This window comes from Prosopis cineraria, unplaced genomic scaffold (assembly GCF_029017545.1).
Source record: "Prosopis cineraria cultivar Desert tree isolate PC_DT_omini unplaced genomic scaffold, ASM2901754v1 PC11, whole genome shotgun sequence".
Taxonomy (NCBI): domain Eukaryota; kingdom Viridiplantae; phylum Streptophyta; class Magnoliopsida; order Fabales; family Fabaceae; genus Prosopis; species Prosopis cineraria.
In genome coordinates this window covers 1,588,952-1,660,658 of record NW_026555342.1, presented here as the reverse complement: position 1 = coordinate 1,660,658, position 71,707 = coordinate 1,588,952, and the positions used below count along the sequence as shown (strand labels likewise).

Below are 71,707 nucleotides of genomic sequence, written 5' to 3'. Positions count from 1 at the left end.
GAGCTCTGAATATTCTTTTATCACCTAAAATCTATTTCCAAAATGGACCAAGCTTCATTCGTATTCATGTTCCTCAAGGTGCAAAAGTTTGTTACTCTAACACGTCCTTTTTTTCTGCAGCAAACTAGCTAGTACAGAAAACTCATCATGCCAATTCTACCCTTACCCCACAAGCCACAATATAGCATAACAGTAAAATATCCAATACTGAAAACAACACAAAACAGAAAAATAACACAGAAATCACATATCTCACACACACACACACACACAACATAAACCTAGTGCATGGGAAAGATGCCACTTTGCTACAACGTTAGTCTCTAGTTCCATGGGAAGCTTTTTTTCATTTTCAAGTTATTGCCTCAAAGCTTACTGCTATGTTTGAGTCTCTTCAAATAAAAATGATGCAAATCTGAAGTCTTTTTACTGTTGTTTGAGCCAGTTCTATGCTGCACTTTTTTCTTCAAAATGGAATTCTCATTTGAGACTTCAAAGAACTGTCAAGCTATCATATTCGCCATCATATCTCAACTGTGACAGTTTCTTGTAGCCTGAGGATTTGATACCTTTTGTTGCTTCTCCTATAGTTCTTCCCTCTCTTTTTCCCATCAAGAAATGGCTCTTTAGACTTACAAACCTGACTTTTCTTGTGAGGCTCCTTGATGTAAAACTCAAAACGGTTAATTAGAGGATAAGGCCGGGTGACTGCAACCTATACCAAGCTCTGATCACAATCATGTTGATATTTGATTTCTAGATTGTTCAGTGGTAAAGTCTTAGTTGAATGAGAGTTTTAACTGTTTTTATTATTGAACAGGGTGAGATTGGAGATGGAGAAGATGTTCTTGTGAGGGTACATTCAGAATGTCTGACAGGAGACATATTTGGATCTGGTAGATGTGATTGTGGAAAACAGCTTGAACTTGCTATGAAACAGATTGAGGCTGCTGGGAGGGGTGTCCTTGTATATCTACGTGGACATGAAGGAAGAGGTATTGGATTAGGTCATAAGCTTCGTGCTTATAACCTGCAGGATGATGGACGTGATACTGTCGAAGCCAATGAAGAGTTGGGATTGCCTGTTGACTCGAGGCAGTACGGCATTGGAGCAAAGGTAACCCACCATTTCTCTTGTTTTAGTTTGCTGTGATTTACAGCATAGTGTTGGAAACAGGGTCAACATAGCCAGCTGAATTAGTGAACTGTTGAATCAGTGCATTAACCAATTCAATGAAATGTTTTGTCCATTACCGAGCTGACCATTAACTCATGAACCAATGACTCTGTTGCTAATGTGACTATATTATCTAGTGCAACATACGATTCTAACATTTTACTCTTTCTAGACTACAATATAGGATATTGACAACTACTTCACAACTCTCAAAAAAAAGTTAGGTGGAACCTTAATTTTTAAAAATTTTTTATATCTTTCTAGTTATACCCTAATTAAATATCTCATATAAATACCTTAATAATAACAATTGAGATTATGATGCATCATTTTTTTTCAAAAAGAAGAAATAAATGAAATAAGGGTATAAATGAATTGGTGAACTATTGAATTAGTACCTTATCTGATTCAATCAAATATTTTGTTTACAACCAGTCTTATTATTAACTCTTGAACTAGTACCTTAGCTAATTTAATGAATGATTTGGTTTTTAGTACCTTGAGTTACAGTGATAGTGGGATTTTACTTGAAATATATTATCTGGTCCTACATACAATTCTAACACATTACGGATCACTCTCATAGAGAGAAATGATTGATGGAGAAATGTTGAAATTGTGGTTGCAGATACTGGGGGACTTGGGTGTTAGATCAATGAAGCTGATGACAAACAATCCAGCAAAATATATTGGATTAAAAGGCTATGGTTTGACAGTTTCTGGTAGGATCCCATTGTTAACTCTGATCACAAAGGATAATAAGAGATATTTGGAGACCAAACGTGCGAAAATGGGACATGTCTATGGCTTAGAATTTAACAGCCAATTGAGCAGTCAAGAAGGTAGCACTGGCGATGAGGTTAACGTTGATGAATCTAAAGCTGTTTCTGTCTGATCCTAAACCCGTCCCTGTAGCCCCAGAAAAAAAAAAACAAACAAAAAGAACTTTTACATATATATAAAAACCAATGTCATTATAGACAGTGTGAACTTTTTACATCAGTTTTATAATCAGTTAAGGCTGTAAAACCAGTGTAGGAAGGTGTAGAAAAATTTAAAAAAAAAATAAGAAGAAGAAATGACTTCTTCACTTTATATACAATTTGTGAGTGAAAAGTTATCTGATCATAATATTAAATGATGTTCCATTTGTATCCTTATCATTTTAATAGCTTTCTTGCAACTTAAGCAAGGCAAGAAGAAATTCTCTTTAATTAATGAGGATTTAAGTGAAATATTGAGATATTTTTTAATAAATAAAGCAATATAACAAGTATTTTTAATCTGCACGTAAAGTGTTTGAAACACCTTAGATAAGGGATAAGAGTGTATATAATGTAAGAGAAATACTTAGGTAAACAAGGTGTACCACATCATTTTTTGTTTGTCCAATTAAAATATTTCAAGTAATATAAATAAAATCTTGTGTGAAATTTTTTAAATTGATTTTATTTTTATAATAGAATGCATATTTAATTTTTTGCATTTTCTTTCTCTACTATCAATAAATATCAAAATCAATTTATATTTAATGTCATTTAAATATTATATTTTTATTCAACAGACCATAAATAATGTAGTGTGTCAAGTTTACCTAAGTATTTCTCTATAATGTAATGTAACAAAAGAAAGCGAAAAAAGAAAAAGGTTAAAATGATCATGACACATGGTGGAGTTGATTACAAGAATAAGATTGTGCTAGCGCGCTTTTCTTGATAACAAGATTTTACATCCAATGCCATGCGCAAGGAGATTTTTATTTATTTATTTAAAAAAAAAAGACAAAGATTTTAACGAGTTCAATTTTTTTAAAAAAAATAAATAAGGGGGTTTAAAAACTTTTTTCTTAAGTTATCCCAACAATTGAATGAGACTAATCTCTCAAGGAATATAAATGTCATTTAAGGGATTGTGTTTTTATAAATAATATTTTTTCATATACACTTTTAAAAATCAAATTCTAAAATGATATTTAAAAGGTCTAAACTATTACTATCAATGTCACATTTAATAGAGAGAAGATATAGGAGGAAAGAATAAGAAAGCACAATTAAAAACTTATAAACTCATTTCTCCATTTTTTTTCAATTAGACTTATTAAAATACCCGTCACTTCCATTTCATTCATATCTAACTAAATATATCATAACAACTAATGAAAATTAAATATTGAACAACTGTTAAATAATAGTATTTATAACAATATTAAAAATATAAATGACTTTTCCATGTCATAATTTTTCAACTGTTCAACTTAAATTTCACATAACGATTTGTTATCTTTTATAATTTGTTGCATTTGTGTATGTTAGAAAGTTGGACACCTTTGAAATTTATTGGTGGCATGTGTATTAGAAGCTATTGTAATGATGTTTTTTAATATTTTTTGCCATAGTCAACCTCACAATAGAGATGGGAATCAGGGCAAGCCCGACTCTTATGAGCTCAATTCTTAAAGGCTCAGGTTTTAAAGTTTGTTTATCTAAAATTTGACTTAATTTTGAAGCTCAGTTTTTATTTATAAGGCTTAGGATTGGGCCCTTAAACCCTTTTTTCATAAAAAGAGTTAACATTTTAATTTAAACAAAAAATTTTAAAATTTAACATAAAATAAATTAAAATTTCATATAAAATTTAATATAAAATTCGACAAAAATTTAAAATTTTAAATTTAAGATAAAGATTAAAATTTTCATCAATGTAAATTTAAATCCTTCTCATCATTATCTAAAACTAAAATATTAAATCCTTATATATAGGCCCACTTGTTGAAAATAGAGGTAAAAATTTAATGTCAATTATCTTTACAACTTTTTCTTCGTTACCTACAATAAATATTAACCAAATTATGTCATTGTTAGTCAAATATGTGTGTGTGTGTGTGTGTAAAATAACCCAACTTATCACGACTTGAGGGCCATTCGAATTCGAGCTTTTTTTTACACAGCTTATTAAGGGTTAGACTCTCAAGTCCGATGACTTTAAAAAAATTAATTTCTAAAACTCAAACCATTATTTAAATAAGGCTTTGAAGCTCAATTTTTCATGTCCAACTTTTATTCTTAACTCTACCTCACAGTTTCACCATGGATCTCACATTTATCTGTTTTTTTTTTTTTTTGTCAAGCTGGGCCCCATATTTTTCATTTTCTCCCAATTATATAAAGTAATCAGGGATCAAATTTGGAATATAGGATAGAGGACAAGTACACTTTTTTAGTGTATCTATTGGATCTGATTGTATTCCGTTACCCAGTCAACAAATTTTCATAATAAAGATTAAATTGATAAAATAGACAAATTTAATGAATCAAATTAATAAAAATATTAAATTTAAGGGACTAAGTTGATAATTGAAACAAATTTGAGAGATAAAATTTTATTATCTTATAAGTTTTCCCTAATTTTTCTTATAATATATTCTAATTTACCTAATATTTTCTTATAATTTTTCTTATAATATATTCTAATTTTCCTTTATACGAGTATATTGTAACTTCTAATTCTAATTGACATAGTAAGATAAATGATTGTAATTTTAAAAGAAAATGAGCCTCATGATTGGTGAATTATGGATAATGTTTCGGTTCAAACCATGTAAATAAAAATATAATTAAATTTTTTATTAAAAAAGATTGTGTTATATATTTTTTCACTTCCTCCTGTTTTAGGAAAAAGTTACCTTCTAAAAAGTTGATTAGTAAAATACTTTGCATAAAAAAATTTATCATAAATTACTTTTTTTAATTTAACCCCTACACAAATTTCTAAGAGCATAATAAATTTAATAAATGTAAACTGGGAAATTTTTTCTCATTTAAATATTATTAATAATTAATAATTCTTCGGTAAATATAGTTGAAACTTGAAAGTATTATCCTCCCATATTTTTAATAGGGTAAATAAACAAATTATCCTCTCATACTCTTAATAAGATAAATAAGTAAATTATTCTTTAAACTTTAGTAACACTATAGACGCTAAACTTATTTATTATATAAATTACTTTTTTTTAATTTTAAAAATGATACAATCCATTTATTGATAAAATTTAATTTCAACTATTAGTTGACTGAGAAAGAACTTCAAAAGTTACAGGAAAGGTCCAAAAACTTTTTTAGTTATTTTCTATAATTTGTTGAGTCACTGTCTGTAATTTTTGGATTTTATTGTAATTCTTGACTTTTTTTTATAATTTTTGAGATCTTTTTTTTTCATTTATTGGTCAACTAACAGTGAAAGTTAATTTTTATTAATGATAAATATCAGATTGTACTGTTTTCAAAATTTGAGGAAATAATTTGCATGATAAATGAATTTAAAATTTATGATACTGCTACTTGACCTTAAATTTAGTGAGTAATTTGCTAGTTTTCCCTTATTAATATAAGACAAATTTTGAAGGAAAAAAATTCGTCCTTAATATAATTTAAAGTTATAAAAAATTAATATTTTTTCCAGTTTACCTTTATTTATTTTTTGGTTAAATGTATACATTTAATTCTTTAATTCTTTACAATATTTTATTTTAATTCTTTAACTTTATAAAGTGTCTTTTTAATCATTTAACTCTAATACTGTTAGTTTTATTTCAATAAATTTTTATATTAAACTTTTAAATATTGACAAAATATTTTTAAATGTTGATATATTAAGTTTAATTTTTTAAAATAATAATGATTGATACAAAAAGTAATCATTTAAAACTAATAATATTATGGTTAAAAGATTAAAAATATACTTTACAAAATTACATGAAAAATTAAAATCTTATATAAAGTTAGAAGACTAAAAATATATTTTAATATTTTTTAATATTTTAATTTCTAAATAAAATTTTCTTAATATTATTAATTGTAAAAAAGTTGGAAATTTACAATTAAAAAATTAATTGAAATATAACTATCATATTTTGGTAAGCACAAAATTAGTTAAATTTATGTGACTAAACTCACTTTATGTGGATAAAGTGTGTGGATATATATATATATATATATATATATATTGTATAAAACTAGCTTTTACTTCTTCATGCATTATGCTGCGAGCAAAAACATATCAAATTTTATCAAAGCAAATTTCTATTATTATGGACTTGTTTAAATATATTTATGTTTTATTTCTTGATTTCAATTATGCATTTATAACAAAGAAAAGATGCATGTAAAACATTGGTTAGGAAATATGACTCATAGCATTCACGGGCTTGAAATACATAAAATGACTAATCTTTCACATTTCTCTGCACACAACGCTGGTTGTTGTACATAAATCATTATTTTTATTGTTGTGCAATAAAGTCTTCAATCTATCCAAGCTCTTTACTTTTAACAATGCCAAATGCAATTGTTAATGTGTGAATACAAGTATGGTTAGAAATAACCAGACATGACACACTGATTAACTTTGTGATTTATTGATAGTTTGCAAATGATAGAGTAATTGGGAATTATTTTTATTGCATACAAAATGGTCATATATTTTTTGATGGGTTTGTGTCCATTTTATAAATTAAAACCTTTTGACTATGACTTGATCCATTCTTCTTTTTTGGCTGAAGCCTCGATCCATTTAATGTTATGCTCTCACTAACTTTATTTTTTCAATCGACTAATGCATAATTATGTATCATTGCATAATCCAAATGCTTGCATATATTCTTCAAAAGTATTACAAGTGCTCTAACTTTTAATGAAAGTTGATGTGATGGTAATCTGAAGCAATTAATTGTGCTTAAAAGCTTAATTGTGTACAAATCATTAAGGTTGCATTGGGATGAGTGAATTTAAGTTAAAAATTTAGATTTAAAATTTTATATTTAAAATTCATAAATTCTAAATTCTTTATTTGGATGACATCAAAAATTTTAAATTATAATATTAAAATTCTTTATTTGGGTCTAAAATAAAATTTTAAATTCTATATTTAAATTTAAAAGGAACTTAGATGATTGGTCAAAGTTAATGATCCGAATAGCCAACTTTCACTAAGATCAGACAATCAAAGCTGATTGGAACTGTAGCATTGGGATGGAATGATAGACTACCATTGGGACCAAATCGAATGATAATGGGGACCAAACGGCAACCTTCCATTAGGATCGGATAAATAGCGACAACCGAGACCAAACAACTGAGTTTCACCTAGACTTGACATGCAGCGATAATGGGGATCAAACGATTGACTTCCACCGAGAACAGACAGACGAAGACGATTGAGACAGGACAGCGTTAGTTCGATCCCGATAGAAGTGAGCCATTCGATCGTCGTCGATTTAACCTTGATAGAAGTTGACTGTTCAGTCCTGTCATCATTGTCGCTTCAGTTTCGATCGTCACAATCAGTTTGATCTTTATGGAAGTCAGTCGTTTGATCCCCGTCATCGCGGTCACCTCCCATTCAATCCCAGTAGAAGTCGACTATCCTATTTTGATCATCGTCGTCAGTCCGGTCCTTGTGGAAGTCAACCTTTCGATCTCGGTCAATGGTGGTGGCTTGTTTCCGTCAACTTTAGCCATTCATTCCCACTTAATGGTGGCGGCTTGTTTCCGTCAACTCTGATAGTTCGATTTAATTATTGTTGGTGGGTAGATCAAATCTTCATAAATTTAGATCAAATTATAAAAGAAATTGAGTTAAGATTTGAAATAATAAAATAATTCAAATTATAAAATAATTGATGTAAAACTTGGATTTGGATACCTAAATTCAAATTCATATATTTTTAATTACTCAAATAATAAATTTAGCTTAAATTCAAATATAAATCTATATGTATTCAAATATAATATAAAATTGCTGTCTTGTGTGAACTTATGCACTCAGTCACAATTCAAATCCTTCAAGTAACTATGATCATCAAAGTACTACACACACATATATTATAAAATAATTTTTTTGGACAGCTGGCAAGGGGGAAAAAAAGGCTCACCTTTGGACAGGTTGCCAGGCCAGTCTTTCTTTCCCGTAAAGTGGGACGCCAACCACGTCTTCGCTTTACGATTTCTAAATTGAAGGCTGAATACTTTTTCATTATTTTGACGCTTTCCTTACTAACCAAGGTGAGATAACATGCTATATTATTAATTTCTTGTAGTTTCCAGAATCCTTCACGCTTGACTCGTACAATATTTATCTTTAAAATATGTGTCTATTTTTAAGGGTTTTTTTTTTCTATTACAAAATATACATAGGCTGCTTCCTATGGCTAACTAATTCAAAGGAAGAAATTTGTATATTTATTTTTATACATTTAAATGCTTGTTTTTAATTAGGTTATTACATTAAATCATTTATATATTATTTATGGTATAAAATATTTATTATTAATATTATTAATATATTATAAATCTACTTGTTTCGATTCAGTTGAATAAAAATATATTTAGCATATAAAACGTATCTAAATCTTTCAATTTCTATAAACTTGCATAGCATTTCCCTAAGATGCACACATATTTATTTATTTATAATAGTAATTTTGATCAATATTTATAATAATAATTGAATCAAAAGAATTTCAGTTGAAAATTTTAATCATAAACTTTTGAACTATAAATTATAAATTACAAATTATAAAAACTAAAACTGGGGTTATCAAAACATAAAATTTCTCAAGAATTGAGATACTGAATTAAAAATTATAAATTAAATTATTTTTTAAAAATACCTGGTTAATTAATCAACGTAATTTAGGGAGATTAATTAAATGGAAAAAATTAAATATATAATAGTTGGTCATTTTTATATTATTTTTACCAGCTTTTTTTTTTTTTTTTTGTGCAACGGCTAGCAGGAGAATCTAGACCCTTTGGCTTTGAACGACGACGTGGTCCCCGCAGTGTCGTGCGGTTGTTCGGTGCCGTTTTTTCGCCGCAGAAAAGTCTGCAAAAATTTTCAACTTTATTGTTCTTTTCTTTTCCTTCTTTTCTCCTTCCCTTTTATTAAATAAACACGTCAATATTCGACCGTTGCGACTTTTCACACGTACTCCCCCTCATCCAACGGTTCTCATCCATCAAACGGCCTTTTTTAAAACCACGTGTACGCACGAGATTCATTCACAGCTGTAGCTATAGCAAAAAGCAAAAGCACAGCTTGGACTCGCTCATTCACCACTGTCACTTTCTGTCCGCGTTTTCCTTTCTTTCACACTTTGAACAGTCAATATAGACCGTTAGATTGTACCTCGATCATCATCAATGATTGTACTTCATCAACGGCAAATATTGCGTCTTCTCGCGTTTTTTCTTCTATAAATACCCCTGAAGCCTCTCTTTTCACTCACAACTCAATTTTAGATTCCTCAACGGAGCTCCATTACTAAGCCTAGAAATTTGATCTCTTACGCGCACACTCTCTCTAAAATCCCTGTTTTCTCTTTCTCTATCTCTACAATGGCGAGCTCCAGTATTGTGTTGATGCTAGTGGCTGCTTTGCTGGTGAGCTCTACAATGGCGCAACAATCTCCCGCTTCTTCTCCGGCAACGTCGCCGACGGCGGCTCCAAGAAGGGCGATGGCTCCGGCTCCCGTGGCAGTGACGCCATCTGCGAATTCGCCAACGGCTTCTGCTCCTGTTGAGAGCGGATCTGCTACTGCTCCATCTCCGGCCACCGTTAACTCTCCTCCTTCTCCTCCAGTGTCTCCATCTGCGTCACCTGCTGCTAATCCCCCGTCGATTGCAGCCACACCGTCGGGATCGCAGGCACCGGCTCCAGCTACAAGCGGTGCCGTTTTGAACAGACTTAGCGTCGCCGGATCTGCCGCTTTTGTGATTGTCGCAGCCGCTTTTCTGGCGTAGACAGATTTTGGAGTCGTCGACGATATCATGATATATTCTTTCCATTATTTTATTGTGTATTCTATTTTATTATTAGCGTGAATAATTTATTTTCTGTTGGATTTTTTGTTGATTTTTTATTTAGTTACAATTATCTTTTGGATTCTTTATATATAATATAATTTTTTTTACAGCATTTGACGCTTTCGTTTGATTTATTGTAACGTATTAGTGAGGGATTGGTGATCTTGTTCAAGCGCAATACGTACTAAATCATATTAAGCAATTAATCATGATTCTAATTGCAACAAAAAAAGAGATCAATGATATTTGCAATTAAATTTTATAAGGCGAAATAAAATAAAATCGTAATATTACAATTATAACACAATTCTCAAATTTAAATTATTTCACTTTCAGTTTATGTGTCTTTATTTCCCTCCACCAAATTTACTCTTTAAAAATTATAAAATATTTTTAATTAAATCTCACTCCTCAATGAAGTAGTTAGTTATTTTTTAAACCTTACAATAAATATAAAGTTATTTCAATAGAAACACTTAAAAAAAGATAATGATTATACATTAAAAGATTAAAAATATTTTACATCTTTAAACATCCAACTCTTCAAAAAATATTTTATATTTTTTTAACATAGAAAATATTTATTTTATTTTAGAACAGGATTCTTGTTTATTATAAATTTTGTATTTAACCTTAATAGCCATTGAAGTTTGATTTAAATTAGTTTTGCAAAGAGTATAAACCAAATGTGATTATCTAAAATAAAATAAATATCAATTATCAACAAAGATCATATATAAATATTCTGATCCTCCTCATGAGAGATAAATGTTTTTAGCTACTTACACTTGGATCTAATTCTAATATATATATATATATATATATATATATTAAATTAGATTAATATATATATATATATAATATATATGAATATTAAATTAGATTAATATGCAATTTGAATATTGAATTATAAGTTTAGAAGTGTGATTTGAACTCTAAATTTTTAAAAAATATATTTTAAATTTTAAATAATTAAAGTTGAAATAATTTTACCTCTATCATTAAACTTAGATAAATGTTCACCAAATTGAGGCTTAATGTGTTATTTTTGTCAAATTTTACTCTACTTCTCTCCCCTATCTTCATTTGATACAAATTACACATTAGATCTCAATTCAATAAACAGTTGTTGAAACTTTATCAAAGTTCAGAATGCACTTTTTAAACGTTTATGACCTATAGTTCAGGGTTCATTACATATTAACTCTATTAAATTAATAAAATAAATTAAAATTGAACTCAAGTGTTAAATTGAAAACTACAAAAAAAAAATCATATGTTTTTCTATTTTATTTTAATGTTCCAATCACTTTAACTAGTAAAATAATTTTACAATAAACGTTTTAAATTTTCAATCTAGAAGCAAAATTATTAGAAGAATGATAGTTAGATTTCAAAAGATTGAATTAATGATAATTAAATTCTTAGCAAGAGTATTTTAAAAAATGAGTTGAAAATATTAATTTAAACAATTACAAAAAAAAACTCTAATTATAATGTGAGAATTATATTTAAAATTAAATGTATTATCTACAATTGAAACTCTTGAATTTATAATGATTTAAATTGATATTTTCAACTCTCTTTTTTTCACAAAATTTTATTAAGAACTTAAGTACTTAACTAGGATTAATTTTATTTTTTTTTTTCTCGACCTAATTATCATTCACTCATAATTCTTTCGATTTTTTTGGAATGGGAGGAACAAAAGCAAATTGCGATTGAAAGAAAGTGAGAGTCATGGACCCGTGGTAGCGTAATGTAGCTTTAGCTTTGTAATGAGAAGGACGGGACAAAATTTACTTTAGACTGCTTAGTGTTGGCACTTTAAATAAATGCTTTTTTCCTTTCTTTTTTCTTTTGGGAAAATTAAATGAATATTTTGAACGTAAGGAGGGTGTGAATTTGGTTTCACTTTTGTGTCTTGCCTTTGCTTGTACCAGGAAACACGTAATATTAATAGTATTGGGAATGGTAATTCATGCTTTTTGGTCACACCCAAACATGACTTTGCCCACCTTCACATGACTAAAGTGAAAGAACCATGACCAAGTACAATAGACTCATTAAATAGTAAAAATATTCAAAATTTTCACATAATTGGGTCATGTGAATTTGTTTTACAGTTAATAAAAGCAATAAGTGTTTTTGACCTCCCATAGTCCTATCCCAACATCATTTTTATTTCAATCCTATTATGTCTTCTCCCAAATTTGTTAAGACAAGATTGACTCATCTTAATATAATCAGGATGGAAATAAATTAATCGAGGTCAGTACTTCATGATCACTCATAACCCTTGACAACTTTCTAATTTTTTTCTTAATTTTTTAAAATCAACTATAAATTATTTCTCTCTGTTTTTTTTTTGGGTTCATAACTATAATTTCTCTTGGTTCCATGAGAGAGATTACAAATAACAAAAATTGTTATAAATTTTATATTATATAAGATACATTTTGTATATTTACATGGAATCTAAAATAAGTTGCATTTTCTATAATTTGTGAACAATGTGACTCTTAATATTTTTTTAATATTGATATTGATTGATAGCATATCACACTATTCATAAATTAAGAACAGTTCATCTCATTTTTTTAAAGTTTGTACCATGGAAACGAAAATAGCATCTAATTATTTTTATATTTTGTCTACATTCTAGATTATCTTTATTTGACAATAAAACTTGAACTTAAACTTCCCTTAAAATTCTTATCGTTTTAAAAATCAAATCAATTTATGAAATAATATAGACATTAGTTAATTATTTATTAGTTTGATTATAAATGAATGGCCTTGGAGTGTTTAATGTGTTCAATAGATTGATTAGCTTAGTATGTAAATCCTAACCTTTTCCACTAGCACCATTGGTGCTTGCAACCGTAATGGAGTGTGGGGGGATTTTTTTTTAATAATGAAGGGTATTTATATAAATATATTTAAAATTTTAATTCTACTAAAATCCCTTGGGACTTGAACAAAACTTTTCTAATTTAAAGATTTATTTGAAATAAAATCTCTTACTAGGGACTACTGTGAAATCCATACATGGCTGTGCTTAAAGTGAGAGATCCAATATCTTTTTTATTCAACTAAATAACAAAGTCTCTTGCACCATGGAAACAATTAGATACAATCATAAAAAGTATCATTCTTACACCTTTCTTACTATACATATTATTATTAATTTTTATTGCTTACCCACTTAGTATTCTTGGTCAACTCTAAGCAAAAGACTTCACAAAAACCTGGACCAATCCAAATCAAGCAATTCATTATTAGTTGATCCACGGAATTTTAATGCCACTACATTTTCAAAATATGAGGTTGAGATTATTGGTTAAGTTGAAACAATTCATTGCTAGTTAATCCAAGCATTTAGTTGTTACACACACCCATTCATAAAAAGGAATTGAGCCCATAAGTTTGTTTTTATTTACCTGAAAGGATTTGGTGTCACTGTGGCATCAAACTATTGGCATGGTTTTATTGATGCCACAAAATTTTGGGTGTCACAAAATCATTGAATTTTTAAATGCTAGGAGTATGGTTTTGTGACACCAAATCATAGAAAATATATACTTGGTATGGTTTTGTTGATGTGGTTTTAGCCCACTTTGGATAGTGTTTACAATTACCTATGTTAGTATATACTTTCTATGTAATGCAAGATAAATAAGTAAATTATTTCTTGAATTTTAAGTTTAATAACATTATAGATTTTAAACTTATTTATTGTATAAATTATTCTCCTAATTTTTGAAAATAGTACAATTCGACTCCTACCATTAATAAAAGTTAATTTTAATAGTTAATTAATCAAAGAATGAAAGAAAAGGACCAAAAAAATTATAAAAATGACTAAAAAAATCTTATTTGTAACTTTTGGGTTTTTTATTGTATTTTTTATATAATTTTGGAGGTCATTTTTTATTATTTTATAGTTAACTAAGAGTCAGAGTTAATTTTTTTTAAATGACAAAAGCTAAATTACACCACTTTCAAATATTGAAGAAATAATTTACAAATAAACAAGTTTATAGTCCATTGTGCTATTAGATATAAAATTTAGAAGATAATATACTCATTTATCCTATAATATATACTTGAACTTCTTATCCAAAAAGAAAAGGTATGTGGCTTATGCCTAAAATTTATAACCTATATGCATGTAACAAAGAATATGAAATCCCATGCAATGCACATGGGACTAACTTAGCAAGATAATGAAATACCATATATATTAAGTGTTAAAAAAAATCATACATGCATTGGCATTGCATTTATATATTGTTTTATTCTGAAACATTCACCCCCATGCCTCACTCTGTCTGATAGAGTATCCGGAACATTATGTTTTTTATTTTGGTGGAATTGAAACATTCTCTTTTATTTCAACATTTTTTCTAATTATATTTTTTTCCTTTTCAATTAAAGATTTAATTTTTCATCTTTCAAATTTGTTTCAGCCAATGGTTTTATCCCTCAAATTTATTTTTTATTAATATAATCTCTTAAATTTACATCGGTTATCGATTGGGTTTTTATTATTTAAAAAGAAAGTAACATTATTAAAAATTGTTAATATGAATAACAAACTATTGATGACAACAATGTAGATTAATAAAAAAATATAATTATTTAGTTACAAAAACTACAAAATCTAAATTTAAAAAAAAAAAGGATAAAACACAATGTACGAGATTATATTGATAAAAATTAAGATGGTTTGACAGTTAATTTATTTTTATCTAATTATATATACATATCAAATCATTAATATACTTTACATATTAAATTATTTTAATAATTAATTTATGTTTTAAAACTTTCAAGACTCATGTGATAATTTTTTAAAAAAAAACATAACGTGTCAAATTGATAGCTGACACAAACTTAAAAAAGTAGACATTTTACTATTCCCTTAATTAATATGTATGTAAAAATTATGGTATTGAAATTAGATCGGATCGGCCAGGTCAACCCGGACCCTTGTCCGATTTGAGTTTACTCCTAAACCGGTGAGGGAATGAACTGGTGTAACTCCGTATAACCCAGTAGGTTGACTAGGTTAATCGGGTTATTATTTTTTCAGACAAAACTCCTAAAAGGATGTCATTTTAGGGGATTTTTTTATTTTTGATTTTCCAGAGTGCTAAATTCAAAAATAAGATAACAAAAAAAAGTGAAACAGAAGTCAAAAAATGAAAAATTAGAGGCAAAGCACACTAAGTCCAATCCAGATTTTTAGACAGCATTCAATTCAACTTTTTGTCTGTGTCTCTCCTCTCTTGCCCTAGCTTAATCGGCGTCTCTTCTCCAGCTCAATCTCCGCCTCTTCTCTAGGCTCTAGTTCTATTCGTGTCTTTTCTCTAACTTAGTCTTTGACTGTCTGTCTCTTCTCCAACTCTATCTTCGTCTCTGTTATCTCCATCTCTTCTCCAGCTTAGTTTCTGACTCTCCATCTCTTCTTTAGCTCAATCTCCGTCTCTGTTATCTCCGTCTCTTCTCCAACTCTGTCTCCATCTCTTTTCTAAACTTTTGAGATTGAAGGGTTGTAATTGTAAGGATGGATATTTAAAGTGTTGTATTTTATTATTGTTAGCCTTTTGAGTGGTTGGATTTGGTTGAATATTTTTATAATTAATGTTTTTTTATTTAAATTGTATTATTTTAATCATGATCGATTTACCACCAGTTCAACCCTTGGTTTAACCCCGATTAAACCACCAACCCGTGACCTAGTGCCATGACCGGTCCGATTTTATATACCTTGGTAAAAATGTACGCGCACCTAGCTATGGTGCCTCTTTTTGCCACGAATCCTTACAAAATTAAGAAAAATGCAAAGGATGTATTTGAAGAGAATACATTAGGAAAAATTTAAAATTTTAATTCAATTTAGGGGATAAAAGTAAAAATAAAGTCAACTTCAAAAAAATTAAAATACAGTTCATTTATTATGCAAAATCACTAGTTGTTAATTTTTTTATTTCACTTGTAAATTACATTTATTTGTTAAATAAGCAATAATATTAGTTATTAATTTACTAACTTTACTTATCAATTTACTAACATCAATTATAAATTATAAGACCTATCAATAATTTACAACTGATATTAGTAAATTACAAGACTGTCATTAATTTAAAATTAATTTTAGTAAATTAACAAGTAAAGTTAACAATTTAATAACTGGTGTTGCTACTTATAATTAAACAACTGATGTCAAATCTTATATAATTACTAATATATCAACTCATGCAATTTACAACTCATATTATTAAATTAATAAGTAAATTAAGAAAATTAATAACTAATGATTCTGTATAAAAGTTGAAGGATATTTTGATTCTTTTACAATTGAAAGTATTTTTACTTTTATTTTTTTGAATTGAACTAAAATTTTAAATTTTTTTAAGATCCACTAATAATTATATCACATCCTTGATTTTTATTTGAAATTCTCCCAATGCACTAATCCAAAGGAAAAGAAAAGGTAATACAATAACTCCCACATCTTATTATGAGATGAGAATATCATGCCAATGCAATATCTACATTTTGTCACACTTTTTTTATGGGTTAATGGGAAATTTAGCTCTTAAATTATAAGTTGAAGAATATCAGGAACCCTACATTTCTTTTTTGTACAATGCTATTTCTCAACTTTTAAAAATAGTACAATATATTTTCTATCATTAATAAAAGTTAATTTTATTTGTTAATTGATCAAAAAATGACAAAAAGCATTAAGAAAAGTATCAAAAACTTACAAATAAGGACCCAAAAAAGTACCAAAAAAGATCAAGAAAAATTCATCATTCCTTTTTATAATTTTAAGGTTATTTTTTAATCAATTTATAGTCAATATTAACTTTAATTAACAGTAAGAGTTACATTTTATTGTTTTTAAAAATTAAAAGAGAACATTACACAAAAAGAAGTTTAGAATCTCAAAGATTCCTAGACTTATAGTTTAGAGGCCAAATTATTATTTAACCTTGTTTTTAATACATTCATCGCACCATGTTCTCTTTAAATGCATAGAACTAAAGATAGATGAGCAAATTATTTTATGAACTTTAAATTCAATAGCATAAAAAATATTAAACTTGTTTATTGTATAAATTATTTTTAAAATTTTTGAAAACAGTATAATTTAGTCCTTGTTGTTAATAAAAGTTAATTTTTTCAATTAGTTAGTTAATTAGAAAATGACTTCAAAAATTATAGAAAATAATCAAAAAATTTAAGAAAAGAATCCAAAAATTATAGACAATGATAAAGAAACTATAAAAAAGTACCAAATTTGGTCTTTTTATGTAATTTTTAAAATTATTTTATGTAATTTTTTAGATCCTTTCTTTTATCAATTAATGGTTAAAATTAATTTTATTTAACAATAGGGTCAAATTATATCATTTTTAATAAAAAAATAATTTGTAGAATAAATAGGTTTAAATTTTATAATGTTACTAAGCTTAAAGTTTAAAAATAATTTACTCATTTATGCTATAATTAACTATGCTCTTTATCGGATCCGTTTGAAGCTTTGAATATTTGACCTTCTTAAGTTCTTCCTCGATATTTCTTGGGCTACGGTACGAGACCAAAAATGCAAAGGAGTTGCCGCCCCGTGATTAACGTTATTGTTCCTCTAAAGTAAGACGCGTTTCCTTCTAATTCTTCCAAACGCAAAAGAGTGAGAAGATAATATTCGTGCCCCCTTACTTACTCATCAAGGTGTGAGAGGATAATTTCATTGTTATGATCTTGAATGACCTACCATTTGAGTGTAGAGATTTTTTATCAAAAACCTTGATTTAGTTTTTATTTATACTCCTCCCTCTCATTTTATAAAATATTTTTAAAAATGATTTAATATCTTAAAATATAAAATATTTTTTAAAAAAATACATTTCATTAATAATGATTATTCCGATACATTATGTCTCATTATTTCATTCATTAAATAATTTTTTCCTTTGTCTCTTATTAATAAAAGATACTTTAAAAAGTTTATAAAAAATTAAAATTGTAAACTATACTCCCTCCGTTCAAAAATTTAAAACATTTTTAATCATTTAAGGTGTAATTATTACTTTTTTTTAAAAGTGATCCTATTAATAATAACTTTTTATTTATTGTAGGGTATTTAATAGTGATAAATATGAAAAGATAAGGTTAGTAGGAAAATAAGTAACTATTTTATTAGGGTGAGATTCAATTAAAAATACTTTATATTTTTAAACAAATGAGTACTATTTAATAAATTTCATTAGTAAATAATTATGTCAAAAAATATTTTTAAATTAAAATAAAGGAGAATTTTTTAAAAAAAAAATGGAGAGACAATCCCACCTTCTTGGATCCCCCATTTCTTTCACTCTTCCCAATTTCTTGACCGTTGCCTCCCTCTCATATTTCATCCAACGGCTCTCCCTCACCCTACTTCACGTGGACGCTCACGATCCACCCAACTAGCGTCTCACTATCATCATTTCCCCACGCGCTTACTTTGAAATATGGACCGCGTGACCTTTCCCCCACGACGTGCCGATCATAAAATCACGCGATCCAACGGTCATTCTCATCCCCGCACACGCATCTTCGTTTCTACTTCCCGACTATAAATACTCCCCCTCTGTTCTGTCTTTCTTCATTCTCACTATCTCTGTGTCAGTTAGTGCTTCTTCTTTCTTCTTCTCCTCTCTGTTATTCTTTGTTTTGTCGTCTTCTTTCTCTACCTCTGAGAAATGGCTCACGCGATCACTGTGATTCTGATGGTGCTCATGGCGCTGTTCGTCTTCTCTGCCGTCGCGCAATCCCCGGCTCAGTCTCCCAAGGCAGCGACGACTCCCTCACCGAAGAATTCTCCGTCGCCGGCCTCTACTCCTTCTTCCACCGCGACTTCACCGGCTGTTTCTCCCTCTCCGACGAGTGCGAGCTCTCCTCCTTCGCCTCCAGCATCTTCTCCGTCTCCTTCTCCATCGCCTGCCGCCGATACTCCTCCTTCGATCGCGGAGCCTCCTTCTGAGGCTCCGGCGCCTTCCGAGAACGGTGCTGCTTCGGATCGCTTTGCCGTCGCCGGATCTGTTGCCTTTGGCATCGCCGCAGCTGCTTTGTTCATGTAAAGCGCCGCATTGTGGAACTCCAACGTCACCCACTACTTCGGGATTGATCAGTGTTTAGATTATTCACTGTTTTTCTTCTTTTAATTTTTATTTGTAGTGTTTATTTCCCATACTTGTTGATCATTTCGTTTTTATACAGTGTGATAGATGATATTCCATATTCTACTTATAGAATATTTCTTCCAATTTCATCTCATAAATCTAACCCCTTGTCATCAAATATAATTAATTAAATCCACCAAAACTACAATCAATCAATAATTAAGTAACAAAAAGAAATGGTCGTCCCTATAAGATTGAACAATTTCGTAATAATTTTATAATGTCAATTTTATAGTTTTTTTCCGTGGAATTGTTGGAGTAAAAATCCTAGAGAAGGATTATAATCCTTCTAACCTAATCTGCCTTCTCCTTTTCAAAGATATTCAATTTTGCAAAATTTAATTAACAATAATTTAAATTCAGTAGGTAACCACCAAAATATTTTTAATATTTATATACTAAATAACAGGATATGTTGATTTACAAGATATCTTCAAATATTTGCAATTTAATTTTTAATATTTGTATATTAAATATGATATCCATCAGCTTAAGAAAAAAAAAAATCTGATCACCATCTAATTAGATATGTAATATTACCCCCAACATAAAAGTAAAAAAAAAAAATCCATGATATCAAATATGTTCCAATCAAATCATACTTTCTATATTATGTTCTAATGTGCTTTTAATTTTTCTTGCGTGTTTTATGGGTCAGTAAAAGAAAATATCTGTTGGATATTTTTTCTCCTAATAAAAAAATTCAGGAAGATGTTATCACGCCAAAAAAAAAAAAAGTGATCGCTTATTATTATCATTTGCGACACGGAGTGTGAAAAGTTTTACTCCCAATTCTTTCTATTTAAAGTAAGTATGCGCCAAAAAAATAAAGAAAATAAATTGAAATCCGATTTCGTAATCTGATTTTTGAGAGATTGCTTCGAATATTACTCAATGTAGTAGAATCATTGCATCTAGTTATTCCATTAAACAAGTTAATTAAGTTGGATTGAGCTTTCTATTGTGATAGTTCCAAAAAGAAATGAAACTTAAAAAAAAAAGTGAATTTATGGATATAAAAATACTCCTCTCAATATTTTTTTTGGTAACAGAAAAAAGTATTAATTTTTTATTGCATACATGAATCTTCTATTCAAAACAATGTTATTTAAGATCATGTTCTGAGGCTTTTTTTTTTTTTTAACTAGATTCAACCTAGTAAAAATATTGTTAACGTAGATAATTAATAATATGATATATACTCTATATAGTAAGTATTATATGACATTTTTAACTGTAATCTATACCCTAATAAATTAATTAGTGATATTTAAAATTATATTTTTTTATATTTATCCTTATTTAATAAATTACCTCAATTAAAAAATTTTATTTATGATATCCATAATTAAGGGAATTTTTAGAAAAAAATCAAATTAATTACACTTTGAAAAAACTAAAATATTTTATATTTTTAAATATAATTTTAAGGAAAAATTGCCTTATAATTTACATGTTCCACGTCTAACTCGTAAAAAATACATTACTTAAGTTACTTTTTAAGTAATATTTGATTTGTTAGACGTGTAGAATTGTTTGTCATTACTTGTTAAATCTATCATGTTATTTGTTGAACATCTAACCTTTAATAAATCATTACTTGTCAAGTTATTTTTCAAATACTGTAATTGACTTGTAAAACTCATAGTATTATTTGCTATTTTCTTATTGTTACATGTTATATCCAATATGTGTCTTGTTTAATCTAATTCAAGAAATATATTTTGATTTTTTTACTTTATAATTTAATTTCAATTCAAACCAGAAATCCAAAATCCTACAATAATATTTTAAATTATTTGTGATTTGTAAATAAGTTACATTGGTAGTCCTTTGATAAAATTCTCCCTGAAAAAAAGTAATTTTGTAGTTTGGTACTAATACTTTCTATTTTTTTTAAATCAAATAACAGTATTAATAATTTATTGTTATTATCATTGTTATATAATATTTGAGTACTCAACACTACATATCTTGCATTTTATGCTGAGAAATGAGATTACCTTGGACAAAATACCTGTAACCCCTATCTTTTAAATAAATAATTTTTGGATAAATAAATAATTTTTTATATAAAAATTAATATCAAACTCAAACATGATGTAAACTTTGATTGCATAGATTCCACAGATTCAAAAAATACATAAATCACAAAATGATACGAAATGTTCAACATTAAGAAGATAAATAGACCAAGCAACAACTTTTTCCCAAAAGATACTGATCCGTGGCAAATAACATTTCGTTGTTAATTATTGAATTTTGCGTACTTTAAGAACCTTGATTACAACTGGATTATCTCCTAAATCTTATGCACAAATGTACAATATATGCATTTTTTTCTCTCACCCACCAAACAATGATGAATAATAATTAAAAAAATTAATTAATTGAATCACTTTGTGTGGGATTCTTTCTTTGAGATGTTGTCAATAATGGGTTCCACGATGGACTCCAAGTCATCCAGGTCATTCTTCACTTCATCAACCTGCGTTTTTAATTAAATCCCCAAATTAATAATTATATCAGAGATATTTCAAATTATATGTAATAATAACGAGTCAAACTTTAATAAATCTATTCAAACAGTGAAGAACACAATTTCTTAGATTGTCATAGTAAGTGTGATGTTCTGGCAAAAAAAAAAAAGTAAGTGTGATGAGTTCAGAAAAATAGTTTCTAAATCATAAATCATAAAAATGTCTAATTATATTATTTTAAATAAAAATACACAAACTGATATTTTTCTAGAGTTAAATGACAAATTTTCCCTTAAGCTACTAAACTTATTTTTTATGTAACATCTTTTTTTAACTCTTGCAAATGATACAATATTACTCTTATCATTAATAACTGTTAACTTTAATCGTTAGTTGATCAAAAAATTACATAAAAGCACCTAAAAAATTTTCTTGGTCATTATGACATGGACCCAAAAAATTATGAAAAAGGACCAATAAAGTTTTCTTGATCCATTTCTGTAATTTTTTAAAGTTTTTGGCTGTAAATTTTTTTTCAACTAATAGTTAAAATTAATTTTTATTAATAGTAAAGACGACATTATACATTTGTACTGTTTTTAAAGTTAATAGAAAATATTGTAAGAAAAATAAATTTAGAATCCTAGACATTATTGGACTTACAATTTAAGTGTGAAATTCCCCTTTAACCCATTTTTCTAACTATATTGGATACATATAGTTATTAATGACTAAACAAAATCCAAACCCATACTATATTTTACCATATAAATGTGTCATTCTTCCCTTCTTCAACGAACTAAATTTTCATTCTCATGACTGAATTAAAAAACCCAATGTTTTAAACTTTATACTCTGGGTATGGTATCGAATGGTTTAAGAGCATACATTCATGCATACATCATGTATGTTGTATGTATTAAAGTACCTTGTGAAGGAATTCTTGTGTGAGATGAGCATCATGAGCAGCTTGTTTTGAAATTTTGTCAACCATCAAAGCAGCACTTTTGAGCGTACTCTCATCTGAAAGATTCTCAGAAACATCTTCAGCCACCTTCTCTGCCATTGTTGCCACCTTCTCTACCACATTGGCTATCTTCTCTGCCTCTTCCACCACTATCTCCGCCTCTCCTGTTTCATCCCAACATTTTTCCCAACTTAATACTCTATATTTTCTGAATTTATTCAATAACAAAATACTAACATGTCAATATTCACTGTGTGTGTATATATATATGGGAATCTTGATTCTCTGTTGCAACAGCACGATGTTGCAAGGAGAAAGATAGATACATAAAATGAATGAATACTAAATATTAATTAACTCAGATGTCTGCAAAGAGAGATATACACACATGGGATAAGTGGGCCCCACATGTTAGTTAGCTCACACGACGTGATAAAGTGATGGAATAATACATATGCATAAAATAAAATCTATGACAAGTGGTATATTAAATCATGAATACTAAGTCATCTAAAGTGAAAAAAAGAGAGTACTAAGTCATCTATATTTTATTAGCTCGCATATTTATCTCTGCGTCTCCCGTTTAATCCCAACTTAATTTTCAGACTATGTATAATATATAGAGAAAATAAGTCCAATTAAGAAAAAATAACTGTTATTTCCTGACATAGGACACAATCCAAAAGCCAAGCATTGAAGGGGTTAATGTAAGAAATGAATAAGCATGCATACCTTCTATTCTCCTCAGCTTTTGCCAATTATTACTGAAAGCTATCAAGAAGGAAAGTGCAGAACCAAAAACCCATCTCAGCCTGCAAATTCATAAGCTAATTAAATACAACCAAATCACTGTATTCTCATGTATATCCATATCATAACATTCATAACTTCGTAGAGTGCACTAATCTTCTCTTTCAGAAATTCATACCAGCCAGAGAAACTGAAGCTTGCAGAAGAAGCAACTGGTGATTTAACCTTGACACTCTTTCCTCTTCAAAAATTCAGAACAGAAACTCAATATTCAGACACAGGTTTATCTGAAGATGCCAAGCAAAATCAAGACTTTGGTGAATATATTCTTACCCATTTGAATCAGAACCTGTGCTTCCATTGGTGCTGAAAAAGTTTACACCAGGATGCATCCAAAACCCACTTCCAAGCTTTGATCCTGAGATTATCAAACTATTTCTTTGAAACCTTTCATGGTTGGGTTCAAATCTGGTGTTTCTGGTAGGGCCAAGAATCTGAAGAACATGTCTGAAATTCTGAGTCAGCCAGGAACCTGATCTGGATGACATGGTCAGCATCAGTTTGATTTCTTCTAAAAAGTCTTCAAAGGTAGGAGAAAATGATAAATGGGGATGTCTGTGACAAAAGTCAGAACCGAATCAGCTTATAAAGATTCCAACTTTTGTGTTTGTCTGATAAGAAAATGAAGGAAAAAAGAGGGAAAGTGGGGAGGAAAACAGGGTGGGATTTTTTTTTTGGGCCTTTCTGATATGAATTTGGTTACTCCAAGCAAAGAAAACACCTTAAGCGATCTCTGTCATTTGTGTTTCCTTGTAAGTTACAACTTCCTGGGTTTTAAGGAAAGCCAGGCTCTCACACTTTCAAATTTCATTTCCTTGTTGATATGTTCATTTAATTTGTATATTTAGTCCAATAGATTAGTTTAATCTTAAATCATTCAAGAGAAACATGGAATGTATGAGTTTTACTTTGACATAGTTCTTTCTTCAGGGTTTTTGTTTGTGAGGTGTTCATTTTGAACGTTGACTTGGTCATTTGGAATTGGGCCTAAGCTGAAAGTGGGCCTATGATCTACTTTGGGCCTGATATTTTGGGTTTGGCCCAAGGTACTTGAAGGCCATGAAAACTTGGGTTGAGTCCTGACCAGGTCCAAGGTTGAAGAGCTCAAATTAAAGTCAGCTCTATAGTTTTGGATCTATACTATATGAAAAAAATAGTGATGTAGAAAATATTATTAAATAAAATACATATTTCTTACCTGAACAAATAAATATAAATTCCTCTTTCTAAAATTCATATTCTATTTCTTCTATATATTTCTCACAATATTACATGCGATTAATTTGTGACAGTAGAAGATTTCGATTTTAGACTCACAAAACAATACTAGATATAGTTTTTAAGTATTTTGTAATTATATTTTTTGAATCAATAGGGGATAAGTTTAGTGCAAGAGGGTAGTCCTTAACAATTTGACAAATGAAGTTCAAATCTCCATTGAAGGAGGTGCCTATGTCTTGAACAAGATTGTTTTTATGTGAGAAATAAAAAAAATATTTTTTTGATAAAAATAATTATTTATTTTTTAAAAATCAACATTATATTAAAATATTTGTTTTTTGAAAAATAATCTTTGATATGTATGTCTTCAATAAAAAATTTGACAAAAACCTATTTAAATATTTTCTTTTGTTTTGAATAAATTTTCCCCGGAATAGAATAATCTTTTTGAATAAATTAATAGTCAATACTTCAAAAAGAAAAAAAAAAAAATAAATGAAAAACTCAATTATTAGAAAATTCAGAATAAATTAATAATAATAACTTTTGTTTTATCTCTTCTCACTTTCATCTGTTGTAGATAAAACTTCTTAATTAAGAATTCAAAAATTGTTTTTCTGTTTTTTTTTTTAAATAAAGTCTCTAAGGGCATTTGATAAGCCGGAATAATTATAAAAAGCTCAAAGCAATCACTTAGCTATAGCCTATAATGCTATATATAAAAATCATACAGTAATAAAACACCAACAAAGATTCATCACAATCTAACTGCATCTACAGTGTAATTATATTATTATTATTCTTATTATTATTGCTACTACTTTTATAACGCAAAGGATAGGCTTTACCAACAGTAAATGTTATCTTTTTAGAGTTACTCAAGGCAAAAATAGAACTCTTTCAACTAAATTAATTTATATATATATATATATATATATAAGAATTGAAATTTGAATCTCCAATAACTTAATTAATTAATGAGAGTTCATATTAGATACATCAATTTGAGTTAGTTATTCATTATTATTAGATTTGATAAAAGATGAAAAGTCTAATGCATGATATTCTTTGGACATCAAAGTGAAGAACCTTATTGTTTTTTTTTTTTTTTTGGTGTGGGGGGGGGGGGGGTGGGGGAATAAGAGAACCTTATCATTTTCCCCAATAGATCTCAGTATCCCACCAATTCACCAACTACAAATATTTTGTGGTCGTAGTGTGCTTTGTAGTTTGCTGTCAACTGTTTTTGGAGCATCCAAAAAATGGAACTTTTTTGCTTGCATTGTGAAAAAGTCTTATCAGCATCACTATCAAAGTGCCTTGCATTGCGTCTTTTGACTTTTTCTCAACTTTTTGCCTCTCTAAGAAAAAGCCTTTACTTTTCCTTCCACACACAATCAATTTTTAATTTGCGTCAGCTAAACCCCCTTCTCAACCACTTATTAAATTATTGAGTACTCCAAAAGAGAATTAAGGGCAAGTTTGTTTAAAATAAAAAATGATTTTGTACAAAAAAAAAGATTTTAGTTAGGCTAAACATGAGGAAATTGTAAGGCTATGGGGGAAAAATTTTGGTTTTGTGTTAAATATGAAAAAAAAAAGTTAGATTGACCATTGATTTTAGTTAGGATTTGAAAAAAAAAAAGCTTGTTAAGTAATTAATTCTCTCCTAAAAATAACTTGTTAAGCAAGTTATATTATAACTATCCATGATTTTAATTTTACCAAAAAAAAAAAACAACTATCCATGATTTTAAATAAATCCTAACCGTTTTGAGGTGTTTAAAAAAATTATTTCTTGTGCTAAATATGATTTATTTGTTTTCTTTAAATAACGAAACTTTGTTCAAAACAATCAACCTCACATGTCGTCAAGCTGATAGATACAAAAAGACTTGCCTTACTTTTATCATAAGCTAATAAGTAATATCAAATATCAATCGAAATAAAATTTATATTAGTGTATAATAAACTATATAGTAATTTAGTGCTTGAATCAAACTCAGGCTATAAAAATAGGATTGACCCAAAACTTAGTACTTGAATCAAACCCAGGCCTTTAATGTGTTGGTTTCAGCGTTCACTATGTATTATAGCATCATGGATATATTTACTTGAACTTTGTTTTTTTTTTTTTACTTAGATAATTTGATGACATGGCATGCTACTCTAACATGACGGCTAACATTACTCCAAATCAATTATAAGGTTGGAATTTTTATAAGTTTAACTGTTTAGAATTAAAAATATACCAAAAATGAACTTAGGGTTTAAATCTTTCTTTCTTGAGCCTATAATTTAAAATTCAAATTATCATTTAATTTGTTTTGAGAAACGTCTTTCCATTTTTACTTATGTTGGTTCATGTGCACAGTTTAAGTAATTATCCATAAAAAAAATATGAGTGTCAAGTGTGGATAATAAAAACACGCATTATGTAAAAAAAAAAAAAATCTAATTCCTATTTTTTTTTGTAGTTGTGGATTATAATAAAACTAGAAAAAAAGTCGTTTTTGCCTAAGATTTTTTAAAAAATTGAAATTTCTTAATTTTCATGATATACTCTTCCCATTCAGTATCACAAGAAAATTTTTCTAAATTTATTTTAAAAAGTAGAAGACATTATAGATTTTTCAAGATGTAATTAATATAAATTTTTAAAAATATCTTTAATTAGAGATGTAATCAATAAAAGTTTTTAATTAAAACTTAACAGCTTATAAAAATAAAAATAAATATAAAAAAATAAAATTTTAAATATCATTAACTAATTTATTATAATTAAAAATATAAATTATTTAAAAATATTTTATAATATAAGTAGAATAAGTGCACCGGCAATGTCATGTTGGTGTCAAGTTATGGAGATGGACATGGGCCGAGAAGGAGGAGATAAGGACAAGTGGGTCCAAATCCACCGACGTTGGCCGCCATTGAAGATGAAACCTCAAGCCAACTCCTTAAAGTCAAACATTCAACGCGCAAATATCATTACCATCATCTCTCACACACACCCCGTTTTCAAAGTTCTTAATCTTTGAATTGAACAAAACCAAACCAAAGCTTCGTCTTCCTCGATCCTTTCCTTGCCCAATCTCACCCTCCTCCTCCTCTTCTTCCTCCTCCACTGATGCGCTCTTTCTCTCTCTCTCATGGGCCTCCATCACCGCAAGATTCTCGAACAAATCTGTTATCTCTACTGCAACATGAAAGATTCCTCTCCTTGTTACAGCTCTGATTGCAAGGCTTGTGTCGTCAAGTGCTCCTCCTCCGTCTACCCGCCGATTTCCTACTCTCCACCGACACCTGTGTCCTTCGACGACTATGCTGGTCTCGATGATCCACGAAAAATCCACCGCAAGATCTCCACCTGGTTGACCGTCGTTATCGCTATTCTCGCCGCCGCTTTTTTCGCCCTCCTCTGCTTCGCAGTCTACCGCCGGTTCTGCTCCGGCCGTTTCAGGAGAAGGAATTCGGAGACGGAGGAGGATCCGCGGGGAGATTTTCTCGACGAAGAGGAGGGTCCTGTGGTGGATCATCCCATATGGTATATTCGAACCCCTGGTCTTCAACAATCGATCATTTCTGCGATTACTGTGTGTAAATACAAGAAAGGCGAAGGGTTGATTGAAGGAACTGAGTGCTCTGTTTGTCTGAGTGAGTTTGAAGAAGACGAGAATCTCAGGCTTTTGCCCAAGTGTAATCACGCTTTTCATCTCCCTTGTATTGATACCTGGCTCCGATCTCACACCAATTGCCCCATGTGCCGAGCTCCGATCGTCACCAACCCCGCCACGGTGATCGCCTCGCCGGAGCCGAATACTGTTAATCCGACTGATTCAGAACAACCCCAGATGGAAACTGTTGAAAATGGAAGTGAAAATAGTGGGGTTGTTGAGAACAGTGATGGTGAACTGAGAAACAGAGATGAGGAGGAAGAAGGAAGAAGGAGAGAAACGGTGGATGAAGAAGAGGTTGAGAATTTGCAGCCAAGAAGAAGATCTGTGTCTCTGGATTCTTCAGCTGTAGAGAAGATCAATCGTATTCTTGCTAGAGCTAATAATAATACTGCTGTGTGTTCAGTAGGCTCATCTTCATCGAAGAGGGTTTCCAAAAGTGGGTCTTCTTCCTTCAGGATGAAGTCTCTTCAGATTGTTGCAGGCACTTCAATGAAGAGATCTCGTTCCTACAATGGCAAACATGTACATCCTTGGTACAGTCGAAGCCAGAGGAAGCCAAGTGCTCCTATTAGAAGCTTTTGATGATTTTTGGCCTTCCATGTAAGGTGAGTCATCTCAGGCTCAGCAGCACATGTATGGAATGTGAGAGAGAGAGAGAGAGAGAGAGAGAGAGAGAGAGTAAACAAAACAGACAGACAGAAACCAATGTTTGATTCTTCTTGTTCTATATGTGTTCCTCGATCCAGACATGTACTGGGAAACTGGAGTGATTCTGTTGTGTTAACTCTCAACAAAGGTGAGAGAGATCAAGGAAGTTGTAAGTTTTATTCCTTGATGCATCAAAATAAGCCATGTGATGCGGAAAGTGTATGATATAGCAATAGCAGAAACCAAAATTTACTCATATAATGAGGTTTATGATACCTTTGCCAATTTTGTTTCATAAAGCTGTATTTATGATGTATAATTGCATGATTATCTTGGTTTTCTAGAGCCAAAGTTCACACACTATTAAGCCATTCTCCAAACTCCAAGTGATGATGCTACTTACCTGAGAGTGTCTCTTGAATTTCTCATCTGACAGAGTTTATTAGTGATTGTTGTTGTCTATATGAGATATTGTGTTAATAGTAAACTCTTCGGCTGGAAGAAAGAATGAGATTGATGAATGAAACAAAAGAGTGAAGTCAAATGCTTAGGTAAAAGTTAGGCAACTCAGCAGGCAAATTCAGTAAATATCATTGACAGTTTTAGTTTGAGAGTTAATTCAAATTCAGAAACCACAGGAAAGAGCCCAAGGTTACAGATTCAGCGTCCCATGGATTTTCAGAAGCGTGTTTGTGGGGAACAAGAAAAGGAAAAGGGAAAAAAAGGAAGAAAAGAAGGGAGAAGAAGAGTTAGGTGTTGTTGAATTAATTATAATTAGATTATTGACAAAATTTTCTGAAAGATGAGTTGAGAATATTAATTTAAATTATTACAAATTTAAAAATTTCAATTGTAAATAAGATATTTGCGTTTTAAATATTATTAAAATTGTATTGATCTTGGACCATGAATCCTGAAATTTCATTATACGGTTAAGGGATTGAATTAAAATTATATTTTAGTAGAAAATGACCAATCATTTGGAGCATCACAACTGGTGACGGAAATCAGACCTTCACTGTCGAAGTTCTGGCTACTGGATCAAGCTACCAACACTTAATTATATAATGCAAAAATTTATGTATGTAAAAGCTTAGATTTTAAACTACTTGCTTCTTCCAATGTAGACATGACTTGTTAAAATCTTGACATTAATAAAAAGACCATTTCGGTCATTAAAAACGAAAAAAGGAAGAAGGCGGCCATTTCGATATCCTTACAAGAATAAGGTGGATGCTCTCATACAAATTCGAAAAAAGAAGGCAATTTTCCTAAGCCTTAACTCATTGTCTTGAAAATTTTGGGATTTGTCTCATAAGTTTTTCACTAGATACTAATAGTATTGTTAACTTTTAATTAATTAGGAGTATTCATGAGACGGAATGAGATCGGGACAGTGTCCCATCCCGTGTCCTGTCCCATTAGGAATTGGGATGGGACTGGAATGAGATCAGACGTTCCACCATTTCGATAAATCAGATAATGTCGAAGAAAGATCTGGATAATAATATTTATTAAAATTTTGAATCATATAATTTATTAAGTTTAAAATTAAAATAACACAAGTACATAAATTATAACAATTTAAAAATTATTGAATTACATTAATCACAACTGTATATTATGATAGCAATTACAAGTGATTTTTAGATTATAAGAGCAACAACAATAGGCAAGCTAAATATAATATCAAATCATTATTCTTTTACTTTAGTTGAGATGTGCTAAGTTAATTATTTTTTCAAAAATGAAACAAGAAATACAATATAAATAAAAATTATTAAATGGATAGATATAAAAATAAATTGTATTAATATAATTAATATATTGTAAAGAAAAATATCGCCCTATTTACTTTATATCATTGAAATTATCAATATAAAACACTTTAGTTTTATATAAGAATTGCAAGTATTGAAATAATAATTGATATAATTAATATAAGTATAAATTATATTAATGTAATTGATATATCTAATGTATATTTTTAAAAGAAAAAATAATATATATAATATTTGGGACATAATGGGACGTCTTGATTGTAATTTCGTGTCTCGTCTCGAACCTTTTTCCTGTTTCATCTTGCAAAGTCTCGTCTTAATTGTTTTTGGGTCGGGATGAGACCCGTCCCGATATAATCAAGATGATACTGGGCCAATCGGGACAAATACAAGCTGAATACCCCTATAATTAATGCAATGTTATCCTAGAAGTTTAAAAAAGGATAAGACTTATGTACTTAACTTTATATAGTTATACTTGTATTTAATGAAATCATGATAAGTGGGTCTTAATGTGTAAATAAAATTAATAACAAGAATTTATTATAAAATAAATATTCTATACAAGATTTGCATGTCTCGATTTGATTGAAAATAAACATATTAAATATATAAGATTAAGTATATAAATTTTTTCTTTTGAAAAATAGTGCAATGTTGCTCTAAAGTAATGTTTGAATAGCATTGACCCTTATTTTCAGGGTTAAAGAGTAATTTTGTTTTAAAAGTTTGTCTAAAAGAATAATTAATATTTTAGACTTTCGATGGGTACAATATTCTTAAATGATCAATTTTTAAGTCCAAAAAAAGATTCAAATATTGTTATAACTCAAAGTTAAAAGAAAATTTTGGATTGAATTATAGTAAATGCCTTTAAGTTAGAATTCGAGCCAGTCTATATTGTTCACTAGCAAGTATGAACGAGTCTTTATTTGCTCATGGCTAATTCTACACAAGCCAAAACTTGCTTATGGACACACGCCTAGGCTTGCTGATGATCAAAATAAAGTTAAGTTTAGACTTTGCTTGAGGGAAAGTTCACGGAATGTTTGGGGAAAAGGTGATTTTGCATTTAAGCAACTTTGGGCAAGGAATTTAGTTAAAATCTAAAAATATAAATCATTTTTGAATATTGATAAATTGTTAGATTCTTCTTCTTATTTGAACATTGATGACCCAAACATATGACATTAATTGAAAAGTTTAAAATACTAATTATTTCACTAAAAAAAAAGTTTTGGAGACAAAATTATACTTTAACTTTAGTAAAAAAATTCAATTATCAGTTAACATTGATCAAATATTACTATATAATAAAATTGCATTTTTTTTTTAATTTTCAAAGAATGTGCCAAGCAAAAGTTAAGATACCAGTTGCATTTGGTGGGAAACTTGTAGGGCGAAATTTGCCCTTTAACCCAAATTTATTTACCAAGCATTGCCTTATCTCTTTAAGCATATCATCTAGGATGATCTTCTTCAAAGTAGTAAGTTAAAGTTGAAAATTATCTTATGCAAGTTATTTCTCAAACAAGTCAATCTACCTCATATGATATGTAAAGTGAAGAAAAGTATAAGGAAAAAAAGGCAACACTTTTTTGTGTGTGTCATTACTCGTGTCATTAGTCTTTTTCAAGATTCTTACTTTCATATACAGAGTCAAACCTTAAGAAACAAAATAAAATGAAATGATTGAGAATGAAGGCACCTGCGCAGACTTATTTTGGTTAAGCAGTTATTTAGGTTGTCATTTGCTCTGCAAAATTTAGTCAGATGTTTTTACACAGATTAAAAATGCCACTAATAGCTAATAAATATTTGACAGTTAGCAGAAGAAAAGTTTCCACGTCTCACTGTCCCAATTCGTCTTTACAATATTAAACAAATGAAATATCTTTGTTGATTAAAAGCGTTGCTTCATCTCTCTCTCTCTCTCTCTCTCTGGGGTTCTCTGCCTTCTTTGCTTGCTTACTCTTCTCGAAAATCCATGGCTGCAACATCTACTGATTTCTCAGCAGAGTGTTGTGTCAGATCATTATCTGAATCTGGCCTTACTTCTTTACCTTCCTCTTTCGCCTGCAATAATCTTCATGATCTTCCAGTCCCGTAGTCATCAGAAGACCCATTTCCCATTATTGATTTCTCTCTCCTTGTCTCTGGCAATTCTGAGCAAAGGTGCAAAGCCATCCAAGATCTTGGCCAAGCTTGTGAACAATTGGGCTGCTTCTTGGTAAAAAGTCTACACCAGCTTAGCTTAACTGGTTATGCTTTTGCAGAAACAGAACTTTTCTCTCTTTTGCAATGAATTAATCGACTAGTTCATCCCTGAAAGATGACTCCTACATTAGGTTAGTCAGTCAATTCAATTTTTTGCATCACTGAGAACAGTATTAGAATAAACAGAATATCACAGACAGGCACAGAAGATGTAGAATCTTAGCTAGTAGAATGACAGAAGTTCATTTTATGTAAAAATGACAATTTGACAATGTGTATTCAGGTGAAATAGAAAATGATTGGAGATCAAACTGATGGACAAACTATCTTTTGAGGACTGAGCAATGTAATAACTGTTCTGCTTATGTAGTGAATTTCAGTACTGAAGTGAAGTTCATAATATGTAGTTGATCAACCATGGTATCCCAGAGAGTCTCATAAACAATATGATGGAAGGGGTAAACGGTTTTTTTCAATCTTTCAGATGAGGAAAAGAGAGAGTTTCAGGGAAAGCATATTTTTGACCCCATGAAGTGGCTGGTTCTAGCATCAATAGTGCTAAAAAGGTATAAAGTTTCGCTTTTAATGATGAAAAAGTGTGATATTAATGAATTGTAATCGATATTTTAAGGATAGAAAAATACACAAGAAGGCGTATTTATCAGTAAGTGTGAAAGTCAAAGGTTCTTGTTGGGGTTTTTAAATGTGTCATATTCAAAAAAACAACTGAGATAAAATGTAGAGTGAGATGTACTATTCGAACATTGTCCAGCCTTATCTCATTTAATAGTATTCATATAAACAAATTGAGAAATTAATAACTTGATTATTTTTATAATTTTAATTTAGTTATAAATTAATCCTTAAACTTGTCGTTTTACTCATCAATATCTTAGGCTTGTTTCGTTCATATAACAAGGTGCAGTGCAATATACAGTGTAATGCAATTTCAATTACCATATAATGTATTTTCTATGGCATGACCCATTCTCTTTAAACATATTATCTAAAATTATCTTATTCAAAGTGATAAGTTGTAGGTGAAAATTATCGTATGATAATTGCTCAAAAAATTCAATCTACCACATATCATATGTAAAATGGAGAAAATTATCAGAAAAAAAAAACTATTAAAAAAAGCTTACAAGATCGCTTTATTCGGAGCTGGATTATATGTGTGTCATTTCTCCTTTTTTTAGATGCTTACTTTCATATAGAGAATTAAACCTTAAAACAAAATAAAATGCAATGCGTGTGAATGAAAGACCCCACGTAGACCATTTTGTTTAAGTAGTTGATATTTAAGATTGTCATCTTTTTCATAAAGAATTGAATCATTATTTTTTATCACACTTTCGAAAAACTAAATATATGCATTTATTTATTTTTCACTCATCAAACACTTTAAAATAATTTATACCTTATCATTTTTAATCATTCACCGTCGAGATGTAAATCTCATTTAAAATCCGATATAATCTGATTTGTAATTTTTTTTCGCATGAGTTCTTCGTGGCTTGGGAAAAAAAAAAAAAAGAGTTGTCATCTTCTTGGGAAGTCACCACCAGATTTTTCCCCCACTCATTGTCTGTATTCTTGCTCAAGGAAGTAAACGTGCGCCAAGCTTCAGGTCCGTTCTTGCTCTCCCTTCGTCCCCCTCCTTTCCTCTTTCCGTTCGCCGGTGTGGGTGTGTTTGGGTCGACAATTGTACTCAGCTGCGGAGAGTTCCGTTGAACTTGCGGCTTCTTCCTTCTCTTGCTTGCTTCTCGCCGTCAGTGTTCTCTCTTCCTCTTCATTTGCTGCAGCGGCGCCGAAGATTCCTTTCCCGGTTGATTCGTCCTTGTCTAGTGGTTCAGCACTTGTTCTTCCTTCTTCTCTTAGCTTGATTTGGTGTGGGTATGCTTGAAACCTCTCCTCCTCTCTCTCTCTCTGTTTTTTTTTGTGCTGCTGCCGTCCTTCTGTGAGTGTGAGTGTGTTGTTTGGGTTCTTGAAAAAATTGAATTTTCTCCCTCTTCTTGCTTGATGCGTGAATTAGAAAGTGGATAGAATTTAATTAAGTCAGAAATTTAATTTTAAAGATTACACTTTGTTATGTAATTCCACTTGAGTTATTTTGATTATTACAAGAGGAAGAAGGTGGGTATGGAATCAGTCTTTTCCTATGCCTAAATGGATCTTGATGGGGAGATTGATTTGTACCGTATAATATTAATATCGAAACTGCTGGGGCAAAAGCTTGAAGGTTAAGAGGTTTAAATTGATTGCTTTGGAAATTTATGTATATTAGGTCTTTCTAAAAGGGTCTGAAAGAGAATTATATTCTAATAATTTAATTTGTTGGTTAAAATGATATGAGATATTTGGATGCTTAAATGATGATAAGGATGAACTTTGACTTATTCAAGTTAATTGTAATTGTACTATTATAGTGAGAGGTTTGTTCATCTGATAGAAAATCTATTAAAATTTTATTATATTTGACAGGGTAATTAGAAAAAGAGAAAACTTGATTGCAGAGTTGTAAGGAGAGATTTTGGAATTGGCTAATATATCATGTAAGTACATAAAGTTCTCAAATAAATAAAAATTATGATCTTTTTCTTACTTTATTTATTCATTTGAATTGATCTAAATGTATCTTCTTATTGTATCTTATGATTAAGCTAATTTAAAGCATGCAATCAGCTTATTTTTTATTTGCGTTTAATTACGTAAGTATTGTCATGATATTGTGTTTTTTTAAAAATATTATACGTGCATGGACTGGATAAGTTATAGATAAAAAAGTTATTTATAGTTCACAAATTAAAGAAAAATTTTGAATTGTAAGGATTTTGGACCCCATGTATAACAGAAATGTTTTATAAGATTGAATATAGAACTCTAATTGCTAATAATAGTTTTGTTAGCTTTTGACGTGTCATGATACACCTAGCTAATAGGGTAAATGGGAGGTGTTAGCCCCGTGTGTCAGCCAACACATATGGAATGAAAGATATAGTTTTGTGGATATAATTTATGCTCGTAATTTGTGAGCTTTATACTTGCACCTGCTTTTTGTGACTTCTAGCCATGCCAAATGTCATTTATCCTTATGAACTATGTGTCCATACTTGTTATTTGTTCTGTTTAGGTCTTAACCAAAAACAAGTTTTTCAAGTTATATTTTCATTCTTAAGAATTTTTCTTTTATGATTTTAAAAGATATATTCTTAATTTGATGGTTATGATTCTCCATTGTTTTTCCCCCCTATTTTTGTTACTCAAGTATTGAAGATAAAATTGTGTTGCTATCTTTAAAGTACTATCAATAATTAGGTTGGTCATTTATTTCAAGTGTTACATGTTCATGGTTATCATTTATTATTATTATCATTTGGGACTATTATTTACTAAAATTTTTTTGGTATTCATATAGTAAAGGTAGATCTGCTCTTCAGTAAAGCTCATAGAACTTCTTGAGACAAAAAGCATTTTGTTGCTTTGATTACCTTGTGGATTGATGTCAATGTTTAAGCATTTTGTTTTTGTACTAGAGTCGTTCTATGAATTCCATAGGCGGGATTCTTATTTTAAGTGTTTTGGTTTGAATGAATATTTACACTGTGTCGGAATGGAATCTTTGAATGCTGTCAGAATATTCTTTTGGCAACTTGTAGAGATTTCAGGAAGTCTAACCCATAGGAGAGACTTTGCCCAAATTTCTACAGCAAGTTTGAATATTTTGTTGCTATTAGCATTTGCTTAATATAAATGATGATTTTATGATAAAATTGGGCAATTGATATGTTAAATGTTGTCTGGGTTTAGGCTTATAGAATATGAGTTTTTCTTATATTCCAGCCAGTCATACCTTGATATTTTGGGGTGTGACAGATTTTGATTTAACTAATTTCACCTCATTTTTATTTACATTAAGCAAATGAACTATCTTTGTTGATTATAACGAATTAAAGTTTACTAAGCTAATATCAATGATTTAACTATCTCTTCTTAGTTCCAGTGAGATAGATAGAAGTGTTAGAGGGAATATTTACTACGCCTTGATCCATTGTCTTCTAGCATATAGTGTAGAATTATTCTATTCAAAATGATAAGTCATATAGGTGGATATTATCTCATGATAATTGCTCAAACAATTCAATCCTCCACAGTTTATTATATCTAAAAAATGAGAAAATTATCAGGGAAAAAGTGCTGGACTATGTGTGTCATTTCTCCTTTTCAGGAGATGTTTACTTTCACAGAAAGAGTTAAATCTTAAAACAAAGCAGAATGGAATGATTGAGAATGAAAGGACCCACGTGCACTCATTTAGATGAAGTAGGTTTTTAAGGTTGTCATCTCCTTCAGAAGTCATAACATCAACAGCAAATTTATTAAAAAAAAAAAACAGTAACAGCAACATTTGGTAGTATCCTTGTAAGAGTTTGATTTAAATAATTTCAAAGATTGAAAAATGATGCTAATAGCCAATCCTGCAACATTGACATTTAGCTAAGGTACTGAAAACTGAATTAATCAAGGTATTAGTTTAAGAGTTAATAGTTAAAGCTATAGTTGAACTGTGATTAAACCAATTAAAACACTGGTTTAACAGTTTGATAGTTTATTGGTTCAATTGAGCAGATTGACCCGAGTTTTCATGCCATACATTGGGCAGAAAAACTTTCACATATCTGGCTGCCCCCATTTGTCTTTACATGAAACAAATGGAATATAAGTATCTTTGTTGATTACAAGTGTTGCTCCAAGTAACTATCTCACTCTCTGATGTTCTTTGCCTTCTTTGCTTCTCAGAAATCCATGGCTGCAACAACTACTGATTTCTCAGCACATTTTTCTATCAAATCATTATCTGAATCTGGCATTGCTTCTTTACCTTCCTCTTATGTCTGGAAATATGTCAATGATCGTTCAATCTTGGACTCATCGGATGACCCATTTCCCATTATTGATTTCTCTCTTCTTACCTCCAACAATTCTGAACAAAGGTGCAAAGCCATCCAAGATCTTGGCCAAGCTTGTGAGCAATGGGGCTGCTTCTTGGTAAGAAGTATAATGGGAAAACATAACAAAAGGTCTTTTTACTTTGATTGTGTTTTATTTTTAGTCCATATAGTTTCATTTTGTTGTTTCCAGTCCCTTTAGTTTGATCAATCTGCAACATTACTCCTTATAGTTTTGAAAATGCACATAAAAAACATGAGTTGTCACTGATAGAGCTAGTTTTCTGTAGCTCTACTAACCTTTTTACTGACATTATGGTAAAAATATTCTAATTATATGAAAAACAAATTGATTAGGTATGATTAAAATAAAAGATAAATGAAAAAACATTCTTTTATATTTGGCTTAAATAGAATATGGGAGACGAATGTGAGAATAAGTACACGTTAGCAAATGGGTTAACAGAGTTAAATATATGTCAACAAAAGTAAATCTTTCAATGTCAACTCATGGTCTTCATGTGCATTTTTAAAATTATAGAAACTAACGTTGTTGACGAATCGAATTAAAGGGATTGGAAACAACAAAATAAAATTATAGAGATTAAAAGCAAAATACAATCAAAGTACAAGAACCTATTGTTGTATTTTCCCAAATATAATCTAAACTATTTCATTTCTCTCTTCTGTTTATGTAATGAACTTGAGTACCGAAGAATGAAGTTCATGATTTTTGTAGTTGATCAACCATGGTTTCCCGGAGAGTCTGATAAACAGAATGATGGATGGAGTAAAAGGGTTTTTCAATCTATCAGATGAGGAAAAGAAAGAGTTTCAGGGAAAGAATATTTCTGACCCCATAAAGTGTGGATCTTCCATGAATGGTGTTACAGAGGTAAGAAGCTGGAGAGATTTTTTGAAAGTCTTTGTCCATCCAGAGTTCCACTTTCCTCATAAACCTGCAGGATTTAGGTATGCATTATGATGCTTCTCTCAAAATCAATTTGGGTTTTTTCAATACATTCTAATAATTCATGACTTAAGTTCTTGATTGTACAGTGACACTGCATTTGAGTACGTCAAGTTAATGAGAGAACTCACAAGGGAACTGCTGAATGGTATATCAAAAAGTCTGGGATTGGAACCAAACTACATATGTAAGGCAATGAAAATGGAGCCAAGCTTTTAAGTGTTTGTTGCAAATCGGTACCCTCCATGGCCAGAGCCAGAACATGCCTTGGGACTTCTTCCTCATACTGATCATGGCTTGCTCACTATAATGGCAGAAAATATCAGTGGTGGCCTTTAGACTCTGCATAATGGCAAGTGGGTCAAAATGAATGTTCCTCCCAAAGCTCTCTTGGTTAACACTGGCGATGTTCTAGAGGTTCTAATTTTCCCCTTTCATCACCATCATCATGCAATATATACATAAAAAAGTCCCAAATAAAGAAAGTAGGGAGAATGACACTTAAGTACCAAAAGAGGGAATTGATTACAATTAATTCCTAAATAAGGGAATTAATGACCAATGGAAACGAATCATTTCTTTAGTCCTAACACAAACATGTTAGGGAAAATCACTTTAAGGTCCCACAAGATTACTTTGAAGTCCCATGTTTTTCACCTAAATGGTCAATTTCCTACATTGAGGTTATCAATTGTTACTGGATAGTGGTTGTTAATTGAAAAGTTACTGAAAATTTTCAATTAACTAAGTAACAATAGTTAGCAACTATTCAACGGTAATTGACAACTTCGATAAAAGATACAGGATTTCAGAGTAATTCTGTGATTTCATGAGATTTTCTATATTTAGATTCCTTTCGTGAGATTTTAGAGTAATTTTCCCCATACTAAATGTTGCTTGAAGCTTAAGACTCCTAATAGTTGATCCATATATGTGTGACCTGAACTTTCTTTTCGGCATGTTTCGTGAAGATGGTGACAAATGGGAGGTACAAGAGCAATATGCATAGAGCAGTGTTGTTTTCCAATGCAACGAGGATATCAATGGTGACTTTAGATGCTCCATCACTGGACCAAGTGATCAGCCCAGCATCAGAGCTTGTGGATGACACTCATCCACCAGCCTTCATTTCATTAACCACCAGCAAATTCTATGAACTCCAACAATCAACCTTGTTTGACAAGGAAACTATCTTGGACCGTTTTCGCATTCCATATGCTTAATTGCATCATTAATTCTGCAAAACCAATAAAAAAACATCACTTTGGGTCTCTATATTTTGTTATAGGTCTTTGCACTTTTTTTCTTGTATTCTAGGTCCCTATACTTTTATTTTTCGGTGTTCTAAATCCCTTCAAAGTCCCTACACTTTATTCATATAGAAATTTAGAACACTAAAAAATAAAAATGTAGCAACCTAAAATACCAGGAAAAAGTGCAAGGATTTATAATAAAACGCAAACATAGTGCGGGGATCCAAAATTATATTTTTCCTTAATCTTTAGTTAGGGTGTCCTTGTAGAGTGTGTGTATGTGTGTTTTTCTGAATTTGTGAGGCTTTACTGCATTGATTGAAATACCATAAGGCATTACAGGCGATGCCAGTGGTCAAAATTATTATTATGGGATCCCTGTATGAGTTCAAGCCTTGTGTGGGATTTGGAAATTGTAGTTATGTATTATATTTGAATCATTTTAGTTGTTTGAGTTTATGTTGTTAGTGTTTGATTGTTAAATAATATATACTGTGTTGGTTTGTTATAATTCATGGGGTTCGGTTATCCTAGTTTGGTTCTGAAAATTGTATTCTTTTTATTTATATTATCTCAGACTTTATGCTTAACCTTAATGTCATGGACGGGGGTTCGGGGCGGAAAATTTAGAGCCCTTATGTTTAAGTTTTAAATTTTTTAAAATGAAAAGTTGCTTATTTCTTTCTTTAAAAATATTTTGTGAAATTTTATTATGCTTATTTAATATTTTAAAAATATTAAAATATGAAAAAAATATTTCTAATTATTTTAACAAGTAATTTAAATAGCTTCTCACAATGAAATAAAAAGGAAAGAATGCCATTAAAAATTAGTGAATATAGAGAGATAACATATAAAGTTTAAAATAATAAATATTTTTTATGAATATAAATCCATGAACATATCATCAAATTTGAAACTTACTAAGTAATGATAACTTTTTATTATTGTAATCAAATATAAAATAATTTTGTATTTTAATAAATCATTACAAGCTAAATCAATTTTTTTATAAAATTTCTAAAAATAACCTATTTCTTGTGAAATATATATTTAAGATCAATGTTAAAATTATTTTACAAGTAAAACTTATTAAAATTAAATAATAAACAAACAATACACGTAACATAAAGATCATAAATTTAAAAAAAAAAAAAAGAAAGCAACCTATTCAGCCCCAAATCAACACAGGTGTGCTTGATCTGTCTCGTAAAATCCAAAGCAACACAAATCAACAGCTTATCGCCAATACAAATTTGATTTCCAACTTGACAGACTAAAACACACCACAAAAAGCCAATTTAGCAGTAGGGACAGATTTGCAGAAAACTGTCCCCGTAAGCTCCATGCAAAAAATCTGACTGTCCCAATTTGTTTTCACATGAAACAATTAAATGAAACATCTTTGTTAATTGAGGCTGTGTTCCAATTCCTTCACTGATCACACTCTGCATTTCTTGCATCTCACATGACTCTTAGTCCAAAATCCATGGCTGCAACATTTACTATTGCTACTGATTTCACAGAACACTCTTCAATCCATTCAAGCAAAGTGACCACGATCAAATCATTGTCTGAATCTGGACTTACTTCTCTGCCACCCTCTTTTGCATGCAAAAATCTTCATAAAATTCCAGTTCTGGATTCATCATCAGAATATAATACACTTCCTGTTGTTGATTTCTCTCTCCTTGTTTCTGGCAATTCTGAACAAAGAGACAAAGCCATCCAAGACCTTGGCCAAGCTTGTGAAGAATGGGGCTTCTTCTTTGTAAGAAATCTATGCGAGAATTGTTCTCTCTTTTGCATTGAATTAATTATAACTAGTTCATCCCTGACAGATGACTTGTGCATTATGTTAGTCCTTCAATTCTTTTTTGTTTTTTTGCATCACTTGAATACACAAGTTATAGTTTCTTTTCCACCACTATATTAATTTAGATTTAATATCAGGATAATCTGAAGATCACAAACTGGTGCATGAAATGTCAAATATTTAGCTAACAGAATGAAAAAAGAAGTTCATTTTAGGGATAACCAAACTTTAGTTCCTCAAGTTTAATTTTGTCTAAATTATTGATTTGGTCCTTATTGTTTAAAGAAAAGGTAATCATGTTAAAGTTTGTTGACATGGATAGTGAATTATTGATGACAGCCGCAAAGATTAATGAAAATTAGTGTAATTATTTGGATGTGAAAAAAGTAGAATAAAAATTTTTTGTAAAAAAAAAAAGACGAAAGAACAAACACAGTGTAAGGGATAAAATTAATAAAAATTAAAATGAATATGAGGGCTAACTTGTTCTCCGTTAACTATATGTATATGTATATGTCAAGTCATTAACATACTTTACACAATAGATTAACTTGAGAGTTAATATTTAACTGAAATAAAATTAAGAAAATAAAAGTTTAGTTTTTTTTTTTTCGGGGTGAAAAGGCAAGCCGAAACTTGTGATAGAGTTAGTAACAAAAACTTAGAGAGTGGAGCAAAGGTTCTTCTCTCAGAGAAAATTCCTTGACAGCACCAACGAACTTCTGTCAAAAATCTAAACAAAAGAAAGTTTAGTTATCCTTTCATTTTATGTTAAAATTGAAGATTTGTGTATTCAGCTGATACTAGAAATGATTCGAGATCAAACTGATGCACAAGCCATATTTTGAAGATTGAACTATTTAATTCACTCTTCTGTATCTCTAGTGAATTGAGTACTGAAGTTCATCATTTGCAGTTGATCAACCATGGTATACCAGAGAATCTGATTAACAGCATGATGGAAGGAGTAAAAGGATTTTTCAATCTTTCAGAAGAGGAAAAGAAAGAGTTTCAGGGAAAACATATTTTTGACCCCATAAGGTATGGCTCTAGCATCAATACTGCTGTAGAAAAGATACACTGCTGGAGAGATTTTCTCAAAGTCTTCGTCCATCCAGAGTTCCATTTTCCTCATAAGCCTTCCGGATTTAGGTATGCAAGAACTCAGTAGGCTCAATTTTTTAATCACAACATATCCAAATATGATTTTAGAACTTGTTAAGTCATAGCTTTTATTACCTTGCTTTTGTTATAATCTTAGTTAGAAAAAGATTAAATGATGATTTTGCCTTTTAAACTATGTTCAGGAGTGTTTGGGACCCTAAACTTTATTTAATACAATATTTCCCTTCAATAGTTGAAAACGATACAATATTATCCCTACCATTAATAAATGCTAATTTTGACAATTAGATGGTTAGAAATTTAAAGAGAGGTATCTCAAAAATTGCAAAAAAGGATCTAGAAAATTACAAATAACTATTATATAAAAATTAATATTGATTAAGTTTTCTAAATTACAAATAAATACCAAGAGATAAATTTTATTTCTTTCTCATGTAAAAGACCAAAATACCATTTGAGCCATCTACTTTTACCAACTACCGAGTGATTATTGTATCACCATTGCTGGCAACAACACCTACAAGTAACTAAAAAATATTATATTTGTTTTAATATTATTTATAAATATTCTTGATTCTTTTCTTCATCTCGCATCCCATTATTCTGACACGAGTTCTTGATGCTACAGTGACACTGCATTTGAATACTTGAAGATGATAAGAGAAATCATAAGGGAACTACTGAGGGGTTTATCAGAAAATTTGGGATTGGAACCAAACTACATAAATAAGGCTACGACGATAGAGTCAAGCTTTCAAGTCTTCGTTGCAAATCTGTACCCTCCATGTCCGGAGCCAGAACTTGCTGTGGGACTCCATCCTCACTCTGACCATGGCTTGCTCACAGTACTCACAGAAAGTATCAGTGGTGGCCTTCAGACTCTGCATAATGGAAAGTGGGTGAAAGTGAATGCTCCTCCGAATGCTTTAATGGTTAACACTGCTGATCAACTAGAGGTGCTCAATCTTTTACTGTCATCATCTTCATCATGACTCAAACATATAATATGCCAACCACAAACACGTTGGATGTTTCTTGAAGTTTAAGATTCTTAAAAGCTACTATGTTCTTAAAATTAGTTTTGACCAAAATCAATAATTAATTGTGATATGATTCTTGACTAAATCCAAGATGTCGAATTTGATTAAGATATTGCAATTAGTATAATATATCAGTTGCAATCATCCTCTCATTAAGGGATATGACCTGTGTTGATATGATTTCCTAAAATTCGCCACCTATCTACACTATAAATAGGACTTGGATAACTTAACAAGTGTCTCACATGATTTTGTCATATAATACTCAAAAAGTACCAGATTTCAAATTTTGGAAGGGACAACATATGATAGGAGTGTTTTGATCGTGAGGAGTGTTTTGAATTTTTGAGGAAAATATATCTTGATAATTTTCAATTATTGATGATATCCAATAGCTATAATTGAGACACTAATGATCTTAGGCTACTCATTAAATCCAAATCCTTATAAATAGGAGTGGTTGTCTCAGAAAATTGCACCTTAGAGTAGAATACTCTTCTGTCAGTCTTTATCTCTTCTTGTAAGGTAAGGTGCTTCATACCCGGATCTGGTATGTGTTCATCCGAATTCTTTTTTTTGTGATTAATTTCCTTTGGCTACTAACTCATATGTTTTCACTTTAAGTTCCTTTGGTATGTTTTGTTTAGATTATGAGTAATGGGAAGTACAAGAGCAATGTGCATAGAGCAGTAGTGCACTCCAATGCTACAAGGATTTCAATGGTGACTGCAAATGGTCCATCACTAGACCAACTTATCAGCCCAGCAACAGAGTTTGTCAGTGATACTCACCCACCAGCCTACACTTCAGTAACATACAAGAAATACTATGAACTGAGCCAATCCAACTCGTTTGATAATGGACTCTTCCTGGATCGTATGCGCATCTGAACTTAGACCACTTTCTGTGGAAACCAAGAGTTAGTGGTGAGTCATCTCTGTATTAAATATGTGTGCTTCCCTTCTTTCCAGGACTTCAAAATTTTTAAGGCTTTTGTGTGTACTGTGTAGGAGTTGAATAATGATGAGATGAGGTTGACATCAAAGTTCAAACTGTCTATTTTACCTATCATCTCACACGTCCGTCTTCTAACTTATTTAACTATAATCAAGAAAAACCTTACAATTTATTAACTCTATTTAAAAATTTAATAAATTTTTAACTTTATTTCTATTAAATATATACATATTTTAATAACATATTCCCTTCATCTCAATTTATAAGAAACTTTGAAGATGATTTGGTATTCCCAAATATAAGATAATTTAATAAAAATAAAATTTCATTAACTATATTTTTTTAATATTGCCTTTCCCTCCTCATTATATTTTTTTCTTTTGTAAGGTTATTAAATGAATGGTGTTTTAAAAAAAATTTATTTTTGTTTTGAAAAAGAAGATAGTAAATTGTATTTAATAGACTTTATTGATATGCATAAATTTGTCTAAAATTATCTTATAAATTAAAACAAAGAGAGTACTTTTTCTCACCAACATTTAATGGAAAGTAAATAGAGAAAATTATAATAAAAAAATTAATGATGTGACTCTTATAAATAAAACAAAAAAATTCTTTTTATCTTATAAATAAAATTTAAGGGAGTACATCTTTGTAATTTGCATTAAGATCAATTTATTGGTTTGAATTTATCTTCACCATCTTGTGATTGCCTTGGTCTGTGAGAATTCATCGATTCAGTTATAGTAGTTTGGCAGAGGAAATTGTACTATCTTTGTGAATGTTATTTATATGACACGCTTAACCTCAATGTCATCGTGAGTGTTAATTCTTCCGTCTCAAATTATAAAATATTTTAAAAAATTTAATATTTTATTAGATAGATTTATTTCAATACTACATTTTCTCTCTCTTTCTATTTAATACTAATTAAGTCTAGATTTAAGGTTATTAAATGAAGGATATTCTAGGAAGTTTATATTTTTATTTTTAAAAAATAAAATTGTTAAGTGTATTTAATGAAGTTTATTAGTACGTAAGATTTTTTCTAAAAATATCTTATAATTTAAGATGAAGAAAGTCTTATTATTATTATTTTATTTTTTGGTGAACATCGTAAGTGTCATTTATAAGACATTCACATTGGCACAGACTAGAACGTAACTCTGAGATGAATATTATGGTAAAGTATAAAATTTTAAGTATTAACAAGAATATTCAGCATTGATTTGGCTTCATAATTATTAATGTTTTAACATTTGTTATACTGTGATGTGAATTTTGATTCCCTTAATTATTTTATTATTTATCTAGAGCATCTTCAAAAAGAAAACCTTTGTGGTTAGGGGGGTGGGGGAAAAGAAAACCTTTGTGTACACATTTCTAATCAGTTGACTGGATTGTTTTACCGATAGTTCAAATTTAAAACTTTTATTTTTTATTTTATATTTAAAAAAATTATAATTTATAATAAATTTACTTAATCACTAACTTAGGTTGATTATATTAGTGATTTGAAAAATCAAACTGAATTAGCTGATCTGATTGGTTGAACCATCAGTCGGTCACTATAGAGGCTTAATTTTAACCATCAAACCGTTTTAAGGATTAGGTCGGATTGAATCTTTCAGGCTGGATGATTGGATTAAAAATCGCTTGAACTGTGAATTAAGAGCAGTTTTTAAAGAACCAGTAGGTCAAATTTTTTTCATTGTTTTCCAAGTTTTAACCCAAAAAATAAAAGCCTCGCTCAATTCTTATCCTTTATGGTTGTACTCCGCAGTGCTTGTGATGTTAACCCTCTTCCATGGCTAACCTCCAAGAAAAAGATAGAAGAAAAAAGGAGAGGGAAAGAGCTGCGTTTTGCTTCTCAGAACTCAAACAAGTGATCTGGAAATAAGTGATATAAGGACAAAAAGCTTGCATTCTTGAGACATGTCTGTTACTTTTTTTATTTTTATTTGTCGTTGAATGAGGAGCCGTACAAGGAAGATGTTTGGAGGGAATAGATATAGGTTAACTAATAACTTCAAGTACTTTTGTCATCATTTTTTTTTCACTTTTATTTTTTTGACCAATTTTGTTATCAGTGTTTTGAAAAATAACACCTTTACTTGTTTCCATACCTTAATATTTTTTTTTTTATATTTTCCGTAAATAAATTATTTTTACAAATATCAATTTATTTGGAATGCTAAATTTTTTTATAATTATTATCTCATTTGTTACCATACATATATTATATTTATAATATTAAATTGTTTAAGTTTTAATTTAATTTTATTATTGTAAACCACCTAAAAATATATCTTGGTATATTATTTTTATTTATAATAAGTAATATTTAACTAAAATATATTTTTTAATATACTCGGTTCAACCATGAACAGGCACTTTAATCGATTCAATGACCGATCTGATTTTTAAAATATTAGTTTATATTTAATTGGAATAGTAAAATTTAATATTAATTTTTTTATAAATTTACGGGTTCAGATTTATTTTAAACAGTTTATATTTACCAAAATAAAAAATAGTAAAATAAATTAATATTAAATATTTATTATTGAAAGTGCATTTAGATAATCAATATAAAAAAATTACAAGAGGGTAAGACTTATATGTTTAGCATTATATACTTAATATACTTATATGTATTCAAATCATGACAAATAGATCTTAATGTATTAATATAATTAATAACAAGAATTTATTTTAGAATAAATAATCTATACAAGATCCGTATGCCTCGATTTAATTGAAAATAAATACATTAAGTATATAAGTTTTTCACATTATAAAAACTTTCAACATTAAATTGAACCATCCAAAGTAAATCTATACCATTCAAATTGGTAATAAACTGATTTATTAAATTTTTTTTATAATTCTTGTAACGTTATTTTGATAAAAATTTATCCAGATAATTTTAAATTAAATATAGACGATAATCAAACAAATCTATTAATAAAATTTCATAATCCATTAAATGTAAAATAAAAAGTAAAAGTTTTAAATATTGACCATTTAAATTAATTTGAACGGTCCAAATTCTTTTGTCGTTCAGCGAAGAGTTTATCCGCCCTGCCAGTCCCGTTGTTCTGCTTTTAATACAATGAACAACAGTAGATATATATAGATGACCATTTGGCAGGACATGATCCACTCGTACTTTATTTGCAATGAATCTTACTTAGCCTATTTGTCTTTACATTGAAAAAGAAGCATTGTCATCATTGATTACTTATCCAATTCTCTCAGCACTATTTGGCTCTCTACCTTTCCTATTTTTGCCTCTCTTGTTAGCATATACTCGTTCCAAAAATCCATGGCTGCAACAGTTACTATTGCTAGTGATGATTTCTTGGAACAGCCTTCTATTCATTCAACCGAAGTAACCACCATCAAATCATTGTCTGAATCTGGCCTTACTTCTATACCTCCTTCTTTTGCCTCCAAAAATCTTCATTATCTTCCAGTTCTGGACTCATCACAAGGCTTAATTCCCATCATTGACTTTTCTCTCCTAGCCTCCAACAATTCCAAACTCAGGTGCAAGGCCATTCAAGATCTTGGCCATGCTTGTGAAGAATGGGGCTGCTTCTTGGTAAAAAAAAAAAAAAAAATTCCACACCACTCAGCTTAGCTTTTGAAGAAGCAGACTTTTTCTGCTCTTCTGTAGATAATTAACATGTTAATTCCAGAAAGATGACTTGTACATTAAGTTAGCCCTTAGATTAAACTGATGTGCAGGTTATCTTTCAAGCATTGAACTGGTTCTGTTAATTTATTTTTCTGTTTATGCAGAGAATTTGTGTACTAAAGTTTGTGATTTGTAGTTGATCAATCATGGTATCCCAGAGAGCATGATGAACAGCATGATGGAAGGGGTTCAAGGATTTTTTGATCTTTCGGATGAAGAAAAGAAAGAGTTTCAAGGGAAACATATCTTTGATCCCATGAGGTATGGCTCTAGTTTCAATACTGCCGTAGAAAAAGTATACTGCTGGAGGGATTTTCTCAAAGTCTTTGTGCATCCAGACTTCCATTTCCCTCATAAACCTTCTGGATTAAGGTATGCATGATGTCACTCACAAAATTTAACTTTTAACTACATGTGTATGTACCTTTTTATGCATAGAATTCTGAACAGCGTGACTTCATATAAACTTTATGTACTAGAAGCTAAATTATATATAACCCTCCTAAATTTTATATCATGTATAGATAACTTCCTTAATCTTTGAAATTATAATAAACCCTCCTGAACTCTTTCTCTTGTATAAATAACTCTCCTATTCATTATTTATCTACACAACTTATAATTTAGGTGGGTTATCTGCAAGTCATAGTTTGAGGGGATTATATGTGCACAAAAATCTTTAATTTATCTACAGAGTTAAAAGTTCAAGAGGGGTTTATAATTAAGTTTTAGAGGTTAAAAGAATTATTTGTATATGGTTCAAATTCAAGGGAGTTTTACGTAGCGTAGTTCATAATATATTGATATATTGATCAAGAGTAGCTATTTGTATATGACTTTCGGACTTTTAAATCATAATTTTTATTGTCAGGCTTAAGTTAGGTTATCTTGACCTTCCATTCTTAATCCGCCGTTCTGTTCTCTGACTTCAGCTCTTGATCCTACAGTGATACTGCGTGTGAGTATTTCAAAAGAATCAGAGAAATCATAAGGGAACTGTTGAAAGGTGTATCAGAAAGTTTGGGATTAGAACCAAACTACATAAATAAGGCTATGAATATGGAGTCAAGCTTTCAAGTCTTCATTGCAAATCTGTACCCTCCATGTCCAGAGCCAGAACTTGCTGTGGGGATCCATCCTCACTCTGATCATGGCTTGCTCACTATGCTCTCAGAAAATGGCATCAATGGCCTCCAGACTCTGCATAATGGCAATTGGGTCAAACTCAATCCTCTTCCCAATGCTCTAATGGTTAACACTGCTGATCTTCTGGAGGTAACTTTCTGCTACTATCATAACCATCAACATATATATATATATATATATAGCTCCATCATTCTCAGCATATAGAATTAGACATATCAGCAAACATGTAACATGCCAAAGACAAGCATAATGAAAGTTCCTTGAAACCTGAGATGCTTGATAGCTCATCCATATTTGACGATTGAACGTGTTTTGATATTGTTTTTAGATTGTGACTAATGGGAAGTACAAGAGCAATGTGCATAGAGCTGTACTGTACAGCAATGCTACAAGGATATCAATAGTGACTGCAAATGGCCCATCATTTGACCAACTTATCAGTCCAGCACCAGAGCTTGTCAATGAAAGCAACCCACCAGCCTATAAATCATTAACATATAGGCAATTCTATGAACTTCATCAATCAAACTCACTTGATAAGAAAAGTGCATTGGACCGCATACGCCTTCTAACGTAGACCACTCTGCAGAACCAAGTATCATCCATGGTCATACATGATATATGTATGGATGGATGAATGAGATTATGTATGCATGTGTATGGATGTATGTATGAGTGTTTCTTATCTATCTAGTGCTTGGAAATCAGTAAAACTTTTCTGCTTATGAATTGATAGCCCACATGGAATGACTAGTCTCCGCCACTGGTTTTAAGTTTTCCATTTCAAGTGTACCTTTTTAGTTGAAATCCAGCTTGACTCTGTTCCATAAGAGAGATGCTTATGCCAGAATCATTGCAATGTCAATGAGGTGGGCCACGATCCAAGTTGAAATCCGGTTTGATAAATATCCAACCCCATATGCCAATCGGAGTTGGCTTGCTTCCACTGTATAAGTAGAGTTTCCGCTATATAGTGGAGGGAACTCTGAAAATCTAGATTGTTAGATTTGATTTGATAATTTATTTTTAAAAATTTAATCTGAATGGTTCGTATCTACAGTGAAGCTGCAGTAGAGGGAAATCAGGTCCATGCCAATTTGATATTTACTCTATGGATCCTTAATGCATTACATGAAGTTTGAAAATTGAATTACTATGCTATATATAGTTTGTAAATAATGTATCAATGAGGGTTGGATTTAATCAAAGGTGTTGGTTTTTTATAACATAGTAAATTAAGATTCGAATCTTTGTTAGATTAGGTACATTTAATGTCTAATAGTATCTGAAACAAAAATTTCTCTAATAAAATGATACTTATGAGGGACCAATTAAAAACTTGTAAATAGTATGACTTGCAATTAAAAAAAAAAAACTAGATACAAGCCGAGGACATCATGTAGAGTTTAAATTAAGTTATATTATTTATAATTTATGAAAAGTGTAGCTTCATATAAATCATATATGTTGATTATATTTATATTCCTCATAGTAACCAAAAAAAAAAAAACAAAGAGGGTGTTATTTACTTTCTCTTTTAAAAAATATAAAGTATTTTTAATTGAATTTCATCCTCAATAAAGTAGTTACTTACTTTCAAACTAACTTTATCTTTTATATTCATCCCCATTAAATACCTTATAATAAATATAAATTATTCATCAATAAAGATAATTTTAAAAAAATAATAATTATATTTAAAAAATTAAAAATACTTATATTTTTTAATATTTAATTTTTTAAAAAATATTTTATATTTTTAAACAGGATAAAAAATGTCTGAGAGAAAAATAAGTGAGCAAGAAACAAATTTTCCAATAAACAAGCCATAGTTTTACATCACATTAGTTTGATGGTGATGTGACTGATTAGGCATCAGTAACTATTCTTAGTGTGATTTGAATTCTTTGATGTGCCTTGCTCCCCACGCTTCACCACCGAAATCATCGCAAGGCAATATCGTCATTATGGAACTAGACTCCAAAAAACTAACTATTTGGTCCTTATGTTTGTGTTAATTTTCAAAGCAGCCCTTACACTTTTTTTTTTTTACTTTTTATATGAATATTTATAGATTAGTTCTAGACTTAATCTCCATGGTATCCAACTGTGTCATAATCCGCACCTTCAACCCATCCTCAAGGCCAACAGTGAGAAGAAAAGGTTTAGATATGTCAAAAGAGATGAATATCATCTCCATTACAATTTACAAGCCAAACTCATTAAACAGAGGGGAAATTAATAAACTTGTACTTACAATTTCAATGAGTTGTCAATTCAGTCCTCCTAGTTTATGAAATTTTAGGCTCAATTTCTAATTTGTCCAACTAGGATCGAGCATGGAACACATCAGCGCCATGTGGGATATAAAAGCCTCTTCATGGTTGCCATGTTACCCACATACCTAACCCGTATTTGAATCCAAACCCGACTCTATAACTCTTGGAGTTAAATGAAGGTTGGTGCATAAAAGTTGAGTAATATGTTCGTAAAATATGGATCACTGTCAAAGATTCCTTGACATCCTATGAAAACTTTATCTTGCTTTGAAAGTATTTGCTCGGATGCAGATTCACAAGCGCAAGAACAAGAATAAAAAAATATATTTATGAACAATGTCTTTATATAGAAAAGGGCATAGAGGGAGTTACAAAAAAATTAATGTCACGTATAAGGACTAATTAAATAATATTTCCATTAAAATAATATTAAAATACAAGTCAATGAAGGCACTATTTTCCCACCAATTTTCTTTTGTGTGGGACATTTCTTTCCAAGCTGTTCTATGTCGAGCCTAGTATGTAGACTTGAGTGCTTGACCCGCAAGAGTCACGCCATCAGGGCCATGATAGTTTTTCTCCCATCAATGTTTAAAATGGTTTCAAAAAATAATAATAATAATGATAATAATAATATAATAATAATAATTGAGTTTTAATTTTTTTTTTATTTGATTGTGCTCATATGTCCTTTTGTATTGTTGACAATTTGTTTAAAATATGATCAGATATATATATATATATATATTTTCTTACTAAAGATTCGAACCTGTTTTACATTAATTATATTGACATTAATTTACGTCTTACTTGGGTCATAATGGCATACTATATAAATTCTACATTTAATATCTGAATTTTTATCAATAATATAATCTATTTAAATAAAAAAGTAATTATTTATGCTCAATTTTTTTAAAAATTGCAATATTTTATAAGATTTTTTTTAATCATTGTATTAAAACTCAACTCTAGTGAACTAATAAACTAATCTCCCATCTAGTCCGGTCTAGAATTTTAAATTAGTCACTAGATTGAATTTTGTATATTGTTTTCTCACTTTACTAATAAACCTGTCATTTTGAATTAAAAAAAAAAAAACCATAGTTGCGTTGACTCCCTTTCAATCACAGTTTGAATTATTAACCCTTAAACTACTGTTTCAATCAATTCAATCACATGTCCGGATTTTAGTACCTTAATTTTTATAAGGAAAATTATAGAATCATTACATTACTAGCTAACATTTTTGGGCTAGGGACTTTTAACGTGCCATTCTTTAATATCTTTTATAATGTCCTAACTTATCAATTTTATTTTTCATTTTCCTTTGAATCATTAATTTCTACATAAAATAAGAGACATTTGAATATCTTGATGTCTCAAAATGATGAAAATTTATATTTTTTATGATTTTTCAAAAATAAAAGGATGTATTTGTGATATTTTAAAAAAAATCATAAAAAATAAATCTTCATCATTTTAGGACATTAAGATATTTAAATGTCTCTTATTTTATGTAGAAGTTAATGATCCAAAAAAATAAAAAATAAATTGATAAGTTAGGATATTACATAGATATTAAAGAAGCATATTAAGATCTTTAGCCCAACATTTTTTCACCACGTGGATAAAAAAAAATAAAGAAAGAATGAAACCCACAGTTATTGGAGAACCCACACAACACGTAGAGCCCGCAGACTTGACTTAAAGGCACAAATAATTAGGTCGAGAAGCACGACAATAAATCAAGCACCTTGGTATACTCCAACTTGACTATAAGCCTTTGCTTTGCTTCCACCGTTCATATTTGAGGCATTATAAAGTATAATTTCCTCTATATATACCTCACACTCGCAAGTTCAATCACTGTAGTATGCTAAACATGGAAAAACTTAGTTTCTTTGTTTTGCTAATCTCACTTCATTATTTCTTCCTTGCCTCTTTAGCTTGGAGCAGCAAGACAAGCATCTTCACTGACAAATCTGCTCTTCTTGCTTTCAAATCTCAAATCACTTTGGATCCATACGACCTCTTAGCTAATTGGTCTAACTCATCTTCTTCTCCATGCAATTGGGCAGGTGTCACTTGCAATATCCGACATGGAAGGGTTCGTTCTTTGAATCTTGGTCAGATGGGTCTCACAGGTATGATATCTCCAAGACTAGGAAATCTCTCGTTTCTTGTTGATCTTGATTTGGGTGACAACCATTTTATGGTCAAATCCCAAAAGAATTGGTTCAGCTGCATAGATTGGAGTTGCTCAACTTGAGTTACAATAATTTGATGGAGAAGTTCCAACATGGATAGGGGGATTATCGAGACTCGAACTCTTGAATTTTTGCAATAATAGTTTCAATGGCTTCATTCCAATATCTATATCCAACTTGTCAAGGTTGGTGATTTTGAATTGGAATGATAATTTAATTGAAGGGAATATTCCACTTGAAGTTGGAAGGCTTGAGCAATTGATAATGTTACGATTCGCGGATAATAAGCTTTCAGGAAGCATTCCCCAAACAATTTCTAACTTATCCTCGCTTGAATTATTGAGTTTATCCTATAACACTTTATCAGGTATATATCTTCCTCTTGAAAATAAATTTTAACTCTAGTTTATTCTATCAAAATTTGGTGGTGTAGTTTTCAAAATGAGCACGCCTTTTGACCCCTACTTATCAACTATAGACATGTAAAATTAAGTCAAATGTTTTGCTCAAAAGTTATTACTGACACGTTGATTATTTTTCTAATATTTTAAGGAGGCATTCCAAATGAGATCAGTAATCTTCCACAACTGCGGATATTGTCTCTAGGATCAAATTTTCTTTCTGGCTCTATACCCTCTTCATTATTTAATAGTTCAACGTTGCAACTCTTTGAGCTCCCTCGGAATCAATTATCTGGTAATCTCCCAGAAAACGTGTGTTCTGGGTTGCCAAAACTTGAATATCTTTATTTACATATAAATATTGTCTGGCAAAATGCCATCCATGTGGCATCAATGCAAAGAGTTGATAGACTTAGAGTTAAGTGACAACAAATTCTACAAAGGAAGCATACCAAGTGACATGGAAAATTTGACCAACCTTCAATCTTTATATCTTGCCAGAAACAACTTAGAAGGTACGGGTTTTAATGCTGTCCATGACACATGTAGATTGTTTATCTTAATTAGTTTGCTGCATTAATTTAGTATAGTCTCTTATTTAATTACCCAATGTGCATTTGCATGTACAAATGTATGCTTGTTCTCTTTGTCTTATTTACTGAACATATTGTCTCTATCTTATTTATAAGGCTAAAAGAAGAATTTTTTTGTTATATTTATAAGTTGTGTTATTAAATTTTTATTACAAATTTTTCTTTTATTCCTCATTAAATATTTGTAAGAGAAATGTATTATTAAAATATTTACTCCCTCCAGTTCCTATTATAGGATACCTCCTAGATTTGATCTTTAAACATAAGGCACTTGATAGGATATTAATTATATTTTTTTAATATTACATCTTTTTAAGCTCATTAACTACAAGAGAAAAATATAATATAAATTTAAAAATTTTCATTTAAATAGAAATAAAATTAAAAGTTTATTATATTTTTAGATAAAATTAATAATTTAACCATATCTTATTGATTCTAGTGAGATAATAGAGTTAAAGGTGTCTTATAATAATGACCAAAAAGAATAAAGTTAAAAATTTATCAAATTTTTTATTTTTTAGACATAATTAATGAATTTTAATATTTTTTTTAATTTTGTTAAAATATATTAAAAGTGATTTACTTATGAATAGGATTAGATAGCGTATTTCTAAGTTATGACTCCTAAAAGTAGAGAGAAAATGGAATCAAGTAACATGATTTGTTTCTTCTGCTCTATCCAAGACACCAATTTCATTAATTTTTTGCACTAAGGATCAATGTGAGAACAAAGCTTATAGTTAATAGGTCACTTACTTTGATGTAAAAACTTAATATATTTTTAAATAAATTTATCAGGAGAAGTTCCATCATCAATCATCAATCTTCCTTATTTAAGAGAAGTTGTTCTAAATGGAAACAGTCTACGTGGCAGTGTCCCAATACCTGGCAATCTCACGTTGCTCGAAAATTTGCAACTCAGTTCAAACTACTATACAGGTAAACCCAATCTTCTCATTAAATAATTACTTATTTTATAAGATACTTCTTTTGTCCTATATATAAAAATTTTTTATTCTTAAATATAAGAGTTGTTAGCATTTTTTTAATAAATAGATTTTTTTTAAATATAAGGGATTGTTAGCATTTTTTTAATGAATAAACTATTATACCCTTATTAAATTGGAAAGAAAAAAATAAATACTCTCATTAATTTACTTTAAAAAAAAGAGATTCATTTTTTTATTTATAATAATTAAGGATAAAATTGGAATGTTGTTGTAATTTTAATTAAATAACTAATTTTTATTGATTTATGTAATTCAGTTAAAAATATCTTATATTTAAAGACCGGGGGAGTATTTATTGATGCGATTTAGTATTTTAAAATATATGATGTTTCGAAAAATAAAAAAAGAGGTTTCATTAGTGATTATTATTTTAATATTATTTTTTTATTATTTCAATCCTTAAATATAATTTTTTCTCTTCCTTCCTCATTCATGAAGGGTATTTTATAAGTTTATAGAAAAATTAAGATGATATGATGTATTTAATGAATTATGATTGGCAGGTGTAATTCTTTTGTAAATGAATTATCTAAGATTTAAGTATAATTCCTTACTAATTTTTGACTAAAGTATACTTTTGGTTCTCCAACTTTATATAAAGTTTTAATTGAATCTTTTAATTTTATAAAGTATTTTTTTAGTTCTCTAATCCTAACACCATTTGTTTCAATTATTATTATTTTTTAAAAAAATTAAACTTAATTTGTCAAAATTTAAAAATAGTTTGTTAATATTTAAAAATTCAATATAAAAATATTTTGTGATGAAACTAATGGTGTTATAGTTAAAAAATTAAAAAGACACTTTATAAAATTAAGAGAACAAAATAAAACATGATTTAAAGTTAAAAGATTAAAGAAATACTTAGCTTTAATTCCTTGGTAACATGTTACTAAGAAAATAAGGAGAATAATTTTTTTATATAAAAATAAGGAGAATAATTCACAAAATTGTGTATTTTTTTTCCTTAATAGGTGAAATTCCTCCCCCTATTTTCAACATGTCTTCTTTGAGAACGATACAACTTAGCGCCAACCAGTTGCACGGTCATCTGCCAGAAGATATATGTAATCATCTTCCTTTGCTTGAAACTTTGGGCCTATCTAGAAATCAATTTGAGGGGAACATTCCAAGATCAATGGGCAATTGCACATCCTTGAAGCTAATATTATTGTCAAGCAATTCATTTTCTGGTATGACCATGTCCATTTATACTTGATACTATGTGCTTTGTAAGTTTATCTTCTTCAATTCTACGTTTAGTTACTTTCTATTTCAACAATACATAGAAATACATAGTTGTAAACATAAAAGAATAATTTATTTTTGAACTTGAAAACATGTTTTGGTCCTGATAAATCCTTAAGACAAAAAAAGAAATCATTTAGTTTGTGTTTTACAGTTCTATACCCAAGGAGATAGGCAATCTTGGTAAACTTGAGGAACTAGAGATGATGGGTAACTGCTTGAGTGGGTCTATTCCTTCAAAAATATTCAACATGTCGACATTGAGAAGCTTAAAACTTCTGTATAATTCGCTCTCAGGCCTTCTCCCAACAAATTTAGTAAGTGGACTTCCCAACTTGGAGGAATTGCAACTATCACAGAATAAATTTAGAGGAGAAATTCCTAGGAGCATATCAAATGCTTCTAAGCTCACTGAATTATCTCTATGGAGCAATGAATTGAGTGGGGCTATACCCAACACATTTTGGAATATATCCAATCTAATTCTATTAGATATCCATGGGAATTATTTGGGTGGGTTGATTCCTAGCACAATTAATAAATTACAGAGTCTTCAATACTTGGACCTTAGTGACAACAGATTGCATGGATCCATCATAGATGAGCTTTGTGAGATCAAATCTTTGAGTTACTTGTTTTTAAGCAAAAACATGTTTTCAGGATCAATTCCAAGGTGCTTTGGGAATCTCACTTCTTTGCGAAAATTGAACTTGAGCTTTAACAATTTGACTTCTCATGTACCCTCTTCCCTTTGGAGCCTCAAAGATGTTATGGAGTTAGATTTATCTTCCAATTCATTGAGTGGAAAAATTTCACTTGAGTTTTCCAACTTGAGAGCACTTACATTATTGAACTTGGCAACAAATCAAATATCTGGGAACATTCCTGATACAATTGGGGCCTTGCAAACTTTGCAAAACCTATCTTTAAGAGATAACAAATTGCAAGGGCCTATTCCTGAATCACTTGGTAGCATTGAAAGTATGGAGTTCTTGGATCTTTCACGAAATTATTTGACTGGTGTGATTCCAAAGTCCTTACAGTCACTTGCCCATCTTAAATACATCAATCTCTCTTACAATTCACTACAAGGTGAAATTCCAGATGGAGGGCCTTTTCAAAACTTCACTGCTGAATCTTTTATGATGAATAAATATCTTTGTGGGAGGCCCCAACTACAAGTTCATCCATGTAAGAAAGGAAACAAGCATATGCTAACTAAAACAATGCTTTTAATCTTGCTGCCTATCATTTTTGCAATCATTTTGGTTGTTTCATATGTAGTATTTGTGAAGCGTAAGAGAGGTTATGTTAGTGAAATGGTCAAGAGAGGTTTCTTAAACTTGGACACGATGATTAAGGTATCCTATTATGAACTTTTGCAAGGAACAAATAGATTTGATGAAAGTAATCTTCTTGGAAGGGGAAGTTTTGGATCAGTATACAAAGGAATTCTTTCACGTGGAGAAATAGTTGCTGTTAAAGTATTTAACTTAGACTTAGAAGCAGCAGCAAAAAGTTTTGAAGCTGAGTGTGCTGCCTTATGCAACTTACGTCATCGCAATCTCGTTAAGATCATCAGTTGTTGTTCAAATGATGATTTTAAGTCCTTAATAATGGAGTTTATGCCAAATGGGAGTCTTGATAGATGGTTATACTCTCATAACTATTGCTTGAATATCTTGCAAAGGTTAAATATAATGATTGATGTAGGTTCTGCATTAGAGTACCTTCATCATGGTTCTTCAAACACCGGTGGTTCATTGTGATTTGAAATCAAGAAACATTTTATTGGATGAAGATATGGTAGCCCATCTTGGTGATTTTGGCATTGCTAAATTGCTAGGTGAACAAACAGAAGTTTATACCAAAACTTTGGCTACACTTGGTTATATGGCACCAGGCAAAGATTTAATGATTATACTATATTTTATTTAATTTTATATGTTTTTATTTATTTTATATATGTTCACTCAATAACATGTAGAATATGGATCAAGAGGAGTTGTTTCTGTGAAGGGAGATGTATATAGCTTTGGTATTCTGCTCATGGAAATGCTTACAAGGAAGAAGCCAACAGATGACATCTTTGTTGAAGGTTTAAGTTTGATAGATTGGATTAGCAAATCAATACCTCATTCAGTTATTAACATTTTAGATGCCAATTTGTTATCAAATGACAACCAATATATTGGTGATATGTTACCGCACATATCATCAATTTTTGAATTAGCTTTAAATTGCTGTGTTGATTTACCCGAAGCACGTCTTGACATGACTGATGTTGTGGTGACATTGAAAAAAATCAAGGTCATCATGTTTAGGCACAGAGGTAGAGGCACTCATAAGGACCACTAGCTAATTGATAAATCCAACTCTAGCTCTTGGTTCCTTACTCCTTTTGTTTGTTTTATTATTTACATGTAATCTTGTAAAATGGAATGATGATCTTTTCTGCATTAATATTTGAAATATTTAAATTTTGAGAATCTACAATTTATTTATCTAGGTTTTGAATATCTAAGTTTGTTTTTTTGTTTAATGTGTTCCAGCTATTTTTTTTTTGTTGGGACCAGCATTTCAACTATATTTGAATAATAAGAATTACAACTTAGCCATCATGGAATCCATTATTTTCCACTTTTTAATGTTGGAAAATAGTTACACCCTCCAATTCTTAGTGCAAGGCATAAGTAACTTAACTTCATGCTCATTAAAAATGTTAGTCACAACTTTGAAAAATGTAAAAAAAATGTAATTTTATAATTTTTCCTTCTTTGTAATTAATAACTATAATAAATTGTTATTTAGAAATTTAAATGAAAATAAATAAATAAGGGATAAAATTTAAAAAATATTAATTACTCTAATTTTACATTATATAAGAACCCAAAAAAACTTCCAAAATTTGTCTAAGATTGGAGGGAGTACAATGTACTGAACATAATCTAGCATTAGTGAAATGCAAGTTGATCAAGGTTTTAACAAAGTTCACTTCATATTGTAACAAAGTCATCAAAATTATGTTTATAATAAAGTCATCAAATTAAATATGTAGAAGATATTGGATAACAAGTTTTGTCAATGGATTGACAACTAACACACAATTTGATGATTAAATATAATATTATTAAGAGGCATCATGAGCTTAGTGGCTATTAAGTTTTTTGTAGTCTAGTCACAAGAACTCCAACAATAGTAGATGGAAATTTTTTTTTTAATAATTAACAGGCATTTTGGCCATTTCTCTTTAAAATATAATCTCAACTTAATCCTTAAACCTTGCGCTGTAATTAATAACTTGGTCTCAGTAAAAGTGTAATTCAATAAGTACGGCATTATAACACTTAACCAAGTAGTATTTATCTTTAGGAAAATAACAATTAGGGGCCCAAAAAAGTATTAATGATAAGGACCAACCTGAATTAAATAACGAATCAATAAAAAAAAAGATTTAACTTTTTACTTGTAATAAATTATTTTTGTTGAGTGATTTAAAATTTACAACAATCTTTAGTAAATTGACAATTAATGTTATAAAGATTTCTAAATATTTTTGTTGATTTCACAAATGATGGCAAAAAAAAAATACAAATGATTAGTTTGTTATTCACAATTGACCCTCCTAAATCCCTAACTGATGTTACAAATATTCCTAAATGTATTTCATAAGTTTTTCAAGCGACTTATTTATATACTGACAATAACAAAAATTATAAGTGATTGGCTTGAGTTCACAACTAATTTTATAAATTCTCAACTAACAATATAAATAATTTCAAAGTATATTTTCTTGATTTCTCTAGTTTTTTATTTATATTGAAAGAAAAAAAATTAAAATTTATAATTGATTCTCATAAATTTTTAATTGACATTACAAATAATTTTGAATGTATTTTGTTAATATCCAAACTAACTATTCATATTTTTTTGGTTGTAAACAAGGATCATAGTTTATTATTAAAATTTTAATAATTCAGGATCTATAATTATCATTAACGTTTTTATAGGATCTTTAATTGTCATTTTTCCTTTATCTTGGCCTAAATACATTCTTCCTCCATCTCAAATTATAAGATACTTTTAAATAAAATCTTACATATTAATAAATCTTATTAAATATACTTAATAATTTTATTTTTTAAAAATAAAAATATAAACTTTCTAAAACACCCTTCATTTAACATATTAAAAAAAGAGATGGACTGAAGTTAAATAGAAAAAGAAAGAATAATATTAAAATAATTTAATTAATAAAATTTTAATTTTTTAAAGTATTTTATATTTTAAAATATTTTATCCCTTATAAAAGTATTTTATAGTTTGTGACATGATAATGCTGTCAATGTAAAAAAGTCCTACAAATTACAAGCGGTCTGTCTCTACCTCCCTGAGCCGCATCAAGGTCGGCCCAGAACGAACAGCGCCAATGGCGTCTCGCTCCCTGGCCTTCACTCTCAGATGGTAAGCAATACTGCTAACACTGAGCACTCTATATTTTGAGACTCTGGTTGGTTCTTGAGAAGAAGACGATGAATGAAGAATAATTTACAATTTCCCTGGCTTTTCATCGATGCATCTATCCGATTTCGAAGCTTTTGTTTTCTTTTGTTTCCTTTTCTCCCAATTCATATTTCACCGACCTGAGTCTTCTAATCTTCAGGCTTAGCAATATGCGAGCTCAAAGCTTCTTAGCTTATATTGTCTGATTAAAATTTCTAATTCACCAAGCTTATTGGAATGGTTCTCTAGATTCCCTGTCTAACTCCCCCAGCTGGGCGTTTGTTATAGGAGATTTGGAAATAGTGGGTTTACCAACGGCAATTATCGTTCGCTATCTATCCTCAGTAGAGCGAATCTCTCTAGATTTCTCTCTTCGCGAGCGTTGGGAACTGATTTTGTGGAAGAGCCTTCGAACTTTTCCGAAGTTGAGGACGATCTGAGGAACAGATTGTTCAGGCTAAGGCTACCAAAGCGAAGCGCCACAAATGTTCTTCAGAAATGGGTCAGCGAAGGGAATCATATTTCGGTGTCCGAACTACGGGATATTTCCAGAGAACTCAGAAAATCTCAACGTTACAAACACGCATTGGAGGTATGGTTGTTAGTTTTGAACGAAGGGTCAACACACCCACCCTAAGGCCTTGGTATGGGTCCAAGGCTATTGTAAGATCCGGGCACAAATCTTGTACCGCATCACGTTAACTTCCTTCAGTGGATATTCTTGAAACTGCCTGATTTATTACATTTTATGTTTCACTATCTAGTTTTATTACATATGTTATCATTAAAAAGATTTCAGATGGTATTCTGGAAACTTCGACAGCCAAACTTGAATTTTTAAGTGGTCTTTTTTTTTTTTTTTATTTATGAGCAAAACCTTAAATTTTTAAGTGGTCTTTTTTTTTTGGGTGGAGTACCACATTTGATGAGATTGAAGAAGAAGGCAATATTGCCGATCTGAATTCGTGACTTGGCAAGAGATAGCAATGTGCCGTGACCAGCAAACCCCTAGTCCGATGGCAATTTTAAGTTGTCTTTAATTAGTATAGTTGAGTTATGCTATCTTGTATTCATCTTAATCCTCCCATATCTAATTGGTCTGACATTTGGTCTTTTCCCTCTATGTATCAGTGTATATGTTGATGCTGTTTTCTGGAGAAAATGAGATAGTAATGTTTTAGGATCTCAGAGTCAGTAATTTGTATTCTTTTCTTGTTTTATGGCATATTGTGGATTCTAATTGTTACCTTTCTTTATGAAGGGTTGGTTAAGCTATGACCTAAATTTTACAACTTCCACTTTTTACTTTGGGTACAAAAATTTTGCTTTTCCATTAGTTCAACATTGTAGCTACCATGGTTATCAATTTATGTCATGCCCTTCCTCCTCTGCAGTCCCTTGGCAGGAACTATAAATATGACCGAATTGTCATGGCTGACTCTTATATGCTAGATGGTCCATGTGTAACCCAAGAAAGAACACTTTTCTCCTCCACTTGTTGGTCTTCCAAGGATATGGCATGTTAGGCTCCATATCTCCATGGTTATAGCTTTTATCATGTCTAAACTTCTAAGTTGTCTGAGTCCTGCAGGTGGGGAAACCATAAGAAGAATGACAGCACCACAGAGAAAGGGAGTATATGAGTCAATTCTATAACTATCACGAGGGGCAAGAATTTTAGAAATATGATAAAGTTGATGACTAGCTATCAAAAACCCAAAAAGGAGAAAGAAAAAAAAAAACAGGAAAAAGGACATCTTTGTAATAGCTGATTTGTCTCTGTGGCATGCGCTCTTCCATGCATAATCTTTGTTTTTCTCCGCCTCAAACCCTCCAGAGGATGGTGGTTAAGGGCTGGGTTTTCTGGTATTTTACAAATTTTAGCTGTGTCGACTAATTCTCCTTCAACGTGAATGCTGTCCTTTGAAAGCAAGGTGTGAGGGAACAATAGAAGCTGATGATGCAAATAACTTACATTTTCTATTGTTTATTTATGAGTTATAGTTTGTCTCTTTCTCATCCCCTTCCTCATTCCTGTAAGGAAAGATCAATTTCAGTGTGATCATTCTTGGTTGTTTGATCTGAAACACCCATAAATCATCACTTTTATGTATATTTTGATCTGTCATACCCATAAAAATAACTATCGGAACCCATACTCAAAATTCAGTAATATCATTGCATCAATTGATGTTTGGAAAATTGATATTACAATGTTTAAGAGGCTATGGTGCATTGCTCAACTCAGGAATAGTTCTCTTTTCATGATTGCTAGATGTCCTGAAGTCCAACTTGGCAATTGGAGATCACAGCTTCGATTCTTTATAACGTTTTAGTTTTTGGAAGCTGATCTGAATGCCCGTTGACTGAATAATTATTGACTATCAATTATTGCAGATATCTGAATGGATGGTCACCCATGAAGAATACGAGTTATCAGACTCCGATTATGCAGTCCGCATAGACTTGATGACCAAAGTTTTTGGCATTGATGCTGCAGAGCGCTATTTTGAGGGCCTACCTCTTTCTGCAAAGACAAGTGAAACCTACACTGCCCTCCTTCATTCTTATGCAGGAGCAAAATTCACTGAAAAGGCTGAGGAGCTTTATCAAAGGATAAAGAATTCAAACCTCTCCTTTAATGCCCTGATGTACAATGAAATGATGACTCTCTACATGTCAGTTGGGCAGGTTGAAAAGGTCCCATTTATTGTTGAAGATCTGAAACAGCAGAAGGTTTTACCAGATATCTTCACTTACAATTTGTGGATTAGTTCTTGTGCTGCTACTCTTAATATTGATGAAGTTAGAAGGATACTTGATGAAATGAGTCACGCTGGTTCTAATGAAAGTTGGAAAAGATACGCTGACCTTGCCAATATATATGTTACTGTAGGACATCTTGATAATGCAGGCGCCAACTCACTTGTTGAACCTGAGAAAGGACGACACAGAGAGAATGGATTACCTATGACTTCCTGATCATACTATATGCTGGGTTGGGAAGTAAGGATAAAATTGATCAGATATGGAAATCCCTTAGAATGACTAAACAGAAAATGATTAGCAGGAATTATATCTGTATTCTGTCTTCATATCTGATGCTAGGCCACATGAAAGAAGCAGCAGAAGTTATTGAGCAATGGACGCGATCTACGAACACAGATTTTGACATGCTTGCCTGTGAAAAACTTGTGGGTGCATTTACAGACATGGGGTTGGCTGAAATAGCGGACAACTTCAATAGGATTCTCATTCAGAAAAGCCTTAATGCAGAAAATAATTGACTATATAGTTCTGTTGACATCAATAAATGTGATCTGAGCATCAAACAGTTACAGTTTTCACATTAATTTTACGCTGACATGAAGAAGAGAATATATTTATATGTTATTTCATTTGTAGTTCATTGATCCATCCCTAGCATGTACCCTACAGGTTTGATGGAAGTTTTGCATTGAATTGTGGAAATGTAAGATTCCATTTCTCCTCAATTTTATGTAGCTGCTGATAGTCACCTTTCATGTGAAGAGCCTTCAGATTTTACTTATTTTGGTCATTCTTGTGATCATACAGAAGTAGTTTTCAGAATTATTTCAATGGATTTAATGCATCTTTCCTTTTTCTGCCTCCATTGATGACTGGAAATGGATCCTCTGCAGGTAGTTTCTTGCAGTTCTGTCTCCAGTCAAATCGGAAGCGTCCAATTTATTGCATGGCTAAAGGAAAAGTGGGAATTTATATCTCAAAATACAGCGCTGGCTTTTGTTACTGTAAGATTTTTTTTTTTTTTTTGGTGTATTAGTCATGCAGAAAAATATTTCTTAAAAAAGAAAATGAAAAATGTATCTAGATAAAAAAATGAAATGGGTATTTTTTTATTTTTTTTAAAAAAAATTTTTTATAGCATAAGGTGTCGGCTTTGTCAATAGTAGAGATTGTCTGCTAAAGATGTTCATGCTTGTCCCATCCCAGTCGGCCTGGTTTTGTCTTAATTATATCGAGATGGATTTGTGAAAAAAAAGGGGGGGGAATGGAACTCAGGATCATCATTAATTATATTATATTATATTATATTATTGTATTTATTTTATTAATATTTAATACTTTATTTATTCAGTTGGAACTAAATTATATCTTTTTTGTTTATTTATTTTATGTTCTTTTAACTTACCATCTGCTCCCTTCAGATATGTAACTTAATGATTATATTATTGTTATAGTATTTGTGACCTACAGATCAGTTGTAGTTATTGTGCATTTGACTTTAAGTTGGGACCATATTCTTTTACTTTAAATTGTAGTTACTATAATTCAAAGATTGAATTTATATACCTATATTGTTTTGGTTTTCAAATTCGATGAATATTATTTATCTGGATCTCTCTTTCACATTTTTTTGTTTTATTAGGATGGGACAATTTTCAGTACATGATGAGACATTAAGGGGGAAAAAAATCAATCATGTTCATTTTCGGGATGGGAAATGGGATACTCTTACTACTCATGTCAGCTTTAGCTAAATCTCCTCCTTCAGTATAGCAGGGAACAACATTTGTATTCAGTTATTATTTCTTGGGCTCAATTGCTTTTGTGTAGGGACTGGGTTATTTCTTTGAGAAAATATGTATAAGTCTCATAAAAGCAACTTATCTAAATATAAAGTCTCATGAAATTCAAAAACTATAATCAAATCTCTCAAGATCTGAGTGTAATGTAAAGTTGGGTTGAAAAAAATACTTTTACCCTTTAAATATAAACAGTAGATTGAAAGAATATTTATTATTCACTTATAAATGTAACTTTATAATTTATGAGTATAACTTCTTAATTCATATATCATATTTCGTGTTTTATAAATAGTAGATTAAAACTGTATTTACTATTTACTTACAATTGTAATTTCATAATTTATGAATAAAACTTTTTAATTTACAAATTTTTTTTTTGTGTTTTATGAACAGTAGATTGAAATTGTATTTACCATTCATTTAATTTACAAGACCTATTTCATGTTTTATAAATATTAGACTAAAATTGTATTTAGCTTTCACTTACAATTGTAATTTCACAATTAACAAGTAGAATTTATCAATTTACAAGTCTTATTTTATGTTTTATATAAATTGAAATTGCATTTACCATTTATTTTCAATTATAACTTCAAATTTATGAGTAAAATTTTTTAAGTTACAAGTCCTATCTCGTGTTTTATAAATAGTAGATTAAAATTGTATTAATTATTCACTTAAAACTATAACTTTAGAATTTAGAAGTAAAACTTCTTGATTCACAAGTCTTATTTTATGTTTTATTAAACAATATGCTGAAATTGTATTTACTATTTATTTATAACTATAATTTCAAAATTTATGAGTAAGACTTATTGATATACAAGTCTTATTTTATATTTTATAAACAAGGTTGAAATTGCACTTATCATTCATTTACAATTTTAACTTGACAATTTAAGGTGGAACTTCTGATTTATAAGTCTTATATATTGTGTTTATAATCAGTAGATTGAAATTGTATTTACTATCTACTTATAATTACAAATTCACAATTTATAAGTAAAACTTTTTAATTGATAAGTCTTGTATATTTTGTTTTTTATAATTAGTAAAAATTGTATTTACCATCTACTTACAGCTATAAATTCATAATTTACGAATAGAACTTCTTAATTACAAGCCCTATTTCATATTTTATAATTAGTAGAACTTCTTAATTCACTTACAGATATTCAAATTTTTTGCAAACTAACATATCTCTTTTCCACTATCTTGTACCTAGTAACTTTATGAGAAGTCTAAATATTGGATAATGAAAATTAAAATTTAAAATAATAAAAACTTAAATTGAGTAATTAAATCTTATCAGTTGATTCAAATAAAGCCTTTAGCATATAAAATAAGTAAAAGAACAAAGAGAAGTAATGTCGATCACAATTGATTACAGTGATGATAGTGAAAGAACATGAATTTTTCCTTAACATACAATTCCACGAAGGGAGCAAGCAATATGCAGAGTGATGGAGGAGAAGAATGTACACAGAAGAGTGATACAGAGCAAGTGATCGTGTGGTGGATTGATAAAGAGAGCAAGCTTACTATTTAATTTTGGTAGAGGAGCATCTTTGTCATTATAACTTAATAAATAAGGATAATATTACTTTTCATCCCAACTTTAAATTACATTCACGTTCCCAACGACTTGCCCGTAACTTTTGAATTTGCATGACTTATTTTAAAATTAATTATTTCCATGAGATATATATGTAAATTTTTGTATTTCTTTAATCTTATGTATAGACTAAGTATACTTATGGTAAAGTAGGTGATATCTACATTTTTATCAACCTCTACCTTTTTGTGTAGGGGTGGTGGATGATGAAAAATGCTCTCTGGTTAGGTTAGTTTTATTTTATTGCACAATGTGCTTAGTTTCTCTTTGTAATTAAAAAAAAAGATTACTAATATTATATTCCTTAACTTTCTTTTCCCAACTATTTTAAATACTATTTTCCAACACTCAAAACTCTTCACTCCCCAATCCCTTTAGAGTTATTGCAAACTTATTTACTGTAAACTAATTTTCTTTTATTAATTGATATTTTATTTGAAAAAATGCTTTTCACTAATCAATCATTGTATTATATTCCTTAACTCTCTTTTGTTCTATGCTAGTATTTCTAAAAAAATTGATATTTAGTTTGTTTCAATCAATTACTCAACACTCTATTTAAAAATATAAGATATTTTTAATTGAATTTTACTCTTAATAAAGTTGTTAATTGTTTAAAATTAACATCTTTCCATTTTTTACCTTTAATAGAGTGCTTCACTTTACAATAAATATAAATTAATTTATTTATTATAAGAACTTTTTAAAAAAAATGCATTAATTATACTTTTTAAAAATACTTTATATGTTTTGAATGGAGGGAGTACTTCATCTTTTAGGTTTGGTGAGTGATTTAAATACACTCACTCAATGAATATTTTAATTATAGTTATTAGATTTTATCAATTCTTGAAAATTATGAAGATATATTTCTTTTCAAAATTCAAAATAATTATCACAATCATAACATTCTTTATGTATATTATCCCATCCAATAATTTGAAATTTGGTACTTTCTAGATATTATATGAAAATAAATCTTTAACAACTACTCGATTAAATCAAAAAGGTTATTGTTGTATCATGTGAAACACTTATGAAACAAATGGCCTTGAGTTCTTTATAAAGTTGATAATTTAAGCTAGCTCAAATATGTCTAAAAGAAATTAAGGCTGGGCTTGATTATATAAAATTTTTAAAAAAAAGTAAGATACTTTAAATTCGATTCAAATAAGTCCAACTCAAATTGAACTTGACTTGAATAAGCCCGATCCTTAGAATTGCTAACTGTATATGTATGTATAGTTAGTAATTTAGTCAAGCCACATGGACAACTAGCTCGAATCTGGATAGAAAAGTTTAAAACCGTACTTGATTATATGAGCTTTTTTAAAGAGTAAGATACATTAAACTCGATTCCAATAAACCCAACTGGCCTAAAATTGCAGAGGATCCATAATTCAGTCTTAGTAACTCTTCCCCATCTTCAAAGATGTGCTCTGCAGCCCCAGCCTCATTGATAAGTACTCTCTCCAGTCCCTTATATTAGATAACATTTTCGGCAAATCAAGAAAAATGGTTGGAATTTTTTTATTCAAAAACATCAAATATTTGAATTATACCCTTTTAATTAGATTTTTTTTATACTTTGTGCAACCTCATAATACATTGGCTCAAGAACTGTTAAATTTATAGGAGTAAAAATTAAACATTATTTATTATTCTAACTATATACCTTATAATTTAGACTAGCTTTTATACTTGAAAGAGACAAGGAACCAAATAGAGTAACTTGTAAATATTTTCATAAGTTTTCATTTAAACTTTGATGTCTATCTCAGTGACGCCTCATGGCTGAATCCTTGGTTGTTGTGGAAGATGTGAGCGTGGCTCAGTGTTGATGGTCTCTATGAAAATGGACTGTGAGATTCTTCTTTGAATGTTAACAGGTAAATTCAATTTTGATTATGATTGGAAATGTTATTGAATTGTGCAAAATATTATGTAGCTAAAGAATCATGTAACGACGTTTGTTTCTCCCTAGTGGCTCGCTAAGGTAGTAAAGCTGCTAATTTTTTAATAGTGATAGGCTCTAAGAAATTGTGTCCAATGAGATGATTTTTTATGGCTACATCTTTTTGTCTAGGTTGTTACTTGCTGATTTGGAAGCTACTAATTTTTATTTTGTTTTGCTGGTTCCCCTCGTGATAAAGAGGGTATTGATTAATACTCTATTCGTTTAAAAATATAAGATATTTTTTAAGGAGTTGGATGTTCAAAAATATAAGATATTTTTAGTTTTTTAAAGTGTAATCATTACCTTTTTTTTAGTGCCCATATTGATTAATGATTTTATATTTATTGTAGGATCTTTTATAGAAATAAATATGAAAAAGATAAAATTAGTTAAAAAGTAGATAATTACTTTATTAAAGAGTTAAATTCAGTTAAAAATACTTTATATTTTGAACGGAGGGAGTATGTTATTTTGGTTTTATATTTGGACTATATTGTTACTGCTTTTTTGCTTTTATTTTGTTTTGTGAGTTGTGAGTTATGTTGTATTTTTATATTTTAGTACTTTTTTTTGCTTCGGCTATTAATAATTATAATATTTTCTTGGTGATTAATAAAAATTGGCTCTATTTTTGACAAAAAATATTCACCTAAATTTTTTATTTAAAAGAAAAACATGTGTCCACTTTTTAGTTCCTAAGGTAGCTCCAAAAAAATAAAGTGCCAAATTGAATTCATTATGCACGTAACATTAAAGTCATATTCTTATCCAAAAACAAAAACATTAAAGTCATATGTCTACTGATACATCTCTTTTGGCATACTAAAACAAGAAATGACACAGAAAGATCCAACCTTCAGTACTCTGATAGGGGTAGGTGGAGCGTGTAAGTCAAGTTTCTGTCCAAACAAATTAAAGTGAAATTTAAAATTAAATTTGGATCAAACTCAGTCATACATGATTTTTTCTTTTTTAATCTTTGCATCAAATCCTCCATACAGCACTAAATAACCAACCATTTGTTATATAAATATATTTATTTTTACCAATGGATTAATTTGCATCATCAATATATAAATCAAGATTAATATATCAATATATTATATAACATTAGTTGAGAATTCATGTAGAAACATGTCCTTGTATAGAAAATTCATACTATTCACAATTCTAGAATAAATAATCCACTTTCTTGTGTAAGGCATGGAAAAATATTCTAGGAAAACTAGTATTTGTGTTTCGAAAAAAAAAAAAAACGGGACCCCAAAATG

General features: G+C 29.9%; 9 protein-coding genes and 2 pseudogenes across 12 annotated transcripts in view; 9 read left to right on the top strand and 2 right to left on the bottom strand.

Moving 5' to 3' along the window:
• LOC129287153 (bifunctional riboflavin biosynthesis protein RIBA 1, chloroplastic-like) overlaps positions 1–2,122 on the top strand; it is a 5,896-nt gene extending 3,774 nt beyond the window's left edge. Inside the window, exons 6-7 of the mRNA XM_054923324.1 lie at positions 821–1,117; positions 1,806–2,122. Of these exons, the coding sequence (XP_054779299.1) occupies positions 821–1,117; positions 1,806–2,072 (564 nt within the window). The 3' untranslated portion in view covers positions 2,073–2,122. The remainder of the gene's footprint in view (positions 1–820; positions 1,118–1,805) is intronic.
• Positions 2,123–9,521: 7,399 nt separating this feature from the next.
• Positions 9,522–10,007, bottom strand: LOC129285583 (uncharacterized). Its single transcript, XM_054921327.1, has one exon. It carries the CDS (start codon positions 10,005–10,007, stop codon positions 9,522–9,524), a length of 486 nt encoding a protein of 161 aa, XP_054777302.1.
• Positions 10,008–18,803: 8,796 nt separating this feature from the next.
• On the top strand, positions 18,804–19,181 carry LOC129285582 (classical arabinogalactan protein 1-like). Its single transcript, XM_054921326.1, has one exon. It carries the CDS (start codon positions 18,804–18,806, stop codon positions 19,179–19,181), a length of 378 nt encoding a protein of 125 aa, XP_054777301.1.
• A 2,330-nt stretch (positions 19,182–21,511) lies between these two features.
• Positions 21,512–24,261, bottom strand: LOC129284877 (uncharacterized). Its single transcript, XM_054920371.1, has 5 exons — positions 23,814–24,261; positions 23,659–23,721; positions 23,463–23,542; positions 22,692–22,894; positions 21,512–21,771 (listed from the first exon to the last, which is right to left on the bottom strand). The coding sequence occupies exons 1-5, from the start codon at positions 24,035–24,037 to the stop codon at positions 21,679–21,681; spliced, it is 663 nt and encodes a 220-aa protein (XP_054776346.1). The 5' UTR covers positions 24,038–24,261; the 3' UTR covers positions 21,512–21,678.
• A 3,451-nt stretch (positions 24,262–27,712) lies between these two features.
• On the top strand, positions 27,713–29,374 carry LOC129285126 (E3 ubiquitin-protein ligase RING1-like). The gene has a single exon (XM_054920687.1). It carries the CDS (start codon positions 27,914–27,916, stop codon positions 29,021–29,023), a length of 1,110 nt encoding a protein of 369 aa, XP_054776662.1. The 5' UTR covers positions 27,713–27,913; the 3' UTR covers positions 29,024–29,374.
• Positions 29,375–34,641: 5,267 nt separating this feature from the next.
• LOC129285435 (2-oxoglutarate-dependent dioxygenase 19-like) lies at positions 34,642–40,770 on the top strand. 4 transcript variants are annotated; one of them, XM_054921149.1, is made up of 5 exons: positions 34,642–34,983; positions 37,888–38,136; positions 38,776–39,008; positions 39,096–39,423; positions 39,978–40,770. In XM_054921149.1, the coding sequence occupies exons 2-4, from the start codon at positions 37,894–37,896 to the stop codon at positions 39,223–39,225; spliced, it is 606 nt and encodes a 201-aa protein (XP_054777124.1). In that variant the 5' UTR covers positions 34,642–34,983; positions 37,888–37,893; the 3' UTR covers positions 39,226–39,423; positions 39,978–40,770. The 4 variants fall into 4 exon arrangements, with proteins under 4 accessions (XP_054777124.1, XP_054777125.1, XP_054777123.1 ...); XM_054921150.1 differs by having other exon boundaries at positions 34,682–34,717; XM_054921148.1 differs by lacking the exon at positions 34,642–34,983 and having other exon boundaries at positions 36,722–38,136.
• Positions 40,771–41,409: 639 nt separating this feature from the next.
• LOC129285329 (2-oxoglutarate-dependent dioxygenase 19-like) lies at positions 41,410–45,265 on the top strand. Its single transcript, XM_054920964.1, has 4 exons — positions 41,410–42,030; positions 42,992–43,227; positions 43,829–44,156; positions 44,888–45,265. The coding sequence occupies exons 1-4, from the start codon at positions 41,728–41,730 to the stop codon at positions 45,128–45,130; spliced, it is 1,110 nt and encodes a 369-aa protein (XP_054776939.1). The 5' UTR covers positions 41,410–41,727; the 3' UTR covers positions 45,131–45,265.
• Positions 45,266–48,401: 3,136 nt separating this feature from the next.
• On the top strand, positions 48,402–50,876 carry LOC129285330 (2-oxoglutarate-dependent dioxygenase 19-like). The gene is made up of 4 exons (XM_054920965.1): positions 48,402–48,804; positions 49,037–49,272; positions 49,848–50,175; positions 50,375–50,876. The coding sequence occupies exons 1-4, from the start codon at positions 48,526–48,528 to the stop codon at positions 50,621–50,623; spliced, it is 1,092 nt and encodes a 363-aa protein (XP_054776940.1). The 5' UTR covers positions 48,402–48,525; the 3' UTR covers positions 50,624–50,876.
• A 3,260-nt stretch (positions 50,877–54,136) lies between these two features.
• On the top strand, positions 54,137–55,229 carry LOC129285541 (LRR receptor-like serine/threonine-protein kinase EFR; annotated as a pseudogene).
• On the top strand, positions 54,332–60,286 carry LOC129285537 (receptor kinase-like protein Xa21; annotated as a pseudogene).
• A 1,858-nt stretch (positions 60,287–62,144) lies between these two features.
• LOC129285538 (pentatricopeptide repeat-containing protein At5g09450, mitochondrial-like) lies at positions 62,145–65,887 on the top strand. Its single transcript, XM_054921276.1, is given in 4 exon segments — positions 62,145–62,254; positions 62,582–62,885; positions 64,691–65,237; positions 65,240–65,887. Coding segments are annotated over 4 exon segments (1,227 nt in total). The 5' UTR covers positions 62,145–62,219; the 3' UTR covers positions 65,581–65,887.
• The last annotated feature ends 5,820 nt before the right edge of the window (positions 65,888–71,707 follow it).

Coding starts and splice junctions, on each gene's coding strand:
- LOC129285583 (XM_054921327.1), bottom strand. CDS start 10,007: ATGATATCGTCGACGACTCCAAAATCTGTCTACGCCAGAAAAGCGGCT.
- LOC129285582 (XM_054921326.1), top strand. CDS start 18,804: ATGGCTCACGCGATCACTGTGATTCTGATGGTGCTCATGGCGCTGTTC.
- LOC129284877 (XM_054920371.1), bottom strand. CDS start 24,037: ATGCTGACCATGTCATCCAGATCAGGTTCCTGGCTGACTCAGAATTTC. Junction 23,543..23,658: donor AGCTTCAGTTTCTCTGGCTG/GTATGAATTTCT, acceptor ATGAATTTGCAG/GCTGAGATGGGTTTTTGGTT. Junction 21,772..22,691: donor CACAAGAATTCCTTCACAAG/GTACTTTAATAC, acceptor TTAAAAACGCAG/GTTGATGAAGTGAAGAATGA.
- LOC129285126 (XM_054920687.1), top strand. CDS start 27,914: ATGGGCCTCCATCACCGCAAGATTCTCGAACAAATCTGTTATCTCTAC.
- LOC129285435 (XM_054921148.1), top strand. CDS start 37,861: ATGTTCTTTGCCTTCTTTGCTTCTCAGAAATCCATGGCTGCAACAACT. Junction 38,137..38,775: donor AGCAATGGGGCTGCTTCTTG/GTAAGAAGTATA, acceptor TGATTTTTGTAG/TTGATCAACCATGGTTTCCC. Junction 39,009..39,095: donor CATAAACCTGCAGGATTTAG/GTATGCATTATG, acceptor TTGATTGTACAG/TGACACTGCATTTGAGTACG.
- LOC129285329 (XM_054920964.1), top strand. CDS start 41,728: ATGACTCTTAGTCCAAAATCCATGGCTGCAACATTTACTATTGCTACT. Junction 42,031..42,991: donor AAGAATGGGGCTTCTTCTTT/GTAAGAAATCTA, acceptor CATCATTTGCAG/TTGATCAACCATGGTATACC. Junction 44,157..44,887: donor ACACTGCTGATCAACTAGAG/GTGCTCAATCTT, acceptor TGTTTTGTTTAG/ATTATGAGTAATGGGAAGTA.
- LOC129285330 (XM_054920965.1), top strand. CDS start 48,526: ATGGCTGCAACAGTTACTATTGCTAGTGATGATTTCTTGGAACAGCCT. Junction 49,273..49,847: donor CATAAACCTTCTGGATTAAG/GTATGCATGATG, acceptor TTGATCCTACAG/TGATACTGCGTGTGAGTATT. Junction 50,176..50,374: donor ACACTGCTGATCTTCTGGAG/GTAACTTTCTGC, acceptor TATTGTTTTTAG/ATTGTGACTAATGGGAAGTA.